A 72,089-nucleotide genomic window follows, 5' to 3' on the forward strand; every position below is an offset into this window, starting at 1 on the left:
CACTGACTTCACTTGATTGAGTTTATGCTGATTTGGTTTGATTGGGCCTAGCCCAATTAGGCTTGATCTGAGTTTGGCTTATCTAATCTTGATAAAGTTACGCCCAACTTGATCGGGCTAGGATCCACTTAAGCCTAGTTTAACCCTGTTGAACGTGGGATAACCTTGACTCAGATAAATGTGAACCTGTTCCGACTTGAGTAAATATGTACTTGTCTTGATTTTGCTCGACTTGAATCTTGGTTGACTCAGTTTGATATTGGTCCAAATTGACTCAATTTGACCTTAATCCGGATTGACTCAGCTTACCTAGACCAACTTGACTCGATTGGATTGTGTAGACTCAGCTTGACCTTGGTCTGGATTGGCTCAGCTTGCCCAAACCAACTTGACTCTATTGGATCTGGGTAGACTCAACTTGGTCCAGATATACTTGACTTGATCGAATTAAAATAGTAATTAGAAAATGGTTAAAATATTCTAATTAAGAAGAAAATATTTAGTTAATGAAATTTTGTCCATAACTAATGAAAATATTTACAACGTTATAGTCTTTATCTTGCATATTATAAAAGTGGGTTAATGGATTACATAACAAACAAGCTTAAAGGGTTCCTTAGTTTCAAACTTACATTACCATATAGAATTAAGAACCAAGTATTATTCAGTTTAACTCCTTTTAAAGCTAACTGTGTTTATTATTTATTGTTTTATTTGTTATCCTTCAAGCTACTTACATTTGTTTTTTTTAAGTGAGTGCTTTAGGAATCCAAAGCCAAAAGATGACAATGCTTTCTTAATATAGAAAATCAACTGTTACCATCTAACTCATTAGTAAACTAAAATGGCTAATTGGACTAATAAACTACAATTGCAACATTAATACTATTCTTTGTGAGTGGCTCCAGGTTTGATTAAGTGAATTTAGCAGGTACCATTAATGATTAGTACAGTACTCAATACAAATTTCTATTCTTGACCCTATGGGTCCATTGCTAATCATTGATACCCAAGATTTTTCTTGGCATATATGGTGGATTATTAGTCCTCTGTCAACTCTTACATAAGTTTGATCTGTCAATGGTCATTCACCTATAAAGAATGAAAAGCAATGGTACATATGTTCAACATTGGTATCGATGCAAATTTAGACTGAAATGCAAAATGGTCCAACTATAATCCCAAAAATACTATAAACAAATATTACCAAAAAGAACTTTCAGTTAGAATTTGCTTAGCCGACAAACCATGACTCAACATAATAGTCGAAACATAATCAACAAAAGAATAATTAATTCTTATGATTTTGATCCAGAACTATCACCTTTTTGACAGGAAAACTCAAAAAATTACGGCTCAAGTAATGACAGGTTCGTGTAATGATGTGTTATCTTAAATCTTCTCAAAGACAGATTTGTTGAAACAAAAGTTTGTATCCTTAAAATATTAAGAAGAATTTATATTTTGAGCCAAACCAATTTTTTTAAGACCAATCATTGGTAATTTGGCATCATAAAGTCTTATTATTTGCAAAAGGTGTTAGATGAGCACAATTTAAAAATATTGCTGTTACCTCTTTTATGATATATTATAGATTATGGGTCCATTACCTAAAAGTCTCCCTCACCTCTCTCATAATGTTGGTCTCAAACTTTATATGATGTAGAATTAGAATTTGTTGAAATAATCCTCTTTTGCCTTGCTATGTGCCTTTTATTTTATATCAGCAGTCTGTGTCATAACACCTCTCTCTATCTATAGGGTAGTTAGAATTTGAAAGTTTAGCAGTTAAACTTACCACACAAGGTCTGAGAGTTAGGAAGGATGGTCTGATACAAATTAGGTTGGAGTGATGGGTTTAGTATGTATAAATTAACAAATTATAATAAAATCAAGTTGTTAGTAATTTTAGATTACCCTTTGGACAATTTTGCTCTGAAAACAGATTTGTATAACTATAAGTAGAAAAGAATCTTAACGTGGCATGGTTTAGGTGATGACAGGGAATGGATGTTGATCCCTCAACAAAGGGGGATAACACCAAACAAATCCATCAAAGAGCTTGGATTAAATACACAAAGTGGTTAAGCTTATTGTCTATTATTCTAATGTGTTTTGGTTGAATTGGTATGAGCTAGTTTTTTTGTTTATTTTATTTGTAAGAGTAAAATAAGTCACTCCAACAACAGTAAAAAAGAAAGTGAAAATACACCTTTAGCTTTTAATTTCGGTCCTTTTAGTCAGACAAATTTCAATAGGAAAGAAAACTTGATCTCATGCATGAGTTCAATGAATTTATTGTGTTCAACTTGGTCTCACATCTCACATGAAAATACATGAGTCCTGGCTTGTTTTTAAGTACATTCAGCTTAAAATTGAACCAATAAGAAAACACAGGCGGTTAGAAGAGAGAGAGAGTGGAGTAGGAGTCAGTGATCTAGTGGGTTCCTGCAGCAGACCCCACCTATTCAAATTTATTATTTCATTTGGTTTTATTCAAATTTTCTGGTTGAGCCACCTCTGAAGCCCCACAAGTCCAAACTCCAAAGAGAGCATGAGACAAGTTTGCTGGGACAACATATTGGGTACCACAGAATGAGTTTCTCAATCTGAAATGTTTTCAACAAGGGACAGCCATAAAGCAAGCCAAAGAGACTAATCAATCAGGTTTCTTCATTGAGAAGGAGAAAAGAAAGAGATAGAGACACCCCATGAGAGATAAAAAGTTGCAAAGAGGATCATATCTGAGAAAAAGACTTGACCCTCTTGTGCCAACTTACAACATATAGATTAGATATTACTTTGACAAGAAAGCCTTGATCTTTCGCTGCTCTATGACCTTCTCAATTTAGACTCATATTTATCCAAAACACACACATAGAGAGGTAAGGTAAACACTAAACACAACACATGACACCATATATATACCACTTTTCAAAATTCTTGAGCTCTAGTAATTCATGCCAGAGCAACACCACCTTTTTTTTCATGTAAATTCCATTTGAATTACAACAATGTTTCGGCTTCAGAGGAAGATGATAATGGTCTAAAAAAAGTTTGCATGGCGAGCCACAGAATAGGAGAACTTGGTTTGTCTGAGTCGGGACCTTCAAGTCACCACATCCCTTATGGAGTGCTTAATGGAATTAACACTCCAGTATCAAGCTTAATGTATTCTTCAATAACATCATCCTTTGACTTTGTAGGCATAGCTAAATTCCTTAGGAATATATTTTGGTGATTCATTGTTCAATTCATTTCACAAATACGATTGGTTTGTTCAAATTTATTTTGTTCTGTTTTGTTTTGTTTCTTAGCAATCAAGGATCTGCTTTTGATTTTGGGGAGCTGGAGGAAGCAATTGTTCTGCATGGAGTTAAGGGTAGAAATGATGATAGCAAAGCATGTATGTTTCCGTTTTCATCCCTTGTGCTTTTTTTTTTCTGACGTTAGATAAGCATAACCAACTCTTTCCAAAAGCATAGAGAGAAAAAGAGCTGGTGGGGGGTGAAGGATAAGAAGTTTGAATATGTCTAAAGAATGCGCAGTGGGGGGTTACCATTTCCGATACAATAATGATTCTGAGACAATAGACTTGGATGGCGTGGGGTTACAATCTTAGAAACTGACCTCCTTTGCATGATTTACTGACTCCATAACTGATGAAAAGTTGGATTAGGTTCCTCTGCCTTTTTGTTGTTGTTATAATTGAAAGTCCTCTAGTCTTTATTTTGGTAATCTTCAACCCCTTCGGTTGGTGATCCTCTTGAGATTTTGCTTTTGTGATTCTTGCAGCTTTATTCACAGCCAGACCTGCAGCTACACTGGAAATGTTCCCTTCATGGCCAATGAGATTCCAACAAACCCCAAGAGTACTAGTCTCCTACTTCTCCATCTTTGACCATTTATTTAAACATGCTTAATTGCTTATGCTTACAAGTTCAAGAAATCTCAATATTTTTATATTCCTTTTATTGTGAAAATGATATTCTCCAAATCCCCAGCCTTGTAATTTGATATTATTTCTTCTATACCGGCTCTGATAGCAAATATGTGAGGTGATTTTCATTTTTTAGTTGAATTATCTGAATCAACAAAATTTGGTGGCTTTCCACGTACAGGGTGGTTCAAAGTCAGGAGGGGAAAGCACTGATTCAGGTCTTTCCAGCAAAACTGAGCCCCCCTTTGAGGCAGAATCTCCCATGAGTAAAAAGGCATCTTCTTCAGATCACCAGGCTTTTGATCAGCAGCATCTGCAGCACAGACAGCAACTTCAACAGGATATGGCAAGCGATGCCGCAAGAACAGCCTCTTCACAGAATCAATCAGCAGCCAAATCACAAGAAAAGGTCTCTCTCATTCAGGGTCTCTTTTCTTTTTTGTCTCAAAATAGTTTTTTGAAGCAATCTTATTGAAAATACCATCATTTACTAAATATGAGCACTTTTATCTGAATCTTAATTCACCATGTTATAAAGTAGTCTTTCCAGGAGACTAAACTCCAGTTGGTCTCTCCATAGGGTCTAGACCTCAAGAAAGGTCATTAAACCACTGTTTTTCACTGTTAATCTCTCAGTTCTCTCTTTCCATATCCCCAAAACTTGGGGAAAGTTGGCCTTTTAAATGCTATTTTTACTGTTTTGATCTGTCCCTCCTCTTCCTCTCTCTCTCTCTCTCTCTTGTATCTTCACAGAGAAGGCACAGATCCCAACAGCTTTCAGAAAATCAAATGAACACAGAGTTTTCCTGATTCCTGAACGATTTTCTGATGAATGTCTGACATGAAATATGATAGAGATATACTGAGAGAGATGTGGACAAAGTACGAACAAAAAAAAAATTGAGAATCTTTTCAGTACTTATCAACGCTTCTCATTAAAGTGACCCCCTCACTTGGCTCAATATAGAGAAAACTTGTGTTCTTCTCTAGAGTCAAATTTGGAGTTCGAAATCTAAACCAAAGTATACACCAAAACAATGGATGGTAACGATGCTTTTTGCTACCCTTATCATATTGATGATTGCATGACTCTAGAGAAATGGCCCAAGGGACCTCAGGATTCAGAAATGCTTCCCAGAGTGAGCACTTATGTGTCATGTTTTGTTTTGAATTAAGAGTTTAACACTTTTGCTTTTACTAAAACTCAGATAGATGGGATGAAGTTGAGTAATATTTAACAGTTTCTTCTTTGCCTCTCTCATTTATTTGGTTACTAATATGATCACATTTTCTGGTTTGTAGTCCTAAGTTCTACAATGTGCTGAGCAAATTAACATTCTCTCTGCATCTCACTATTTTCATTTCTTTTCCTTCTGAAATCATCAATGTCTTTTAAATAATGTTTTTTGGATCCTTGCAGAGAAAGGGAGCTGGTTCAACATCAGAGAAACCACTTGATGCAAAGGTTATTAACTAGTTTTCCGAACTCTTTCTTTTTCTCTCTATTTTTTCATTATGAGGTTTTACATAGAATCTAAAGTAAGATTTTGTTGCTATCCTCAGACTCTAAGACGTTTAGCTCAAAACAGAGAGGCTGCAAGGAAAAGCCGTCTCAGGAAAAAGGTGTGTCCTACAAATTGTGTACAAACTCAATTAGTTGTTGAGAAATGAACATGTATAATATCGCAGAAAGTGGAAACTGCAAAAGAGATCTATAATTTACTGCATTTTCCTTTTGTGTATGGAACAGGCTTATGTGCAGCAACTAGAATCAAGTAGATTAAAGCTTACCCAGATAGAACAAGAACTCCAAAGAGCACGCTCTCAGGTTCTGTAGTAATGTATTACATTTTATTTTATATTTAACTTTTTTTTTTACTTTTGATGATTATTATTTGAGTTGTTAATTTGTAGGGCTTGTTCGTGGATTGTGGTGGTGTTGGAGGCAATGTAAGCTCTGGTGAGTTTATCTTGCTGTTTTGAAATGGAGTGCCATTTTCTAATTCCCCAAACTGAGAAACACATCTTTGGAATACCAAATAAAATTCAAAGTTCAATTTTTTGATATCCTGGTTCAAATTTTAATGAAATCTCTGCATTTGACCAAAATCTGTGGCTAGATAATTCGGGTTTGAATAATAAAATCAAAAGTTTATGTTTTGAATTTGATAATGCTAACATATTGTATGTCTAGATGTACGACCTTTTCATAACATATATAAACTATAAAAGCCACTTTACATGCTTCGGCTTTTCAGAGAAGAGAATTATTCCATTCTGATACTGCTCTTTTGGACCTATGGTAAAATAATAATTCATTTTAAATCCTTATAAATAGAAACACACTTTCTAATGAAAAGGAAATGCACTATATGTTATGATTAATCAATTTATCTATGCAAGGAATTAAAATAGTGCCTAGTGTTTCATTAGTGGTCACATTGCACTGGTCACCAAATCAACCAACATTTCAACAGTAAAATATACAAGAACAATACTAGAAAGTAACGGCACCACATAGTATATTGTAGGTTAATATTACATTGATATAATCAATCATAGCAATTATAGATTAAGTAATGATAAGTAACAAGACTGGTTTTGTTATGCAGCAGGAGCCGCAATGTTTGACATGGAATATGGACGATGGTTAGAAGAAGACCACAGGCTAATGGGAGAGCTCCGGAACGGGTTGCAAGTACCCTTATCAGATAGTGATATGAGAGTGATGGTGGATGGATATCTCTCCCACTATGATGAGATTTTCAGGGTCAAGGGTGTGGCTGCTAAATCAGATGTGTTTCACCTTATCAATGGCATGTGGACTTCCCAAGCTGAACGTTGCTTTCTCTGGATTGGTGGTTTTAGACCCTCTGATCTCATCACGGTGTGTGCACTATACATCCCTTAGATAAAGAAAAAAATCAATAAAAACAATGTTCATAACAGTAATGACAAAGAGTGCAAAGTTTGTGGAATCCATATATTGCTTAATGTAGTAAAGATAATTAATGGCATAGACAAGGATCATGCTAATTTATTTGGTCACTTCAAGTCTCAAGGGTGAGTCGTTTTCTTTTGATTTTGGAAATTGAGGGTATCATTTTTTTGGAGAACGAGATAAAGAACTTTTTCGGTAACAGCATTGCTTTACTGTTATTAGTAATTTGTCCCATGTCAGTGGTTGTGGCAGTGAATAACTGCTCCAATGTCGTAGGGAAATTTGCAGCTGATAATTACTAATTTTACTAATTGCCATTAACATAACTCATCAAACATTATAATTCTTAATTTCTTAAGCACTGTACTGTATTCAAGACCGACACATAGGATAGTACTATATTAATATTAATATTGTTGTTTTGGTCAGATGCTGATTCAACAATTGGAGCCACTAGCTGAGCAACAGATAATGGGGATGTATGGCTTGAGACACTCATCACAGCAAGCAGAAGAAGCACTCTCTCAGGGCCTTGAACAGTTGCAGCAATCTCTGGTGGACACCATTGCTGGAGGCCCAGTTGTTGATGGTGTGCAACAAATGGTCGTTGCCATGAGCAAACTAGCCAATCTTGAAGGATTTGTTCGTCAGGTAAAACAAACTTTAAATTTTGCATACACATTTCAATCAATAATATATAGAATACAGTGAAGAAATGTATTAGAAAATGAGTTACAAGTTTTTTCTTTGAACAGATTTGGTTGGTCAAATTTTTCTTTTTTCTCCTCTTGGGTGAATTAAATATCTTTTTAAGTACAAAATGTGGTTGGGAGATTGACATATGTGTTTACCACATATGTGTGAGATGCAGTTTCTGTTTAACTAATGATTTCCTGTGCTTTTGTCAAAATTTGATTTGAATGTGTGTGACTTCTCCACTTTAATTTTTGGGATTTAAATGCTAATTGGCTTATAAACTTGATTGTTGAAAATGGAAACCATGTTAATTGCACTTAGGCAATGGCTTCTTTTGCCTTCTTTTGACTTTTGGAAAAAAAGTTCTAGGATAGTTATGACACTTTATTACGCTTTTAACTGTTTCTGCATAAAGATTAGAAATAAATCCATGATTAGTTAGTAACAGTTGAAATGGTACTTTATTTCTAGACCATATATTTGGTTTGCTTTTTTAGACCTCAAATTTGTGATGTTTATCACAGCTAATATTCTTTTGATGATCACTTTATTTGTTTGAACTTGAAAATAATTAATTCCGCCCCCAAATATTCCATTTATTTTTTACATGTGTTGCTTCCATTTTATATGATTTTTTTGCTTAATTATATATACAGATAACTTAGCTTGGTTAATTAACTTAAATTATCTTATCTGTCATCACCTATATATATATGAATTGCTTTCGTTTTCTTATAAGTTAGAACATACTTGTTTATCAAAGTATTGGGTTTGGGCATCTGATATAATTTTTCCATGTTAAATGTCTCAGTCAGAAGTTGGTTTAGAAAGCGATGGCTAAGTTGAAAAAGAAAACCCTTCATTACCATTTTAAAAAGACAATGTCATAGAGAAGATTTCTAATTTATTAAATTGCAGGGTTGCAGTAGAAAATAAATTATTCTACAATATTCAATTATTAGTAATTGAATGAAATTTATTTGATTAGCCAACATTTAATATGTTTTAGTTTTAATTTAATTACTTATACACAGAATAACAGTCTCCATAATTCTTAATAAAGTATTGCAGTACTTTTTTAGAACAACAAACACTTTCTCTTGTGAGTGACCAATATTAATAATGTTAAAGGAAGATTAACTCTACACTATTTTTTTGGGTTATTTGTGATTCATTAACTCCATGAAGGGTTCATGTTTATTTATGAATTGAAGGCTGATAATTTGAGGCAACAAACACTTCATCAGTTATGTCGATTACTCACAGTTCGTCAAGCTGCAAGATGTTTCATTGTCATTGGAGAATACTATGGACGTCTTCGAGCCCTTAGTTCTCTCTGGGCATCTAGACCAAGAGAGTAAGTGATTCATAATTCTATTACAATTTTCTCAGTCATCAAAAATTTGAATTTTATTTTATATTTTTAAGTTTATCTATAGTTTCTAATATATATATATATATATATGCTCCAGTAACCATTTTTGTTTTTGAATAATGAAACAGGAGTTTGATCGGTGATGATAACTCATGTCAAACAACAACCGAAATGCAAGTGGTCCAACATTCTCAGAACCATTTCTCAAGTTTCTGAGAGATGTAATTAAAACCCATTAGCATGAAATTAAGAAGCTTGTTATATGTGGTTGGGCTGCTTTACAATGATGAATGTCAGTGTTTTCTTCAAGAAATATTTATTTATTTTTCTTTTCAATCTCCTATGGGCCCTAGTGTTTTTATGATTGTAAATGTAAAAAATTTAGCTTTTATGTGCATGCAAGATGAGAAAGCTCCCACCTTTAGCTAAAAAGAAAATAGAAAAAAAAATTGCATTTTATGAGAAGGTTATGTGTGTATATATATATATATATATATATATGGCCTGGATATATATGTAGATAAATTATCCTAATATTAACTCTATGCCTAGTTAGGTGTTATTTCTTGTTTTTCTAACATTTAATATAACAATATATATTTATATGTTAATACCTCACTTGATTATTTTTTTTATCAGCAAAATGACCTCACAAAAACATAGACAAATGGGGAATATCATGATTAATGATTTCACAAAAACATATCAAGTGGACACAAATGGGAGGAATAGATAGAAAGAAAAAAGAGGTTGTTGAGTTGCATTTATGTTGGTAGTGATTAATAATGAAAAGGAAAAAGGGGTATGAGTAAAGAACATATTGTCTTATTGAGGTGGTTCATTGCACAACTTGGTGTCTAAAAAAGAAGGTTTGTTTATGTTTTGCAAATGGAGAGAAGAAGAAGTGCTTTATCTTGATTATTATGAGATGGTTTGCAATTTAAGTTTAGTTTATGTGTGAAAAATAGGGGAAAAAAGAAAGTGGAGGGAAAAGAGTTGAAAGTGAAGATGGATGTTTTTGTTTTTTAGTTTCTTTTGAACAGAGATAGAATATTGAGAAAAAATTGGATTTTATGAAGAATGCAAAAGCATCTGTGATGAGTGTCTGAGTTTGATGGAGAGAATTGCATGTAATTTACACTCCCATGGGTCCCCTTCACTATCAGACAGCATTTATACTCATCTCATCTTTATTCTTAACAGGTGTATTCATTGTTTCAATAACTTCATCTTCCCAAACATATAAAATATGTCAGATTTATCACAATAGAGTGACAGCACACAGAAATAAAAACAAAACAAAAACTAAATATCCTCATGAATATTATTATTATTTAATCATATATTATTTTTTATGATAACTTTAGCTATCTTGTGAGATTGTTTCAGAGGATTAAGTAATAAAAACATCACAAATGTAATTTTTAATTATTTTATACATCATTAATAATATTCATATTATATTTAACTTAAATACCAATATTAATTAGGAATTTATGTTTTACAATAAAGTAGAAGGAAGGTAATGTCAATGTCACCTTAAGTTTATAATATCTATTAGATATATTTTCTTTAAAGAGACTTATCTTCTTCTGCAGATCTAGAATTCAAGACCAATTCCTTTTCAATGTGTGTTTTGTTTTTGTTGGTCACCCATTTAACATAATTCTGTATATTTCAAATTGGATTACGATTGATATACTGTATCTGCAATTAAAAGTGTTGTCTTATAATAAAAAAATTACTCATAAAAGTAAAAATGTTATTCCCCTTTTTTAAAAATAGTTTTTTCAAACTCAACAACAACCATAATAGTGATTTTGTAGGTCAAATAATTATTCATAAACAAAATGTTATAATATATATGTATATATGATTAGATATGAATTAATTAATCCATTGCACAAATCTGTAAGTTTTGCCATCTTTTAGAGTGATCTTAATGTGTAAAAATCAGAATTCAGATCTAGATGATAATTTGATTTAATTTATATAAAAGAATTAATGCAAATATGATTTTATTGTTAATAAAATAATTTCATTCTAAATATTATATTGATTGCTCTGTTTCTTCCATATATAAATATTTTAATAAATAGTTATGTAATTAAAATTTATTATAAATAAATATAAAGATATTTTATTTATAATAAATTATTTTAAAAAAATGTATTTGATCAAATATGTTTTAAATCTTTTATTAATTTATAGGATAAATCTTCTACCATAATAAGAAGTTAATATATATATATATATATATATATATATATATATATATATATATATTAAATACTACTATTCACCTTAACTCAAATACACAAGACATGCATGAAGACTACGTGTGAATAAAATTTTTTACGCGCATAAACATCTCCCGACAAAAAAATAGAAACATAATGCAAAATTTATAAGAATCAAAAAGTATTTTTTTTCATTGAATATAACATATAAAATGTTATTATTATCATTAAATTTTTTTTAATAAATTTATTTTGTATATTAATTTTAATGCTATTTTCAAAAATTTTATCATATATATATATATATATATTTCTTATAATTTTTTAAACGAGTAACATAAATTCTAAAATAATTTATAATAATATCTATGTATATAATTTTTCAAATTGTTAAATCATATTAAATATTAACTACAAATAATAAAATAGTAAACTTGATTTTAATATTTTATTCCTTATTTTTCCTTTAAATTTAGTCTTTAAAATTTTAAATACATGTAATTCCATTTAATTTTTTATTTTAAAACATTTACTATTTTTTTTGGAGAATAAATTAAAATGTAAATATAAGATAAATACATGTTTTGTGTTTTCCAAATTATTAAACTATAGCTTATAAAACTTATGAAAGATGTTCCTTACCATCTCAATAGCAACTGAAAGAAAGAAACTAATTAATCACTTCAAAAGTAAATAAAAAATTATAAAGATGATCTATGTCTTGGAGTGTATTAAATAATTTCAATAAAATAAACATTGTTTTTTTTATTATCTGAGAAGATTAGATTGATGAAAAAATATATTAGAATTAAAAAATATTTTCATTATAGAGAATGACCATTAAAGATAATTAATTTGATATTTATAATTCAAATTTTGATGAAAATCCCTTATTCTTCTATTCAAGGAAATAAAACTTATTCAAAGCGGAGCTTAAGACAAAATAAAAATAAAAATATGCACTTTATGCAATCACAATTCTTCTTTAACCTTAATATCGAAGTGGTAGTATATGTGATATACACTCACTAATTTTTTTTGCTTTAAATATTTTTAATATATATTTTTATTTTATTTAGTTTTTAGCATAGAAAATAAATATTATACATGTATAGGAAATACGAACCACAATTACCATTCTCATGCATACTATACACTTTTTTATATATGAAAATATAATACATTTCTTCTAATTGTTGAGATATCAACTTAATAGTTCTCTTTACATAAACATGAATATAAAAAAAATTATTAATTAATATTTTATATTACAAATTGTAAAAAATTATTGTTATTTATACAATTAAATTTAAATTTATTATGAATAAATATATCAACCTCAACAATTAATTTCATCAAATGTAATGATGTAGATTAGTTTTGTTAATCACATCTCTCAAACTGTCACTTGTCATTTGCAAATATGTATGCTTGTTGAAACTTTCCAGAATTTACAACTATATTTAATATAAATCATAAATCATCAAAAATCCAAATTTTATAAAATTAGCAGTTAAGATTTGGTATAAATCCTTCACTTACAAAATATTATTTTTTAGTTTTGATGAGGTGAGATGAATAAATTTATCATAAATAGTTAAATTAAATCTTATTTTTTGGTTACATATAAATTTATAGATTAATATTTTGTATTTTTTTAGTAAAAATTCAGTTCTTATAAACCATAAGAAAAAAAATACAGATTATAAATTAATAGAAATAAAATAAAGAGATTATAACGAACTTTAAAACTTATACGTGCATGCATGTTAATATTTACGTGTGAATTGGGCCGGTGGGCACACATCGCACATGCATATTCGAATAAAACCAAAAAACGGTTAACGTAAAGAACTCGAACTCATGCACTTCATGCAGAATAGCTTCAAAAAAACAATAATGATTTTTTTTCACTCTATTTTATAAACAAATCGGTTTAGTCTTTATCATAAGTATAAAATGAAAATATTCAGTCAAATTTTAGTTATTTTAAATTTAAATATTTTTTAAAATTCAAGTTACATTAGTTATATGAATTAAATTATTAGAAAATTAATATATGAGAAGTTTTTTTCATTAATTATCCTTCTATATTGAATATTTAGGATGATTTTTTTTTTAATTTATTCAGTCTAGTTAGAGTTACCAGTTATTAGCATTTTATATGAAAATATCTAATTTAAATTTAATGTATATCTACAGCTGTTTTCAAAAAAATTATTTTAATATTTTAAATATTGAGATATTTATTTAAAATATTTTCTTCATAAACACATTAATTATATATATATAATTAGAAAGGAAAAAACATCTACATTTCTACAAATTTTTAATTTTATATATCTTGTGTTTGTATTAAACTTAATTTTTTTTATTCTTTACTAATATGATAATTTTATTTTTTGAAAATTTGAGTTTTTGTTCACCTTTCTTGTTAAAAAATTAAATGAATATATAAGTATATTATCATATCTCATGAAAAATATTTAAATATGAATTTGTGAATAAAACATATTAGTAATAAAAGACTAATAACCAAGTAGTATTTTTTTTTTAATTACCCATGACATTTTTTCATATCCAAAAAAGAAACAATTCTGGAAATAATATAGAAAAATTAATGTACAGTTGTATAGATTTTTTAAAAACTTTAGACTATCACACACCCTAGATTATATAGATTTGTGACCTTGTAAACATCAAATATCAAAATGCTAATCAAATTTATGCAGAAATACATATCACACTTAACATATCAAAATACTAATCAAATTTATGCAGAAATACATCACACTTAACACAAAGTACTCATAAGGATCCTTATTACAAACCAGGGAAATTAAAATTGAAATAACAGGTGCAAGTCTCAAAATAACAAATACAATACTAATAATAATGATAAATAACTTATTTTTTTTCTTCCATTGTCCATATTTCAAAATATACTAGCATTTTTAGATCTTGATAAACGGGTTCAGGTGCATCTTCCATCATACATTCACTTTATTCCTTTCTTTCACATGTGCTTGCTAATCTTCTGATGTCTGCCATTGATTCTTGTTCACCAGGTTGCGCTTTGAGCCCTCTTCAATTTCTTCAGCTTCTCTGTCCTCTTTTCAGCCATTGTTGAGGGTTTTCTCTGAGATATCTGCATCAATATATTATAATTATACAGATATTATAATTCACTAAACCTGCAATATGCATTGAGAAAGTAGACTACACTCAAAAACTGTCATTCACTCACAAGGTTATCAGATACTGCAACTTTTCCAAATTTACAATAATTATCTCAAAAATCATATCATATTAATAATGATTTTAGAATGATTGCCAGTGTAAAAGTTTTTAAGACCATTAATTTGAATATTTAACACTAATTATATTTGAAACACAATCACTTACAGCTTCTTTCCTCTTGAGTTCATCAGCAGCCTATTGCAGATGTAAATGAATATAAAATATGTTAAGACACCAAAAAAACATGAATAATTAAGAAAGAAAAAAATAAGAACCCTCAATTTCAATATTGTGTACCAGAACTGTTTTGAGCTTTTCATTTTCATCTTTCAGATGATTCAGCTCTGCTTCAAGCTCCACAGTATAAGCCTGCATCAGAAGATTTTAACATAAGGGAAAGGACCTTGAATGCAAGCCAAAACCATCCCAAGAAATTTTGCATGGTGACTAGTGAATCATATCTAAAAAGATATGGTAAAAATGAACAAAAAATTGATTAGATGGAATATTAGAGGTACCATATATACTAGGTGATTAATTAATAAGTAGCAAACATATGAATCTGATGTATAAGAAAGAGTAGCTTATGATGACTATAAAAACCTGTCTTCTTGCTCGAGATCGTGCTGCTGATTCTCGATTCTTCAGCATTCTGCGCTGCCTCCTCTCTATTACCTCTTCAGGAGGACCACTAATGATCCTTTTTTTGCCTTTCCCACTTGATTCTCCCAAGTTTTGAGAATGAGTAGCAGGTGCAGTGGGGAGATTCCTTAAAACTAAGGTGTTATTCTGTGGCAGCATTGGATGTGGTTCAAATCTATTACTAGGAACATTAGATCCAGTAGTTCCTATTAATATATAGCTTGTATTAAATGGTACATTGCTTGGAATGTTACCAAAATTATTCTGAGGCAATATAGTAGTGAATAGTGTTGATTCTCGTACAACCCCAGCTTTTACTAGGAATTCCTCCAGAGTTATTTCTCCAAATGTGGGTTGCTTTTCGAGTGTTTCATTCTTGTCAGCCTCATTGTGCTGCTTTGGTTGGCTTTTTTGGATCTGAGACCAAACCTCATCAACAGTTTTCTTGCAAATTGGGGGAGGGACAGAGAATGAGCCTGGCTGGGGAATGGTGGGTTCTGGTGCAACGCTTTTGTTCTTTGCAGCTTCCTCATAGACGGGTAGTGGTGGGATTTCTTCTGCGTTCCAAATGCTGGCTATGAATTCATCCATGCTCATTGATCCTAAGCTCTTTCCGTTCTTGCCGCTCACCTCCTCAAGGGTGAGTGAGAGTACTGAATTTTGTTGGTTCAGTTGAGAAAATGCAGCTTCTGTGTCTTGCAATGGCACCTCTTGCTCTGATTGTTGGAAATTCATGAGTGCAGATGAAAGGGCTATAAGAAACAGTTATTGCCTCAGAAATCACCACTATTTAAGGCCAAAAAAAGACAGAAAACTTTAAATGCATTAAAAATTAGCTGTTACCGATGCTTCACCAGATTTAAACTCTTACAAAATTGACATGCATCAGTAGCTAACTTGTATAAAGCACATCTGTATGAATTTTTAACTAACCCCAAGATCCCCAAAAGACAAAGAAAAATGTCATTTATTCATCAGAAAACTCAGATTATGCAAATTGATGCTCTACTGGGAGTGTACCAGTTGCATGCAACATGCAATCATGCATCTGAGTATGATCCATATGATAGAAGCAGATTAGGGGAAGAACAGAAGCAAAATCATATAATGCAGTTGGAAGGGGAAAAGAAAATTAAAGCAAGAGAAGGGTACCTGTGTAGAAACAGAAGGAAGAGAGTGAGTTCTGAAGAGAAAGATGTGGAAGTAAATATAGGGAGAGGAATAAAGAAGGAGGAAGAACAAAGTGAAAGAAAGGGAGAGATTAAAGAGAAGAGTACACTACATAGAGACAAGGCTTTAACTGCCATTGGTATAATTTTGAAACAGCATTTGTTTCACTCAGTTTCTGGCATTACTTTATCATTGCCACGTTCTGAGCTATCAACCGTTTTCACCTTACCACAAGTTCTGTTTTTCATTTATTTTCATTTTAAAGCATCTACCTCTTCAATGTCTCTTGTCCTGTTTCTTGTTCGGTGCATAAAAGATAATACTATTATTTAATCAAGGAATGTTATTTAAACAATATTCTTCAATCAAAAATAAATCATCAACAAAAACTATTCTTTTTACAAGAGAGAAAAATATTTAATGAGCTTTCACTTTTTTCAATTGGTGCAGAGAAAGGTAAATTAAAACCAGCAACGGATTTTTTTTCCTTATCTTACAATTTGGTTTTGAAGTTTTTACTTTCAATTTCTGGAGTTTTTTTTTTAATTTTTAATTCTAATATTCATTTTAAGATTGATAGGTAAAATTTATTTTAGAGGTTTTTTTTTTCTTTCTAAGAGTCATTGTGTTACAAATTACAATACTAGTGGGTGTTATTTAAAATTATCACTTAACCTTTTGTTCATTCATAAGAACTAATTATTTCTATGTAATATTAATAATAATAAAATAATTCTTTTTTATTTTAGAAGGATAGTAATATTTCTTTTGTACAAAAGTCATTGTAAAATTTGATGGAGAGTGTTGCGGTAAGTTGTGGTAAGAATTAATCTTTGAAAATAACTACTTATTATTACAACAATTACTGTAATTATAATAATTACCGAATTATTAAAATTATCATAACTGTGACCATTAATTAGAAACAGTTTATATATATATATATATATATATATATATATATATATATATATTTTTTTATATATATATATATATTAAATTGTATCTTACAAATTAGAAAGTATTTAAAAATAATGTTTCTTATGATGTTGCTTTGATAATTTAAAAATAAAATTATATGCTTAATGTTGTTTCAATTTTTTGTTATTAAATTTACTTATTTGACATCTTTAGATTATTAAAATGGTATTACTATATAAATAATGATAAAAATGGAAAAAGAGGGGGAAAACCACGAAAACCAAAGCATTTTTTTTAAAACAAGGAAAGAAAATAAAAGGCATATTCGTTATGGATTTTTGAAAATATTTTGTTTTTTTCCTCTTCTAACACAAACATAAGACAGCTAAGATTTTTTTAGCCTTGCTTTTTTTTTTTCCCTCTTCTAACACAGACATAAGATACCTAAGATTTATATTCCCTACTTATTATTTAACTAAAAATTATAAATTCACAAAAAACTACAAGTTATTTATCAATTTTATTTACATTTTTAGCTTAAATACTCCAGAGAATTAAAATATTTGATAAAAAAGATTAAAAACATTATTAGTTGTCTTCCAGTGAAAAAAGTATATTACAAAAAAATAAAATAAATATATTTAAAACTTTTAATTTTAAAATATAAAAGGAGTTTAATTCATAAAAATTATTTAAAGAATGCTTTCAAAATATTTTTTTAAATGACGTGACTTAAAGAAATTTAAATATTAATTAAAAAGTATTACATGTTATAAATTCTTAATTTAGTTTGTATAATATTTTTAAATTTTTTTATAGAATCTAGTACTATCAAATTATATAATAAAAAGTCCTGCCAGTTGAAAAAAAATCAATGACATAATTTTACTACAAAGATTTTATGATTGGCATTATGTAAGAAATAGAAGGTAACAAAGTGTTAACATTAAAAAAATTGTAAAATAAACTAACAATTTTTTTTTTTAAGAAAATATATAATAAAATTTTCAAAATATTTTTTTTTTGTTTTTTTTTTAAAAGGTAGTCTGCAACTTGGAGAGTTAGGCCATAATCCATCAGTGGCTTTCAATTTTTATTTTTCTTCTTACGAAATAAGTTTGTTTGTTTTAGCAAAAAATAATTTAAAAAATTGTCTGATGTAACTTATCTTCTGAGGAGAAGAAAAACTCAAAACAAACTCTGATTACTTTGTGGTCACACTCATCTGCATCAGAACCCTTATGTTTGTTAGTGCCTCACATATTCCACCACACTCGAATCTACTTTTCACCACTTTGGTATTACAGTTCTACAGTTTTAGTGTTTCACACATTTTAATTACAGAAAACTAAATGTTCTAAGTATCACAATTATACAATTTTACTCACTTCGTCACATAAACTTTCTCTTTTCATATTTTCTCTCTATGATGTTGTGCTAGTAAAATAAAATACAAAAAAAATATATTATATTTTTTATAAAAAAATTCATATGCTTATAAGTTGATTAATTTAAAATTTATTTATAAAAAATCTTTTTATTGATATAATAGACTTTCATAAAGAATGTTTTTAGAATTATTTATAAATAAGTATAGAAGTGTCAGCCTAATTAAAATCTCAAATTGCATAATAATAATAATGCTTAACATAAAATCTTTATTTTAAAATAAAAATAATCTGTGTTATTGACATAACATTGTAAAAGAGATTAAGGTTGTTTTAATATGTCTTAGACTTTGCAATCTGAATTGGATTCGCCTGCAGTAGTGCAAGGCGTGTTTGGATGTCCTTTTTTTGGTTGGCTTTATTGTATGGCCTTTTATGTTATAGGCCCGAGTAAAGGTGTCAATCGAGTCTAAATTTTAAATATATTATAATTTTAATTGTTATTTGATTGGAAATTTTATATTTATTAGAAATTAGAATATTATTTAATAATATATAAGTAGGTATAAATATTATTATATAAGTTTTTTTTAAATAAAAGCTTTTATGCTAGGTATTATTATGCAACTTGTACTAGTTATGTTGACATCTCAATTAACAACAATCATTTGTCATCACATGAAAAAATAGTATTATTAAAAAAATAAAAAATAAAGAAAATATAAAAATATGGGAGATTAAACCAAAACTCATATGTTAACAAAAACGATACATAGGTAGACTATATTTATTCATAAAGAATTATAAGAACAGACTATATGGTAGCATATTATATCAATGAAATTTTTTTCTATGAATAAATCATAAATTAGCCAATTTATCAGCACACACAGTTTCTTTACGAAAAATATGAGTAACCTAATTTTACAAGTTTACTTCTTAATATGATATCAAAATTATTTCAGAGTTTATCCTAACAAGAGTCTCCTAAATTTATCAAACTACCCGTTATTAGACTAGTATTGAACCACTCATAAATATATAATTGTATTACAAAAATTAGAATCCAAAAATAATTTTGAAATAAAAAAAAGTGAAATCTAAAAGGTTAATTATAAATTTCAAAATACGAATTGTTAAGAGAAATTTTGGAATTATAAATTTTTAAAAAACTAAGATTTTTTAAAAACCTGATGAGACTATTTCAATAATTTAGGTTGGAAATTGGTATAGTGAAGGATTCAAACGCCTATGATTTTTAAGGCAATTGCTTCCTGCATGCACCCGATTCCAGCGGAAAAACGAAACTGTCCTAAAAAATAGGTGCATATAAAAATATCTTCCAATTTCCCTTTTTTGAAATGTGTTCTCGATTTTTTTTTCGGAAACAAAATTTTATATTATGAATTTTTTTTATCGGGCTTTTAATTTTTTTTTTCGGATTTTCATTTCCAAAACACAATAATCTCTCTTCAAAGATTTTTTTTTGAAATGTATTATTTTTAATTTTGGATTTTTTTTTCCAAAACTCAATAACCACTTCCAGATTTATTTTTCTGGAATATATTATTTTCAATTCTAAATTTTTATTTCTGAAAAAAGGGCATTTTTGGAAATTAAAAAAAATGTTGTGTGCAGGTTAAAAATGATTGGATGTACGAAGCATTTTCCATTTTTAAGTTGAACTTGGCATGCTGCTGGACCCATAGCCCATTATAATTAGTTATGAAATTAAATTTAAAAATAAAAAAAATCATTTTCAAAATTAAATCACATTAATAAAACTAATTTGAAATTTGAAATCAAATTATTTAATGTATAAATTATAACATATTATTTTAAAATTTTAAGTATAATATACTAATTTAAAACGCGAACTTACCAATTAACCTAAATACTATCCCAAACTAAGTCCATATGATTTGTGTCCTAAACAGATAAAACTTAGACAAATTCTTTCTACACCTAATCTTTTTAAGCCTTCACCCTAAATAATTTTAAACTTCCAGAAATGTCCTTCATTCTGGAAATAAAAATCCAAAATTGAAAATAGTACATTTTGGAAAAATAGATTTTAAATTTTTTATTGTGTTTCAAAAATAAAAATTCAGAATATAAAAATCAAAATATCATTAAAAAAAAACCATAATATAAAAAATTCGTTTAAAAAAAAATCTAGAAACAAATTTCAGAAAAGAGGATCCAAAATGTATTTTCGTATATTTATACTGAAATTGTTATGATGGTAGGTCCAGTTGGTATTTTTAATACCCTTTGTGAACTATTGACTCATTTTTAAATTAAAATTAAAAAAAAAGTTATACTATTATTTAAAATATGTAAATATATAATAATATTTTAATTCAAAAAATCATATTTATAAATTAAGTTTCAATTATTAATTATAATAAAATAATATAACATATAAAATAATTATTATTTTAATTTTTTCAATTAAATATATTAATTAATCAATTTAAGACTGAAAAATATTTTATATAATTAAGTGTGCTTTTAATATAAAAATAAAACTGACAAGTTGACTTCAAACCCGTTCTTCTGAGGTACGAATAAGATATGAAGATGTTCCATTTTACCACTCTTAATCAAAATTAAAATAACTTAATTCAATTTAAGTTATATTTTATAGTCCACCCTCTTTTATAACCTTTTTTTTATCAACCCATCAAACTAAACCTATCTTAACACCTCTATTTAGAGTCAAATCTAATAAATAAAATGTTTTCTTTCAGCAAAACATTTAAAAACTATATTATTTATTAACTCTTTTTTATTTTGATTTCACATTAATGTGATATCATAATTCCTTAATTTCCAATAATCATTTTAAAATTCTCTTATAACCATCATCACTATTGTATTTTAAGAAGAATTAAAACACATTCATTGTGAAAATAAATTTGCTTAATTCTAAAAGGTTCAAAAAAATTGGTTTTTATATACGTGCAAATCTTCCTCTCTTTTCAAGAAATAGTAATAGTTCCAAAAAAATTTATTTGAGTCTATTAAATTTTATTTATTTATTGAGTATTAAAAAAATTGTTTTTCAATTGAGTTTCTGTGATCTAATTATTTTTATTAACTTGGTGACATAATATTTATTTTACATTGTTATTTTGCTTATTTATCTCTACATTGCTTATTTATCTCTACATGTTATTTTTGAGATCAATATAAAATAATATTGCACTTAATATAAAACGAGTTAATTTTATTGTTTTTATTAAAATATATGTTGGATAATAAGAAATTGTCATTAACACTTTAATTTTCAATAACAACGATCAGTGCAAATTTAAAAAAACAAGATTACAAGTACAAGATAAGATAACAGTCATGTCACCCAATTAACACGTAAAAATTAAATTACAAGAAAAATATAATATTTTAAATACTCAATATACCAAAAAAACTTTAACAAGAACTCAATTAAAGATACTCAAATTTACAAAATCCTAGAAATTTAATTAAGTCTATAAGTGTTGCACATTCTTATAAAGAGAAATCATTTGTGCTTACTCAAATTTCTTTTGATGTTGTTTAATTTATAATAGTGGCGTTTGTGCTTACTCAAATTTCTTTTGATGTTGTTTAATTTATAATAGTGGCGTGACTGAGACAAATCATTTTGTGATTGAGGAATGATATGTTAACAACTTGTTTCAGTATATAACCTCTAATTGATGATATAAAAAAAAAAGAGTATTTTTGTCATATCATACAAAAATTAAAATTTTAAACAAAGAAATAGGGTTGCATAAAAATTTTAAACAAAAAAATAGGGTTGCATAATAGAACAAAATTTTCAATGTGTCAATTTTCTTTATGATTATAGTCATCGACGAACTTGATCACAAAAATAAAGAATAATTGTGGAGAAAATACAAACGAGTAATTTCTCTTTACATAGATTTATCCAATATTCTCACATAAATGGTGAAACTTTGCTAAGTTTTCCTTCGTATAGTCTAATACTTTGCATCCTTCAACCGTATCTTTTTTTCTAAAAAGTGTATATTGTAAAGCACAAAAATTGAAATGAAGCATTTCCCCATTTTACACATTTTTTTTTGCCTTGTGTCGTGCTTCTCAATCTTTATAAAGTATGTTTTCTTAAACTTGGAAACGTCGATTCTTTTGTTGTTGTATGCCAATTATGATGTTTTGAAACTCATCCAAATCTTTGAAACATGTGTCAATTAAAGCATGATGTGTAGGGTATCTGCTCACAAAATTTACTGGTATGGACTAGACTATACTCTGTAATGGATTCATGGTTTACTACTGCACAGACTGCATCTTATTCTGAAATATCTGGTGAGAGTAGAAGTGCTCTGATAATAGACTCACATTCATTTTTCTTGAAGAGAAACAAATGTCCTGCATGAGGAAGCTCGTGATATAGAATCCATGGTAATTTGTGAGAGATGTAACGGTTCAGTGTGTAGGGAATGATCCTATCTTCAAAGCCTTGCCAAATGTGGACTGAACCATTATTATCTGGGAACGGATTTGCTATCTCTGTGGGGCCAAATTCCCACTTTCCAAAAGCACTCATTATGTCTCGGTGTAATGATTCATATTCACCTTGCTGAGTTATCCTCTCCTGAATGTTAAGACACACAGTAAAGTTGCAGGCAAAAAAACTGATAAACTAATTGTGTGCATCATGAATCAATATTTACATGTAGTGTATATGATGTAATCCTATGTTGATTCCTGTAACTCTTTCTATTTTGTTGTTGGTTGCGGTTTGATGGAGAAATTTTATGGTGGATGAAGAAATCTGAATGAAAAAGATGATAATGGTTGGTGAAGATAGAGATTTAGAAAAGGTGAGGCTCAGATGAGGCCAACCCCAAATGATTATTTGTTAAACACAAAACTAGTGCTAGCATATAATAGAAAGAGCAAAGAAGACAAATTGTGAATTCTAAGCTCCAAATAGAATTAATCCTAGCTGTTTTCTTTATCAGTTCTAAGCTCCAAATAAGCACTGAATTAATCCTAGTTGTTTTCTTCTGTGAATATGAATGTCAAGATGAAGTGACAAATGAAAATGCAGGCACTACCTGAGAAGTGTTAGGGAGTTCTGACAAGCTCTTCACGATTTCTATATCATCAGGAGACAACATATTTGTCAAAGTCAATGAAGGGAACCATTTTTGTGTCATCCACCAATGGAACAACCAAGGGGCGTAGTGTGCAACTCGAAAAGTCCATTTGTCTGACTGAGGTAGCATCTGAAATGCCTCTCTCAAAAGATTATCAGGAAAACAAGGCCACCAATAGCTTATAAATGGAGCCACCAAAGCTGCTCCTGATAATCTGCCAAAGGATTTCTTGTTATATGCAGAGTTTAAGGTTACTGTTTAAAGATCCTTTGTGATTAGATCACAAATCTTGATAGTGTAAAATCATTTATACTCTTATATATTATTGTGTGCAAGAATTGAAAACATAAAAAGCAAAATGAAGCTACAAGTAAGTAATTAACATGCCTGTGTGGAATGTATTTTAGGCAGCTCCAAACAGAGTAACCTCCCATTGACATTCCAATTATATAAAATTTATCACCAATCTCCAATTTATCAGCCAGTTCTTGAATATCATAAGCTTCACTCTTCACAGAACGTGATGAATGAGGGTCACTTTCACCATAACCTGCCCTGTCGAAGTGGAGGAAATATATCCCAAGATCCTCAACTAGTTCCTGCATACAAGAAACCCAACAAATTTAACATATATTAATCTATGTTTATACACCTACCACTCTAATGCTCTACAACTATATACCAAACACAGGAGTGTAACAACATAAAAGAAGAACAAGTAGTTGAAACATACTTGAGAAACTGCTAAAGTTTGGTCTTTGGAACTGTTATATCCATGAATGACAATGATCTTGTACCTAGCTTCTTCCTTAGGAACACCAAATTCTTTGTAGGCCAAATTCCTACCATCACTGAGCTTCACTCGGGGTGATTTAACTTGAGGACCACCAATAGATCCACATATTTTGGGATCTGGGGGTTTTATGGCCTTGTAAACCAATCCAACGAAAATCACCACCAGTGCCACTGATATTGGAATCACCATTGCTCCAAGGAGACTGCAACATCAAACTTATTATCCACTACTTTCATAACATTTTTAAAATATTAAAGAAACAAGAAGCAAAGTTGTGCTTAATCAATAACATTTCCCACTTTACTAATCTAAACACCAAGAACAGTAAAAGAATGAAAAACAGAACCAGTGCTTACTCTTCTTTATGAAACTTACCATCCAGAAACAAAAATTTTCTGCAAATAATTAATCACAAAGAACTACCAAGTTTATATCATAATAACCAGTTTAAAAGACCGAATGCAAATAATTTCTAATTGATTAAGAGTTATTTATATTAATAATACATAAAAATTAAACTCTGTAAACTTTAACACTATATAACAACTGATCCTATCAATTTTTCAAGCTACCAAATTGCTTTACCTCTCTCTGAATACTAAAATATAATCCAGTCCGAAAACAGAGAGAAGGGTAATTATTGTTAGAGGTGTTGCAGTATTCTACAACATACTCTTTCCAATATAAATATCATTAATTAATTAAGAATTAATATGTATAAAGGAATGTCTCTTGCATCAATTTTCATATAAACATTGGGATTCCTTGATTCAGATAAAACGACATATATCATGTGCAGCAGAATCACAGAGCAGTGGGCAATGCATTGCAGGGTGATGGTCCCTCACCCATATACGTCAAAAAAATAAAAGGAAAAACACGTTATCTCCTCTCTCCAAACACACCCTATGCAATAATTTCATATTCCAATCCACCCAAAATATAATTAATTCGTGTTTTATCACTATTTGTCTTATTTTACTAAATAAGAAATAAAAAAATATCTAAAATAACGCTTGGCAGAAATTGAGGCAACATTAATTAGGTTAGACAAGTCCATGTTCTCAGAGACATGATTGAAAACTCCCAAACCCAAACGTTTCCTTTCTTCACAACATAAGCACGTGAAGAAGTAAACTTTACACGCGCCACGAGACTGCCACGTGGAAACCGATGAGCCTTGTTTCAAATTATCATCATTAATTAATTAATTAGTTAATTAGTTAACAGGGAAAGATTGTGAGAACTGCAAATGAACTCAGAGGAGTGTTCATCCATTCCATATTTATAATTTGAACTGAACAACGAAACTGAACGCAATTCATTTCTCAGATGGTGGAATAAGTTTCAAAGAAAAAGAAAAAAAGAAAAAAAAGTAGAGAAGAGTCTGACCTGAAGAAGATGAAGGGTGTTGATTTTATGAATCTGCAAAAGATGTCTGCTTCTTCTCTCTTTTTATCGTACCATGTCTTGTTCAGCAAAAACTCACTCATATAAAGACCTCAGAAGACATGTCTGACCATGACGTCATATTTCTTTCTCCAAATTACCTTTTCCATCTTCTGCCAGGTTTCAGGTCTATAACATTAATTGCAGTTTTTTTTACAATTTATTTAAAAAAATAAAGTGTAGTACTTATTTATTTGTATTATGGTGGTTATTAAGTAAATAATTTAAAAAACCATCGTATTTAATTTTTTTTAAATATTACATTATTATTTAAATTTTAATAATTAGATATAATCATTTCGAGATTACTAAATTTAGTAACTCGAGGTTAAGATCCTGCCTTTGACCGTGCCTTTTTGTGTACACTACTACATGGTGAAATTAAATAGTTAGTAAATTAATATTTTTTTTAGAGTGTCTATATTTGTTGGTGTTCTAAAGTATCGATTTCTTCAATCTTTGACTGATAAAGTTAAATTGAAATTAACAATATTAGAAAGGTAAATCTCTTAGCATGATGAATCGAATTCAGTTGGTCAATACGGTGATTACTGGATTTCTGCTTTATAGTTTTAATATGTATAAATGACCTATTTCACTTATTAAGCAAGTTGAGTAGTGGTGTCGAAATTTTATTTGGACTGGAGATATTCTGAAAAAAGGTATCGCTACCGTTAATTGGGCGAAAATTTGTTCACCTCTTGAGGATGGATGCTTGAATATTATTAATCTTCATCATGAAAATAATGCATATCTTCTTAAGCTTGCTTGGAACTTTGCTTATAGCAACAAACCTTGGTCTTTACTCTTGAAAGTCAGGGTTCTTAAATCAAAATACGAGTTTAGAACAGTTTATAGATCCCCCTCTCTCTGGCTTGAAATTAAGCAATTTTATTCTACCATACTTGACTGTACTTCTTGGACTCTTGGTACAAGTTCTTTTATTAATTTCTGGAATGATAAATGGTGTTCTACTACTTCTTTAGCAAATATTGCAGGGTTATATAATGATGTTAGCATTCCGGATATAGTCTCTCAATTTTGAACAGGTTGTGATTGGAATATTCCCTTATCTTTACAGCAGATGCCTCATTTTTTTAATCATATCATGGTTAGAGAGGAACAAGATATTCCTAATTGGATTCTACATGAGTTTGGTCGTTTCACCCTTAAATCGGCTAGGACTTTTTTCTTGGAACCAGGAGTTCCATGTGGTTGGGGTAAATTCATTTGGTCTTCATCTATTCCACCTTCCAAAACTCTAGTACTCTGGAAAAAATTTCATGGGCGACTTCCTACAGATCAACATATTCAAAATAAGGGTTTGCATATATGTTCTATGTGTACGCTTTGTGAAAAGCATGAGGAATCTATTCAACATCTATTTTTTGAATGTTCTAACGCATTGCATATTTGGAGTTGAGTTCGACAAATTTTTCTTACTTCTCATTTCTCTAATAAGGATGATATTCTTTTTTTTATTAAGAGTGATGGTAGTCGTTTGGTTAAATTGATTAAGCTTGCTGTGATAACCTTTTCTATATGGATGATATGACGTATGATGAATTATGCTAGATTTCAGGATAAGATTGAGGTTTCTAAGGCTATTTCGGTAATTAAAGATTTAACCTGTCTAGTGGGAAATTCATCTAAAGCTTCAATGAAGAATGATATGTTGGATTTCAACGTGATTAAGTTTTTTGGTATTAAGACTCGTAGTGGTAAAGTTCTTCGTCCTCTTCCTATTAGATGAAAATTTTCTTCACCAGGCTGGGTTAAAATTAATACTGATGGGGCTGCTATGGGGTATCCTGGTCTTGCTACTTGTGGAGGTATTTTTCTTGGAAGTATGAGAGAATTTATTGGTGCTTTTTCAGCATTTCTTGAAGTTCAGACTGCTTTGGTTGTTGAGTTTTATGGAGTTATACATGCTATGGAGGAAACTCAAGAAATGGGGCTTACTAGTGTCTGGCTTGAATATGATTCTGCCTTGGTTTGTGATGCGTTTACTGCTAGGACTAATGTTCCGTGGATGCTTCGTAATCGATGGAATACTTGTCTTAATTTCTGGGGGACAATCAGGTTTTGGGTTACTCATATTTTTCGTGAAGGGAATGCGTGTATTGATAAGTTGGCTAATTTATGATTTATTTATAGAGAATCATTTCATTGGTATAATAGACTTCCATCTAGTCTGTTCTTAGAATTCTTTATGAATATGTATAGTCTACCTATATATCGTTTTTGTTAACATATGAGTTTTGGTCTAATCCCCATATTTTTGTATTTTTTTTGTTTTAATAATATTTTTTTTATGTGATGACAGATGATTGTTGTTACTTGAGAGGTGTCAGCCTTGCTGAGATGTCAAGTTGTACAGTGATGCCTAACATGAAAACTTTTTATAAAAAAAAATTAATATTTTTTTTATTGAATTTAAAATTTGGTTAAAATATATTATTTCAATGTTATAATTTAAGTTTTTTTTGAATGGAATTACTCTTTTTTATCAATTAAATAATCTGTAAATTTAGTATTATTTATTAGTTGATATGTATTCAGTAAATAGTTGTAGTTTAATATTTAAAATTTTCAATAAAATAAATTTGTGAAATTACTTGCTCAATAATTATGATTTATACAATTGAAAACAAATATAATTTAAAAATAAATGTAAAGAATAAATTTTAAAAAAATCCATCTTATGAAGGAGAAATTATAACTTCTATCTGAGTCTCCACTATCTTTTGGAGTCTCTCGGTTATTATTATTATTATTATTATTATTATTATTATTATTATTATTATTATTATTATTATTATTATTATTATTATTATTATTATATTTTCTATTTCTTTAAACAATTGACTTGTTTTCACGTCTATGATCGTTATGGTTTCAATAATATAAAATTATTTTGAAGTAATTTAGTGACCATTGATTTGAACAATGGCTAACCATTTTTACTTCTAATCATTATAATTTAAAACCTGTTAATGATAGATAATCTCACGTACGTCTTAGTTTCAATAATAAACGGAACCAGAGAAAAAATATCTAATTTGTCACCTAGCAGAAAAAAAGATGCTAATTATGGATTATGCTAACTAGTAATTTTTGCAGCAAGACATCTTATCTGCATTAATTTCACCAACCACATATCTTCAGATAATAATTTTTTATAATGTTCTTAATAACGTTATTTCTATCTCTTTTTTATTTATTTCATTTATCATTTCTTCAAATATTATCGTCTATATATTTCTTTTAGGTTTAGTTATCTAGTATCATTATTTCTATATTACATTCAATTTTAAAATTTAATATAATTTTGTACCATCTGTCTAAATTAATTTTGTGACAGTATTGTTAAGAAATTTGCTGTATACAAATAGCAACAATCTTGTAATGAGAGTTTAAATATTTCAGCACTAATTAGCATAATCCTTTTAAGTCAATTTGGATAGAAAAGTATAGTTGGATTAATTAAAAAAAATACTGTTTATTAATAATGGAAGAAATAATCATGATGTTTATATAAATAGTTTTACTAAAATCAATCTGTAAGGTTAAATTTAAATAAGTAAATATAAAATGATTAATGAAAAAAAAAGGTCTATTATATTTTTATGTGATAATATTTTTTCTATTTAAATCAATATGTGGATCAAACCCATGAAAATGATGAATTTTGTACTAGCATAATTTTGTAGGTGATAATCCTAGAATATTACATTATCATCCCTGTAAGATGTGAGAATTGAACAATATTTGATGTCCTGGTTTAGAAATTGTCCAAACTATATACATTATGGTACCTAAATATACTAAAATTACCAATAATTTCTGCAGGAACAACAACCTTTATTAAAATGATGAAAACGGTTTTGATCTCTGATTATAATTTGACGATTGTAGATTTTTGAAACCAGTTGCATGAACGTGTGACAGTCACTACAAATTCTTAAATTCTTCACTATATGAATGGGAACACCCTCAGGGATACTTGACAATCCAAAAGCAAGAGCCAATTTTTCACTGTGAAGAATTAGTTGGCTTTCTTTTTCACACTCTTCAATATCTAGAAAAACCTCATTGAGATCAGGTTCATATCCCTCTGATTTCAGCTTAGACACAACCTCCTCTAACTTAGACAAAACACTTTGGTTGTACCCCACATTCATGGCCTTCCCCACAAGGAATTGATGCACTTTACCATCCATCAGAATAGAGCTACATCCAGGAATTTTTCTCACTCCCCTTTTTCTCATCATCGATCTGACTTTACTCACGTCATCCCACCTTCCCATTTTGGCATAGATATTTGAGAGAAGAACATAACAGCTTGAATCTTGTGGAGCCAACTCTAAGGCTCTCAATGCAGCAGTGTGTCCCAACACAACATTATTGTGCTTCATGCTGGCACAAAGAATGGCCTTCCAAATTAAAACATCAGGCTCAAAAGGCATATTGTGTATAACCTCAAGGGCCTGTTCTAAGCAACCTGATCTCCCAAGAAGGTCAACAATGCATCCGTAATGCTGAATTTTAGGGACTATCTTGAACTTTATTTGCATGGTTTCAAAGTAAAACTGACCCTCATCCATAAGACCTCCATGATTGCAAGCACTTAAAAGCCCCAAGAAAGTGATATCATCAGGCTTAAGTTTTGCCCTTTCCATTTCCTGAAAAAGCTCAATAGCTTCAGGGGCAAGTCCATGGAAGGCTAAACCAGAGATCATAGAATTCCAATCGCCAACATTTCGTCGGTGACAAATGCTTCTAAATACATGGTAGGCATTTTCTATTTGACCACATTTAGCATACATGTTTATGAGAGCCGATCCAATAAAATTATAATTGTCAAGTATCTTATTAGAAAATATATAACCGTGTATCCATTTTCCTTCCTCAACAAAACCAAGGTCAGCAATGGCTGAAAGGACACTGACAACAGCAGGAGCATCCGGTCTAACTCCTAAACTTAACATTTCTCTGAACAAACATAACCCTTTCTTTGGTTGATGATTAAGAACAAAAGCTGAAATCATACTCGTCCAAGTCACCACATCCCTGACACCCATGTCCATAAAAACCTCCTCAGCAAGCTCGCACAGTCCATGCTTCCCGTACCCATCAATCATGGTATTGCACGAAACTAGATCCCTTTGAGGCATTCTCTCAAACACTTCACGTGCCATGTCAATTTGACCAGCTTTCAAGTACCCTGAAAGTAACGAGTTCCAAGAAATCAAGTCTCTTGTAGGCATTTTATCGAACACCGACCTTGCAAGTTCAACCATGCCAAGCTCCAAACACATGCGAACCAAGGAGTTAGTGACAAACGGATCATTCCACAAATGGGTTTTCAAAATGAAACCCATTATTTGTTTCCCTTCCTCCAATGCACACGACTTGCCACAAGCTTTGAGTGTGGGGGGAACAAAAAACTCAATTCCCCTCATGTCATGGAAGCAAGAGAGTGCATGAGCAAAAACGGAAATGGCGTCGTAGGGAACACTGCTCTGAGAAAGAACCTTAACAAGTTTGGTGACAGAAAGCACGTGAGTGACGAGGTTTGTTTTAATGATGTAGGCATGAACTTGGCGCACTTGGGACAATGTAGTGCGTTCGTCTGACAACAACCTTGTTGGGTTTGCCCCAACTGAAACTGGAATACAACTTGATATCATCCTAACAACAAACAACCTTTGCTATGTTTCTCCAACCGTCGTTTGGTACTTTATGCTTTCCATGACTCTCATTTCTTTCATTCTTATTGAAGGTCCATTGCAAAAACTGAATTCTAAGACATAATACAATGCTGGAAAAGAGAGAATATGATAATTATTATCAGAGAAAAACGAGACTGAGCACAAAAATTCATTTCAAAGATGGTGGAATAAGATTGAAAAAAACAAGGAAATAAGAAAGTAAATAATATAAAGTGGCATGGAAGAAAGCAAAAGAAGATGGAAAAAAGAGTGCGACCTGCAAGAAATGAAGGGTGTTGATTTTATGAATCTGAATCCCAGAGCAAAGGTCTCTGTTTCTTCTCCCTCTTTGTTGTGCCATATCTTCTTCTACCACAACTCATTCACATATAAAGCACCTGTTTAGATAACTTTCTTTATAAATATTTTTAAAAATATGCATATTTTATAAATTAAAATTTATTTATGTATAAATTCAAAAGTTGATGGAACTTTAAATTTAAATATAAAGTAACAAAAGTACATAAAAAAAAACTCTTCAAAATTAAATATTAATTAACTAGCTGCCAATATTGATGACAAGTTCGACTAGCGCGAATTTGCTTATTCATGATTATTGGAGTAAGAATTTATCTATATGAGACGGGGTTTCTCTTGCTTGACGGGGGTTTCTCTTGCTTTTGGCATAGCGGATCTCGGCAGGAGGCTCGCACGACTAGCTATTAGCTTAGTGGTAGAGTGCATTCCTGATAATTGCGTCCTTGTGTCTGTATTGTGAGGACTCTCAGCCATATGAATAGTTTAATGTGTTCATCGGCGTTTAACCTTGAAATGTGGATTATCCAAGTCACATTTGCATGACATGCTTCTCCTGGAGTTTGAAACCAAACTTTTCCAGTATGATTTTATTTTTTTTATTTCATCCTCATCTTTGTTAGGGAGTGACTATAGTTATAACCTGAGACTATTTCAAAGTTAAATATTTTGTTATGAAAAATAAAAAATAAAAAGTAATATTATTAAGTATTTTATGTTAAAATAATTTATATTTTATTTTTTTAATATCAAATATTAAAAAAAAATTATAATTATATAAATATGAAATGAAAGTATTAAATTACAAGTGAATAAATATCAAATAATTATAGAAAATAGTAAAAATATCATATATATATATATAATTTAAAAATAAGTTATGAAATTAAAGACTAAAGAAAAGTTAAGTTACCTATTAAATTAAAAGTGTTTTATTAATTTAAAATGAGTATTAAGTACAGGAATAAGGATGTTGCATGAAGGAAAAAAAAACAATTAAGGTTGTGTGAAATGCATATATTCAAATTCGTTATTCGTAGAAAAAAGTTTAGAATTTAGAATGTAACGAACTGAGGTTGCTCAACGAACAAAAACAAATTTAAAATGACTATAATCTTTAAAGACTAATTAAAGAAAGAGATCCCATTACATAGTTCAAAAACTTTGCCAAATTTCTATGTCCCTGAAAGCTTCATAGAAAATACTAAGAGTATTCATCTAATGAACTATTCCCAAACCTGACGTTACTCCCTCTTTAGTAGCAACTCTATGATCGGTTGATCATTATTTATGTTAAGTGCCAAGTAAAAAGTTTAAAAGATAGCAGTTTCAAAAGAATTGATTGTCATTCCAGCTTTAACTCATATTGCAAAGACACGGAAAAGTTATTAAAAATTAGAATTTTGATCAACATATTTTTAAAATTGAAAATGAAATTGTTATATATAATTAATAACATAAAAACATTCCGAAACTATAACTACAAATAATTAAAAAAATAAGTAATTAAAAATAGTAACACCATTAAAATTATAAAATACAGGAACTAAAATTACAACTAAGCCAAATATAAATAAACTACATTAAATAAAACCACTATAGTTTATTTGAAAATTCTTACATACTATTATGCAGATAATAAATACAATTAAAAATTTATATACTGTTATATAATATTTGTTCATTCAATTTTTGTTTTTATTTTGGATAAATGCTATACATTCATATATATTATTTGAAAAGAAAAATTAATTACTGTAGGAACATTCTGCAATTTATAACCTTTTAGTAATTATTATAATAATTATAAAGTTAACTAATAAAATTTGAAAACTCCAATACACCGCCCATCACCACTGTCCTGCACGACGGAGTTCCGCCTCCACGCGAAACAACCGTCTGACGGAGCTCCGCCACGACCACTGTTTATAACAACCGTTCCAACGGCGAGAAGCAGCCGTTCAGGTAGCTGACAGTCCTCACCTACCAGATTTCACCGGAAAATCCACCAACAGTGGGTTTCTTCTTCAATTTTTTATTTATTGAAAACAGTGCAGTGAATTTTTTATTGAAATTATATCTTAGACTATTGTGCTTTCAGCACGTGGTTGCTTTAGTCATCTTGGTTGAGTCCACTCCTTACACAGTTATTCACTATATATGAATTCTGAAAACCAATTGCATTTGCTTGTTTCATGAAGGTTTAACACGATAGAATAGAGAAGGATTATTATTTTTTGCTGCCTCCTGATACTATCCCCTTCCAGCTTAAATTATCAGGTATGGATTGAATGTGTCATCATTTAGGAGGGGGAAGAATAGCTTAATGGGAAAATTATAGGGATCAATTAGTCGTTCACAATTTTTAATTAAAATTTCTTGAAACAACGATTAATCTGTATTTGCAATTGGTGCTCTGTAGTTAGCATTGTTGCCTGGATAAGAAAACTCGCCATGGAACCAACTTGTGTTGCTCGTGCCATGGAATGGAGCATTCAACTTGAAATGGGCCTCCGTTCTGCAAAACCTGGTTATTTAGTTCTCTTCTTTCATCCCTTTTTTTCATCATTATGTTCTCCTTTGTTCCTCTGCAAGTTGGGCTATATAAACAATGGTGCCTATTCAAATAATGCCTCATTCACTGTGTATTATCATTCCATACAAAGCCTTAAAATTAAAACTGTTATAGTTTTTGTGTTATTTTTTTGTTTTGTTTTTATGGTTTTTGAAATTTTTCACTGCCAGGTGCTCTTGTCAAAGCCATATTGGAAATGGAGCGTCGACTTTGGCAATGGAGTATAGAGCCTGAATCTGGTGTTGCTCCCTGTGCTATGTTTGGTCTTGTTCCAGGCGAAGATAGAATATTTGCCAATGCTATCCTCTTGCGCCTTGCTGATGCCTTTAGGGGTGGTGACATAGAGACCAGACTTTCAGTTGTTAGGGTTTTCTTGTCTGAATGGAAACATCGCAATAAGGAGAAGACAAAGCAGTGCAAAGGGTTGCTGTCAGAGGCAAGAGTAGCTAATCACTTGGAGTTGTTAAATAGAGTGAAATCTGTTTTTGATAGTGGGGATTTGGAGTCGAAGGCACTGGCTTTGGTTTTGTTTGGTTGCTGGGCTGATTTTCTGAAAGACAATGCTCAGATTCGATACTTGATATTTTCTAGCCTTGTTTCTGCTCATGACTGTGAGGTAAAATAAGTACCTTAGTGTTGCTGTTGTTTTAGATGTCTGATTTCTTTCATATTGACGTCTCTTGAATAGATATGTTTACTTGATTTCCTACCTGAGTACCTAAATGAGGTCTCAAAAATATTTTCTGTTAAATTATATTGTAAGTGAGAAACTACAATCTTAATTTGATTTACATGACTCTACATGGATGGATTGACACATGATAGTGATTGCTTGATTGGATATCATTTTTCCTTTACATTTAATAAAATGTGGAGGTTGACTGCCTTGGAATATTCTCCTAATTTTCTTTAATTGTGAATTCTAACTTGTTTACGTGACCCTATTTGAAGACACTTTTATTATAACTAATTTTCTGTATCAATACATCTGAAATGCTGGGTTGAGATTTCAGAGGTGAAAGCATCCTTGTATGCCACTGGTTGCCTTTGTGAGATATCAGATGATTTTGCATCTATTTCAGTGGAGATGCTATTTAATATAATGAATTCATCTTCAGTTTCTTTGCCAGTAAAGTTGGCTGCTGCCCGAGTTTTGGCAAAATGCAAATCCTCTTATTCCGTTGCACATAGAGCATAAAAGGTATTTGATAATTATATATGCAATGACAGCTATAATATTGTGCGACTTTCTGGCTAATGTTGCAACTATTATGGTCTTGTTTATCTGTATTTCTAATAACTGTGATTTTTTCTGTTTCTGCATGTCTATGTTGTCTTCCTTTAGTTTTTCCTAGGGACGTGATTAACAAGATACCAAGTGGAAACAAGGTGGCCTAGAGTAATTATGAAGAAAATACCTTGATTTTTTCTTGTTGAAGTGGAGTTCTAATTTTTTTGAAATTGGCTCATCTAGTTTATTGTAAATATTTCTTGACATTGTGCCTCAACTAGCAGTAATAAATCATAACACTAAGCTTACATCAAATGTGTGAAGATTAGTTCAGTAAAATCTTGTCAAGGTTCCTAAACCGCCAAACTTGACCTGATTGTCGAGTAGAAAATATGCATTTCCAGCATGTGATGGATAGTGTTAGTTGAACGTCTAGTCTCATAGCTTCTATTGAGATTAGTATCGTCTGGAGCAGCTGTCTAAGTAATATTTCTAGTAAGAAGTGGAAGACACTATTCATGTGCTGTGCCTCTCCACATGTTTAGGTGCATTTTATAGTAGTTGGTTACAGTAGTTGTATGCTATATATAGGAATCTGTAACGACAGTTAAACTAACTGAGAGTTGTGTGAGTTCAATTGTAAAATCAATAAACTGTGAGAGTTGAGCAAAAGATCACTGAGAGAGAAACTTCGTGTTATAATCTTTGTGCATAGTCAATTTTGTCATTGATGTAGATTGAAGTTCAGTAACACTTCAATTGAACTACGTTATTTCTGTATCTGATTATTTCTCGTTCTTCCTTTGTTTACCTTCTATCATTTATTTTTGTGGCTTCTCTCTGTTATGTATTAGTGTTTATGTGGTAGACTGTTCTGTAGTGAATTTGCTTGAGTTATCCACAACAAAGTGAAATGAGGACACCTCTTCCACTAATTTATAATGCATTATCCAGTTCAATTTAATCAAAAGTCTAGGACTACTAATTGTTGATTATGGAACAATGTATTCTGGTGTGTTGCTCCCTTGTTGCCATAGAACAATTAAGTTAGAGAATTGAATTTTTGTTTGAAACTAATACTGTAACGTTATAAGAAAATAGAAATGAGAACTAATTCTTGCAGTACAGTGCTGATATATATATTTTATTGCCCAATGAGCTCTCTGCACTTTGTGCCTTGGTTCAATATCCAAACTTAATAGCATTGCAAAATAACATAACAATTATTAAGTTTTTAGCCTACCTAAAGAAATTTGTTACTTTATTTTTTGTCTGTTTCATTATTGGAACAATCATATTTGGTTTTCTGATATGATGATTGATTTAATGCAGACAGGTATGGAGTTGGTACTAAATTCGTCAGATGAAGATTTTATGGTTGCTATGCTATACTCACTCTCAAAACTTGCTTGCATTTTAATTCCTTTTACCTCTTGTCAGGTATGTATCTGTCCTACTATATGATTTTGAGCATCCTAGTTGAGCAGGAGGAATGAAAGGCCACTTATTACTTTATCCTTGCTTTAGTTTCGGTTTGAAATATTTTGTGTGACCATTTGCCAAGTGTTGCTTTGTTCCTTCAACTGAGTGAGATTGTTTTAAAAGTTATCCTTAACATGAAGTTTATGAAACTCATTGCTAGATTTTTTTTCCTTTGAAAAGGGCTAGTAAACTATTTAAGGCTTTTGGTAAAATAAAGCACCAGGCAGCCAGCTTTAGCATGCATGGATGATGGTCCCAATTCAAAATATATACTATGTCTATGGTGCTTTGCTTGTGTAATTAAGTCATTTTGGATTCAGGTGGACTTTCTTCTTTTGTTTCTCAATCGAGAAAGAACTTCACATGTAAAAGAAACAACATTAAGATGCTTGCATTTTTTATTCAGAAGAGGATTGTGTGAGAACTCAGATAATTCGGGTCTAATTCGTGGGCTATTTTCCATAGTGGAGGAACCTGAAATTTCATTTCCCATTCAATATAAAGCTCTAAGAGTCTTGCACAAGGTTTGAGTTCGGTACCTGGCAAAATGAAACTCATTTTTATTTCTTATGATATATGAACTTGTTTGACATGCATTAAATGATTGGCAGGTCCTTCGTTCTGTTCCGCCTTCTTCACTTCACAAGGAGCTTCGAGAATTTATGAGGCTTCAAACTGTTATTGAAAACACAAGTCAACATCCAGCCTCGAGGAACAGCTGCTTGGCCATTTGCATTCTAGCAGATTTTTGTTGTAGGACAAAGGACAGAGCAGATATTGAGAATGTTTTTGGTTGTTCTTCCCTGCCGTCGTGTGTTATCTCTTTAATCAAAGATCATATCAAAATTTTGTTGATGCCATTGTTGGAAGGTGGTCAAAATGATCTGACAATTTGTCAGGAGCTCCAGTATCTGCTAAAGATTATTTTAACTGTTGTTGAAAGTCATCCTTCTCTTGGTTCTTTGGTATTTGATAACATAAAAGAAGTGATTGAATATTATCTTGTGACAATTGCATCTACTGACCGTGCAGTACCATCAACTCTTCTAGCTGTAAATTTGAAAGGAGAAAAGCAAAGTTCCTTTCTTGTTAAATTTCTTTCCAAAATATACAGATTTCTGGTGGCATACCTTGAAAATCTTTATGTAGTTGGTGCTGTCAATACTGAAGTGTTCAGTAAAGTGACTATTTTGGCTGAAATTGTGTGCCAGTGTAGTTTAATTGATTGCTATACACACATATTGTACCATCTGCTATTGCACACTCAACCTATTTGTGATGGCTTAGTCCATGCGAATGATGAAACACATCCTGTTAGTTGTCTTGTTAAATGCACAACGTTTGTAAACAAAGTCTTGACATGAACAAATGGCTGGACTGCTTACAAGGTTGGTGCTCATGCTGCGTGTCAGGGTGAATGGTTGCGAGCTACTACTGTATTCAGGTCATTAATAGAGAAAGTGAAGTCTAATTCTTGCTGTAGCTGGTTAAAAACATTGTTCCATTATTCTAATTCTGAAGACAAAATCCAACTTCTTAGGCAGCCAAAACAGGGAACCACATCAATGGAGTTGGCGGGGACTATCAAATTTCCTTTAACACATGATTACAAGGACGATACACATCCAAGACTTGCCAGGAATATCAATGATTGTAATTACTATGATCAGCTTAATCACTCTCATGTGGAAGTATGCTCTTCCTTGAAAATTTTGGATGCCTCTGTAACAAGTTCTCAAGCATTTTGTTTTCAGAGGTGGTTTTTATCATTAAGAGCTAGAGTTTTGGAAAATTTAGTTGGTGCGGTTAAAGCTTTGGGGGAAGTTTCATTGAATGTGGATCAAAATTTAAATCAGGTAGAGATTGAGAGTGGTGATAAGCTTCAATTCCTGAAGTCTTATCAAGATATTACTCAAGTTTCCTTACAACTGTTCAGACTAGCAGAAGAATTTGATCTACTTAGAGCATCTTTCATTGGGATGGACAGTGAAAGTTCTGAAGTCCTTGCAGCTCATGGTCTGAGTTCTTCAGTATTAGCATTTGTAACTGCTTTTGGAGTGTCTAATATAGACCAAGATTCTCAGAGAATTTTTATTGGTGACAAAACCTCTAGTAATTTACAGGCTTTGACAATACAAAATTTAAGGAGGCTATTTTGGTGTGTGGATCATGGAACCAGAGCGAGTTTCTCTTTGCTGTTGAATTATTTTGACCTAAATGAGATCTGTTTATCCCCAGGATCCGGTTACCGAACTTGTAGCATTGCCTATAAAGACATAGAGGTGCTCAATGTTTGTAGTTATGCTGTCTCTAGTGCTGTCTGCTTGCTTCAGAAAACTGGATCTCAGTTTACCAAGAATGCTTTGTCACTAGTTTCTAATACTTTAATAAAATTGATGCACATTCATCTTCGGATTCCAAAGTACTTCTTCAAAGTAAGGTGTGTGTATCAATTATTCAATGGAATCAGTGTAAACTTTTTAATGAAAGTTTAAATGAATATGTAGTTTTTTATTATGATGCAATTTTTATTGTAATGATCCTCACATGCACTATTGTTTTTTCCTTCAATATTCTCCCTTATCTTCCTTTTCATGTCAAAATGAATCATATAAACTTTAAACGAAAGGAATTGAATAGTTTGCTTTTGCATTTGTTTTATCGGAGTCTCAAGAAATGGTTTCCCAATTTTGTTAGTATTTTAAGCTGAATTAGTTTTTCTTTTGTTGTTTAATAGATGTTCTCTTTGTTGTGAACCTTTACACGTTTATTGCTCTCTGATTTTATGATGTAGTCTCCTTATATGCAAATCTAGAACTGCTGTAGTCCGTTTAAGTTCTTAATTTGATCAAGCCACGACCAAGAGTTCGCAATTTGGTGTTTGTTTATGTTTCCTAACACTTAAAAATACGGTGTTGAAATATTTGTTTTGCATTATTTGTGCAGACCATTCATTGGGTCAGAACTTTTTCTCCACAATGAGGACTCTGGTAATGGGGTTGAAATATCTGTTTCGCAAGGCTCCCACATCACATTGAATATTTGTCTTCAATTGAAGAATGTGCCACCAAACCTTGTGGTTAAGTCAACTAAGTGTTATTGCATCCTTCATTGCAGTACGTCATTCCTCGTCCCATGTGGACAAACCTTGGGGCACTCGCAATCTAGATCTGAAGCTTGGAAAGATGATGAAATTGTTGAACTGAACCAGAAGTTGGTTTGCCATGTCTTGGATGGTGTGGCAGGCAAGAGGAGAATTTCTATGCAGAGTAGGGGCCATGGTAATAGTATGGCTGTGGAGACAATAATGGATTTTAGACCTAATGAGAAAGGGCAGGGGTTTTCACATTGCTCACTTGACGTGTCTAACTTTCCCGTGGGTTCTTATAGAATCAAATGGCATAGTTGTCTGGTTGATAGTCAAGATTCCTATTGGAGCCTCCTTCCTTTGAACCCAGGACCTGTACTTTTTGTTACAAAACCCAGAGTTGGCTAATCTGCTAACAATTTCATAAAGCATATCCATTAAAATAAATATTATTCCTATGAAGTATGCTCACTTTATGGCCAACCGATCCTGAAGGTTAGTCCATTTTTTATCACTCTTAATTTTCTGCTTCAATTTATGGCTGCAATTCCTTCATGTTGCTGATAATATCAACTGTCTCATTAGCTGCTATACAGTGAACTTGGGCTTTATCCACTTTGAGACTGCTTTTTAAGCTACTGCTTCGTAGCAATTTTGTTTCTTTATGATTGGATACTCATTTCAGAATCCAAATGCTCAGCATTCAATTCTACAGCAACCTAACTTAGTCACGTGTGTTCTTCATTTAAGGAAAACATAAGAAAACTTCTGAGTTATTACATAGTGTGTCGTAGTAATTGTGGCTGCGTAGTTGGATTTCACTGATTCTGTTTCATTGAATGTGAACCATCAAGGATGGCTCTTTTTTGGGAAGAAAGAAAGAACTGGATTTGGTAAATAAATGGGCCTTTGAAAATGAGAAGATCATTCATGGAAAACTGCCTGACGGAATTGACAACACAGTAAGTGCATATGGTTCACCATGACCGTTGTGCTACAAAATTCCATAAACTTCTATTGATTTGTATGATATTGATAGATTATTTTTAACAAGTCTCTTTGCATTTTCTTGTATTGAAGTTAAATTGAGTGCTTGCTAGCTTTCATTCATTGAGAAGTGTGGAAAGGAAACTGCCAATGATGCTTTACAGGATTGAAATCAGAACTTTGGAATCAGAGGGTTAAATTTTATTAACAAATTAAGGACGACTCTTTATAAAAACAAATTTTTATGCATATCTCTCTGAAAGGAGTAGAACAGCAATATTTGGAGCAGAACGTTATTAACAATGATTCTTGTATATAAAACAAGTTTCCCTTAGTTGTTAAAATTTTGCAGGCATATTTGTTCTTTCTAATAAAGATGGCTTAAACATAGTAGATATAATTTAGGCTGTTACATTACATGTAATTGATTCCTTTAGTGTCATGCTTTGTGGCTGACACCCGCTTGATATATTCCTTATCAATATGAATATTCATCTTATTTATTATATTCCTTATCAATATGAATTCCTACTTCTGAATATCCACTATTTACATTCATGGTTATTTTCATATTGGCATTAGGTGTCCTCTAAATCAACTGATTTTTTTTTCTTGATTGTTACTAGTGACTTGCAAATTTGTAGGCACTTCAGTTGCAGTTATATGTTCTGAGGTGTCTTCATGAACAGCTAGAGGTATATTTGCTATATCTTATAACTTATTGGCTACTATCTCTTTACGTTCTCCAAACCTTGCTGGTTCGTACTTAGTACTTCATTGGTATAGTCTCTTCGCACTGTTCTCTGATTTCAAATTTTCTTTCGATATACTTTACTGGTTCCTGACCCTACTAATTTCTCGTCTTTCTACAATCTACATCATTAATTGATGTTTCAACTAGGAAAATACTGTCTTCATTCCTTTTTTTGTTACATAATCTCCGTCTTGTATGTCTAATGGATGATTCCTCATCTTTCTTAGAGATTGTACTGTGGCAACTGTTTCGTCATGTGAATCAATTGCTAGGCCTCGCAGCTGCTTGCACAGTGGAACTTGCTCATAAAGTTGAGTCCCCTTGTTCAAAATTTCACATTAATTAGGTATATGACTATTATAGTATTTAAGTGCATATCACACCATATTAGTTAATTTTTGTGAGATTGAGTTATACTTCAAATTAATTTTTTTTGTGATGGTATCATAATGTATTTTAGATCCATTAACAGTATTATCCCTATACCAAGTTCATTAGTGCTGGATGTGAGAAAGATAGGAAATCTCCGAAAGTTGATTTTTAATGGTTTTGGGTTGCATCTGTCACTTGTTCATGTTCTCAAGTGAATGGTAACTAGTATTGTTATTTCCCCATGCAACATCAGCAACTGGTGTAACTTTGTTTAAATAATATTTCTCAGGACTAATTGAATCTTCCAGATTTGTGGGGGTGCAGGCCCAAGGCAGAGCTAGAGTTAGTAGTTATAATGGTAAAAAATATGGTTAAAAGTCCAGTACTTTATTTGAAGAGGGAAGAAAATTGTCACTGGCCCCACCACTCATTCCTGTATGTTTCATACCCCAGCTGTTTACATGATTTGGATCCGTGTTAAGGTCAATGGTCTTCTGCCACAGGGAGCTGGTGATACCTTGTAAAGAGAGTAAAAGAGTATCATACGTAATGGGAATAACTATCTAACCTGTTCTTGCCGAAAATTGATCTGGAGAGCTCCAAGATGGAATGAGGAAGTTCTCTCAGGAGACCTTGCTTTGACTGATCGCCAGAAAGAGGAGGGTGTTTACTTACAAAAGATCCTTTAATGCTTAAAAGATCCTTTAATGCTTAAGTTAGTAAGAATACTTAAGTATGATAGTATGTAGTAAAATATGGATAGGATATATTTCCTGGGAGATGTTTATATTTATAGGCCTTTGGATAATGACCGTTAGTGAGACTTTAAGATAGCCATTATGATCATTAATCAACCGTTTGTCTTCATGAAGAGTCACCATTGGCTGGTTATGAAATTAAGAGTTCGATTACCAAATTAAGGACGAGAAGAGATACAAGTGGATCGATAAAATGTAAGGAAAAATTTGATTTTTCCCCATTTCAAACCTTAGTGGGTTATGGGAGGAAGGTGTATATAAATTGTCATTGATCTCGACTCTTAAGTGATGGATATTGGGTGTACTAGGGTCAATACTCATCTGAGATATTGTTTGTTTTGGAGTTTGAAGTTTCGTCACAATTTTGTTCTTAAAAGGTCCATTGATAGATTAAGAGAGGAAAGTGTATATAAACTGTCATTGGCCTCAACTCCTAAGTGATGTGGTGTGTATCGAAACTTAACCCAATTAGTGTTCATGGCCAAACACTGAAAGCTCAATAAACTAATGCTCACACTTAGCTTTTGACATTTTACAACTCCTAAGAGTATGTAACACTTAGCTTGGATGTTAGTAAACTTTTTATTCCATCTCCAATGGTGTATGTTATTGCTAATGTATTTGGTTTAGTACATGAAAGCATTTTTTTTTCTCATTTTAGAAAACCCTTAATTTGTTTCCAAACTTATAATTTGTTGAGGCTGAAGTATTTGAAAGTTATTGAGACAATGCATATAAATATAATACAACTTAATCTTAACCGTTTTAAAAGTTTAATAATTTTGTCGTATAACGGTTCACTTTTTTTACTCTTTGTCTTGTTTTCATTTTAATCATTGTCATCACAACAAACTTTTATTATTCTGTTCTATATTTAGTGAATTCTATTTGAATATTTAACTTTTTTTTTTGGATTTGATATTCGTCCTTAGAAACACATTATTATTTCTTACAACGATGCACCGTAAAAATTCATTAATGTCTTTCAAAAGAAAGAAACATAATTTACTCCAAAGTTTTTTGAAACATAATTTTTACTCCAAAGTGATTAAAGATTTAGTCTTCTTGCATGTTACAATAACATTAACAATGATTATATTTCCACTTTAAATAGAATATCTAGCCAATTCATCGTGCATTTTCATCATTTTAAAACCAAGAATGTCATGTATATATTCTTTTCTTTTTCTTTTTTCCTTTTGAAGAAGATGACGACATTCCTTAATGTTCTTTTTGTATTATAGATAATCTTAAAATTCATAATTCTTCCACCATAATTTATAGAATAAGTTCCATCTTTTAAAAAGTACATGTCCTTATCCAATGCTTTTTTTGTGTCGTTTATGAAGAAAAATCAATAAACTAATTGTATAAGATTTGTTTAAGCAAAACAGATTAATTGAACACTTGTACGAAATGTTTACCATAGATCAAATATAAAGTTTAGCGAGATAAACCAAAAGAATTTATCATGATAAACTAAATTAAGAAGTTTATTAAAGAAATTCAAGAAAAAAACTTAGTAATAGGCAAATTATTTTTCATCCCATTCAAGCAACTTTTTGTGCCATTTAAAATTCACTCACACTACTCTTCAACATCATCAAGTAATCTAGTAATCTTTTCCACAAGATAACAATTAATACATGAAAGTTTATTTTCGAATATTTTGTTCAAATTATCTAATTAGAGAGGTGTTTTTTTTTCTTCCTACTTTTACTTTTAATTAACTTTGTAAACCATATTTTATTGTTCATTTTTTTTCCAATTTTTCCTTGATCTCTCGACAAGCTTGTTTCATTTTTTCAAGACTTTCTTTCTTCCTTTAAAATCACCATTTATATATTTAAACCCATTAAATTTTTTTGTTTCAATTAACACTACAAAAAAATCATTAAATAGAAACTAATTTTATAAAAAAAATAAGTAGTCATTATATTGACTAAATCAGATACTATTTTATAAACTAAAATATCATTGGTATCTAAAGTAGTTTCTATTATTAATAAATAGTTTCTAAATTGATACCTAATTAGTTACCAAGGTTTAACTACCAATTTGACTTTGATTAAACTCAAGTTTACTAAGGCTTGGGCTGACTCGACTTAATCTACGGTTGAGTTGGACTCTAGCTCGAGCTAGCTCTAACTCAACTCAATTTGAGTATGAGCAAAATTGGTTACATTTAGGTGTGAGCTACACTTAAGCTGAGCCGACTCTGACTCAACTTGACATGGTTCTGAGTCGAATCAGCTTGACTTGAACTCGAGCTAACTCTAACTCGAATCATCCTAAGCCTAGGCTGACTTAACTTGACTTGGGTTCGAGCCAAATTGACTTGACCTGGGTCAAGGTCGACTCTACTCGACCTGAGTATGGGTTGAATCAATTCAACCTACTCCTAAGCCCACTCGACTCGACTTGGGCCAAGGTCGAATTGATTCGACTTGGGCCCGAGCCGACTCAACTTGATCTCGACTCGGTCGAATTCTCTCAACTTTGCCCTCTTGCCAATTTAGCTTGATCCAAGAAACTTGGGTTGATTCAACTCAAATTGGTCCCGGGACAATTTGGCTAAAACCTAGGCTTGGGCTCACTTAGCTTGACCTATACTCGAGCTAACTTAGCTCGACCTGGACCCGAACTACTAGAGCTTGAGCTAGAACTGGGATGACTCATCTTGACTTATGCATATGCCCACTTAGCTTAACTTGGGCCTGGGTCTACTCAGCTCGACTCATACTAGGTCAACTCAATTATACTTGAGTTGGGCTGACTGTGCTTAAGCTAGACTGGGTCAACTCGGTTTGACATTGGCCTAGGTCAATTTGACTCTAATTAGGTAAAGGCCCACTCAACTTTATCTAGGCCTGAACTGACTTTGCTCGACTTGGGCCCAACTAACATGAATCGACTTGAGCTTGGACTAACTAAACTCAACTTAGGTCTGAGCTAAAATAGAGCACGAGCTAAGTATGGCTAGACTCGACCTAGATTGACTCGACTCGTTGGACCGAATTAACTTGATGTGTGTCCAAATCGAATCAACTTGCCCTGGACATAGGTCGACTGGACTCGACTTATGCCTGGGTTAACTAGACTTGACCTGGGTTCAAGCTGAGTCGTGTCTACCTTCTCTTGGGTCAACTCGACTCGATATGTGCCCCAACCTACTTGTCTCAACCTGAGCTCGATCCGGTGCTACCTTACTTATGTCTGACTCAATCTACCATTCCATAACTTGAAACGATTGATACACACATTGATTTTGAATTTTTAAATCTAAAAAATATTCAATCTATATCCAATCCAAATCTAATTAAATTGATTGAATTTAAAATTAAAAAATATATATTTAAATTTAAGATAAATCCATTTAAATAGATTTAAAGTAATATAGATTTAGACAATTATGAATTAAATTTGAAAATTTGATTTTATTTTCCACCTTTAATTATAAATTTATAAAAAGATTAAAAACTTTAAATATACTTTATAATATATATATATATATATATATATATATATTATTTGTTGATAAAAATAAATACACTCCACACCAATCCTTATTTAAGTATACGTTTTACTAATATATAAACTTTAAAATAACATGTTACATACATATTCTTATTTTTTATTTTACATGTCTTTTCACTTTAACTAAGAGGGATAGTCCTATCGTTATCATTGATTATTCAAGCTATAATTATTGTGACGGTTAGAGAATAATAACAAATTAATGAAACCTTATCTTTGCTCTTCAATATTAAGTTATATTATTTAAAGCATATATGTGCATCCATGATAATGTTGTCTAGTTACTCATGGAACTTAAAAAAATGCTCCCATAACATCACAACTTAATTTTTTTTTATTGAATGTTGACTTCATAGCAAAAAAAAGAAAGATGAAGCCACCCAAGCACTAAATATGTGATGCCAAGATGCATATGGGTGGCTACCAAACTTAACTGGGGGAATCCATAACGAAAATGCACAGTTCTTGGAAAAGACTCAGTTTAATTTGTTAATTACCTCAAAAATATTAAATAATCATGGATTTGATGGAAAACCATATGCATGAGATTCTACAACTATGATTAATCTAATTAACAATTAAATGAGAATTCAAGTGAGGGATGAAGCTAGGCTATCTAGCTTGAAAAGTTCATAATGTAATTTAAGCCTTGAATATATTTGGTATGAAGGCATAGAAAAAGTGGTATATATATATATATATATATATATATATATATATATATATATAGAAAATCATGAAATAGAAACCAATTTCTAGAAATCAAAATAATTAGTTGCAATAGTAACTAAATTAGAGACTATTTTAGAAATTAAAAAGAAATTTGGTTTCTAAATTAGTTTCTATTATTTTCTATTTTTGTTAAATAGTTTTTAAATTGGTATCTAATTAGCAACTAAGGTTTTAGAGACTAAATTTAGAAACTAAATAATTGGTATCTAAAACCTTAGTTGCTAATTAGATACCAATTTAGAAACTATTTAACAATAATAGAAAATAATAGAAACTAATTTAGAAACCAATTTTTTTTTTTAGTTTCTAAGATGGTCTCTATTTTAGTTCCTATTGTAACTAATTATTTTGGTCTCTAAAAATTGGTTTCTATTTCATGATTGTCTTGATATATATATATATATAATAATTTTGAAGTATGTAGGTAGTAAGTGATTAGAATAGTGCAACATCAAAGAGGAATATGAATAGTGTAATTAAGAGGGCAATACTTTAATGGTTGTGGTGTTCCTGAAAGAGCCATCCACTCTCCTCAGTGTCTTATTTTTCAATATCAAAAGTGCTCATTCCATCTGAATCTTCTTTTCTGTGAAATCACCATAACCACTACCTTTCATTTGTTAATTTCTGACTTGTATATGTATATGTATATATATGGGTGGAATAACTTTATACTCCAAACTCTGCTTAAATTATTGGCAATGTTACTACTAATGTTTAATTTGGGAAGGTTCTAATATCAGTCATGAGAGGAATTTGAGCTTTTGAATACCATGATTGGAAATGGTCATATAATTTCCTCGGTTTAACGATGCTTGGAACCTCAAATTCTCTGCACATCTCTAAGAAATATTATCCAATTTCAGAATCACTGCTACGTTCTAGCTAGCTTCACCCCTAACATATATATATATATATATATAATTCACATTCAAAATCAGTTTTCAAAAAAAAAAATAATTATGACTCATTCCAATATTTTTCTTATTATAAGTACTCAGTATATCTAAAGTTTGCACTAATGACGAAAATCAATTTCAAATAAAATACAGAAGAAAAAATATTTAAGCCATAATTTTAATTTCACTTGAAACAATTACTGTGTAATAAATCTAATTAAGATGGCTATATAAATGTCAAGATACAGTTAAAAGTGTTTTTAAGAATTTCTTTAGTTGAGTATAAAAGTATAGATTTTTTAATCAACATTTACTTTTTTATCACCACTTATAACAAACACATAAACATTATTGAAATGAATGTAGCCAAACTTAGACTGAAAGAACATTATGTCTTTTTTCTTTAATAGGATTGCTCAATCATTCCAAGCATCTCATACGGAAAGATGTGCGAGAATTACTAAAATATTTCCTATTTCTTAGATTTTTTTCTGTAGATTTCAAATTAAAATTCGTCAAAGACAAGTTTTTTCTACAATTTTTTTCTATGAATTTTATAAAACTGCACAAAATAGGCCGAAATCAACAAAAAAATTGTGTCGAAAGATGAGACCAAAAAGTTAAATGAAAAAAAATAAAATTAGTTACGGTAGCAAAATTCATAAAACAGACTAAAATATACAGATGTATGTTTAAAAAAATATTATGTGTAAAAAGAAAATATCCAAACAGTTTCTAAGCCCAATAAGAGAACCTTATAAATAGATGTTCAACTCAAGAGGTAAGTAGAGTGAATTTATTTGATAATTATATAAAATTGATTCTGACTTTGACATCAGAGCGTCTTGCAGGTACACACACCCCCATGAGAGGAGACCGAGATGAAAAACTTAGAGACTCAATTGATCCAATCCAGTTAAGTAAGTTTACCAGTTATCTAGGCCCAATCTCAAGTCAAAGGAAGAGTGGACCGAAAGCCTAACCCGAGAGAGGAGACCGAAAGAATAAGGAAGACCGAGAAGTCGGCACTTTTTATAAAAAGGAGTTTTGTTTCTAAAGCTTTGTAAGAACACTTAAAAAAAATTACAAAATAATCTAGCAATAAATATATTAATAAAAAAACAATATTTAAAAAAATTGGTAAGCTAAAGAAGTTTGCTCCTCTACTTGAAAGAGTACTTGAACTCTTTACAAAAGAGATCCTTTTCACATCTTCAAACCACGATTTCCTCATTAGAGTCATTATAGATTAAAGTGAAGTGTTTGAGAACATATTAACCAGAGCAAGATAAAATTCTCCCACTTTCAATATCAGTATAAAATTTGTTTGGTTTGAAAGGAACCCAATTCATTTCAAAATACATTCAATTGAAAAAACAATTCCCTAAAAGAATTTTTTTATCCAGTTCAGATAAACAGATTTCTAAACTGATCAGCACAACACAACCTAACACATGGGCTTCGATAACAGAACTAGAACTGGTGTATTTACCCCTTCTTCATGTGTTTAAAATTCACAAAGCAGGGTAATAACAAGTTTAAATTTTTATCCTATCAGTGCTAACATGGCTCTTAGTTTAAATAGTTTGGAAGGTATAGTTTTATTTTCAGGAGGAGGGTAATGAAAGGAGTTGTTTCGAACTCAAGTTCGAGAGATAATATTGCTAGGATCAATCACCACATTTGAGGTATTGTCTATTTTGGATAATAGTGTTCCGTCACGGTCTTGTCCTTAAAAAATATTTCGGTCAGTTGGATACTAAGTGATGTAGAACTATATTGATGGAACTGGAACAAGCTCCAATGGAGGTCTAAGGGGAGTGGATTCCCCCTAATGGAAGGGCTTGAGCCAATATATTTCTATAGACAGCGTCACTATTCCAACCTCAAGCCTAAGAGATAGTATCGTAAGGATAAATCATGATGTATTGTCTGTTCTAAAAATCGATATTTTATCACATTTTTTTTTAAAACGTTTTAGTGAGTTGGAAGAAGAATGAATATATAATCTGCCCTTACCACTCTCAGACATCAAATCAGAGGCTGAAAAACAACTGCAATTAAAAGCAAACCAGAGCAGTATTTACATCACATTCCAACTTATGCTCCAGGTATTATACAGATACGGCTCACCAAATTATGCTCAATATATAGCACCACGCTTCCTTTTACTCTGTAATGCTTTGCTGCATCAGTTTCTTTATAAAAGAACTGAACAAAGGTCAATGGTCTCGAATTATTGTGCTCAAGGTTTTGATTTTGGATTACCATTGAGTATGAAAACCCAAAAGACTAGGGGGAATGTTAGTCCATATGCACAGGGAATTTCTTGATAATTGCATTCAATGGAGAGAAACTTAACTTTTTGTGTTTTGTAATTGTACATCCTTTAAATGTTCAAATTTTATCAACATTGAAGTCGTTTTTGTTGATCACTTATCCAATCTTATAATAGAAAAAATGTTTCCATTTTCATAATTACAAAATAAAATTACATCATTTTCACAAAATACTCCCTTATATATATATGAACATGATTGATTTTTGAAAAATAAACATTATTGACACTCCAAACGATAACTCTTTATATATAATAATATATTAAATTAAAAAAAAAATCATTAAAATATTAATTTATTAAATTGTTAAATAAATGTTACAGTTTCAAAGTACGGGTAGTCTTGTTTGAATATAACTTGACACTATGAGTGCTCTTGTTTGAATATAAATTGAATGGTTCATTTATTTATATGATCAAGTTTCTCTCACATCAATATCAATATGTGTGTACTCTTTTTTAAGATTATGTTTAACCTGTATCTTTTACTGAAAATAATCTTGAGTAAATTTATTATGTGTAACAAATTGTTTTTTTTGTTAGTATTTAATTCACCTCTGTATTGCTAAAATTTGAATTTGAAATTATTAATTAAGTTAGAATAATTATTGATTCCTTTACATACTATCGACTATAAATATTTAATGTGCCTAAAACTGTATTAATATTAAAATAAATTAAATATATTTTATTTTATATGTTATCAGTAATTTTCTAAATGTGAAAAGCAACTTCAGCCTTTTTCATAAGGTTCCACTTTTTCCCTATTCTTCAATTCTGGCTTCCCACTATGACTCCTAATTAATTAAGTATTGAAGGGATGAGCACTATAAATATAGGGTTTCTACTTCACATTCACACACACACACCAAGCCCTCAAAAGCAACAACATCAACTATTTGGTTGCCACAACTTCACTCCCACCTTCAAACTCTAGCTAGCTTTTCAACTGATCTTTCATGGCCATGAATATGATATCAACAGATCCTCTTGTTATTGGAAGGGTGATTGGAGATGTTGTGGATCCTTTCACTACAACTCTGAAAATCACTGTCTCCTACAACAATAAGCAGGTCTACAATGGTCATGAGTTTTTTCCTTCCTCAGTAACCACTAAGCCTAAGGTTCAGATTCGTGGAGGCGACATGAGATCCTTCTTCACTCTTGTACCTACTTCTTTCACCAAACTAATCCACTCTCATGCATCTCTTCAATCTTTTCATGCATCTCACTGTTCCATTTCCATGGCTTTCTTTCAGGTCATGACAGATCCAGACGTTCCAGGCCCTAGTGATCCATATCTCAGGGAACACTTGCACTGGTATGATACTAAATAAATACATAAACCATCACATGCAGAGTTAGGTCTTCACTCCAGCTTATAACTTTCTTGACTTGTTTTCCTTGGGTGTAGATTTTATGATTTCAAACACACTATCAACCCTACCACTATGTCCTCTAGTTCTTTCTTTCTTTTTGCTTGTAATGAATCAAGTAAAGTACATACACATGCATAAGGAAGAGCTTCAGATGCACCACATGCATAGGTAATTTCATCTGAAACAAAGTGTCTGACCATATTTAATAACTCACAGGATAGTCACAGACATCCCAGGCACAACGGACACCACATTTGGTAAGATGTTGAATCTTATTATAGACACATGCACACTTACAGAGAGAGTATATATATAACTTTCATTTAATTTTATTATATTCATAAAAATCCATATATATGTTTTTCCCCTTGAACATGCAATTGAACAGGAAATGAGGTGGTGAACTATGAAATTCCAAGGCCAAACATAGGAATCCATAGGTTTGTGTTCCTGCTTTTCAAGCAGAAGTGCAGGCAGGCAGTGATGAAAGTACCAAGTTCCAGGGACCTCTTTAACACGAGGAGCTTTGCAGAGGAGAATGACCTGGGGCTTCCTGTGGCTGCTGTGTTTTTCAATGCTCAAAGGGAAACGGCTGCCAGAAGACGTTGAATAATGAACCAACCAACAAAAGTGCCACATTGTGGTTATCACTAGTAAAGCCTATGTAGCTGTGGACCATGGTAGTGTCCACCAAATAAGTCTAGGTTTCTAAGGGTGTGGGGGCACCTTGTCTGGTTAAATTCGAACTTGCATGCTCAAACTCCTACCATCAACTATCCTTCCAACATTCTTGTTTTTAGTTTGGTGTGGTTTCAGTTTGTAACTGTTCAAGTTTCTATTTCACTTTCTCCTAAATTATATATGTCCGAGTAACCATGCAAGTTATTATCATATTAATCGGTGCATGTTTTAGCTGATTAAGAAATAATCGTTTTCTTAACTTTTTAAACTTCAAAAAATTAATACAACACGCACATAACTTTTAAGCTGTTAAAATATGTTAATTGCATTTGATTCCTACAACAATAAAAGTTGGTAGGCAATAAATAGGCAATAGAAAAATGCTAATGTAGACAAGGTATTTATAATATGAAAAAGAATCTTGTAATGTTCTACTTTATCCAATATTTCTATTGATTCATCTGAGGAGTGGTATTTGCTTTTTCAATCTTTTCTTTTACTCTTCTATTTCTTTATTGTTATAAATTTGATTTGAATCCATAATAACCAAAGTTGTTAATGTATTATGGTACCGTACTTATACTAAGATGTCAACACCTCTTTTTCTCTGATTCTGGGACGGAACGAAATCAAACGACATCCAAAAATGAAAGGTTATTGTTGTTACTCTAACTTCAAAGACTTCAAGGAATGACCCTTTTTCTCTTTCTCCATAATTTATAAATCCCACTCTTTAAGGGAGAAGATTCTGAAGTTCACTACCCTCTGTGCAGAGCAATATTAACCGATAGATAAAAAAAAATAGGCATGCGTAGCAGACACAATTCCGAATTTCTGACTCCCTAAAACCCTAGCCACAAATCTAAACAGTGTTTACCTATAACAAGTAACACTTTATTTTCCACTTTACTTTCGCCAAATTATTGGAATGGAAACTGTATTCAACAAATATGGTATAAAAGGGAAAACCAGAAAGGAAACACAACATATCCTTTTCTTGTTAGAACTGAGAAATTACTTCTAGACTTCCATCGTTTGAATAGGAAAATAGTATATTTCTTTTAAAAGAAAGCCTTCGTTTCTATTTGAGAATTTGTACTTTATAACTTTTTCTGTAAAAGTGTGTACATTGTTGCATAAATAATATATAACTCTATAAACACTGTTAAGATTTTTTTGTAGAAACTAAACACTGTTTGTCTGCATGCAAAGCTCTGCTTAAAAAATCAATGTCAAATTATGTTTCTGTCATTGATATGTACTTTGATTCAACCTCTGGCTATTGAATGATCTCAATGTACTGAACTTCCAAGGACATTTCCGTTAAAAGAGGACTATGACCTGCAGAAAGCAGTTCTGGTTGGTTGCATCGGAATCAAGCAAAAAGAACCCTTCAACTATTCACACATCATAGGGCTGAAAATGTGTTGTGTTTTATACTCTTTGACATTAGTTTATATTTCATAATGAAGTCCACACATTTTAATTATGTATTCTAATCCATGAGTTAAACCTTCGAAGAAAAAGAAGATAGGGCTAAACCATGGTTTTGATCTCTAATCTTAAAACCGTGTTTATATTTCGTCTCTAATGAAAAAATAGTTATATCTTTCGTCTGATAAAAAATAAAATCTGTAAAGAATTTTATTAAATTTTAAAATTTCTTATTCAAACCAACCTAAAAGGTAATGAGCACTGAAATATAATTATATTTAGTTTATTTTTTAATTAAAAATATTATTATATTGTTATAAAGGGTTGTTAAATGAAAGTGGGTTACTATTTTGGGTGTCAAATAATCTTTATTTAAAGAAATATCACTCTTACTGAAATGAGGTGACAGAGGAAAGAAATATAATTAAATACGTGTCTTTAATACTCCTTTTAAAAAGTTTGTTGACAATTAAGTAAAGAGTATTGAGATGGTTATATTGATTTCACACTTAAATAAATTATTATTTTATTCTAAAAAATAGTGTAGAATAGTTATTTTTATTATTTGGAGTTTGAAATTAACTTTATTCTTATATAAGAATTTTATTTAGTTCAAACAAATAATTCCTCTGTAAACCAATCCAATGATTTTGTGTTTGACCCATAAAATGTAAGTTTATTAGTACGTTTCCATAAGAGTAGTTCGCGGGTCTACGAGTTAGTTGTTATTAGGAAATACTTTTTTTAAAATAAAATTTTATTATTTATAAAAGTAGAATTTAAATTTGATCTCTATTTTAATTAATTCAATTAAGATAAAAATATGAATTCAAGTATGAGTGTTGTTCGAAGGTTTGATTAAAAATAATTAATTTGTTTTGCTCTGTATTAGAGTATCTTATCAAAATTTTATTACAAAATATTTTAATAAAAATAACTATTTTTTAAATGAGTATCTTATTGAATTTTTTTTATATAATTTTTTTAAACAAAATTTAAATATAAGACTTTATTTAAAACTAAATTCATTATCACTTTTAATATTAATCTATTTAGATGATTAAAATAAAACATTATTTTTTTAGTACATTAAATTCAATTTTTTTAAATAAAATAAAATAAAATAAAAGTCATACTATAATAATAAATAAATGAGTAGCACTCGTCCAACTGTTAACCAACACAATTGTGAATTATGGAGGATGAGACTAGATTAGTGAATTTGTGTTGCCTTATTTTATAACGACCCACTTAACATTGTGATCCTATAATATATGGTATAATAAATCATTCTATGTAGTTCTATTTTTGTTTATATTCCCTAAATCGTACGAGTAAAATGTTAAAGTACACACTGTTATTATTTTAACACTTTATCTAATATAATAAATTTGTCAATTTTTTAATAACTATTTTAAAATTGTATTTTGCAAACTACTTTAGTAAATTTACAAGTTAGTGTTACATAGCTTATAAGTTGACCTTGTTTAATATACAAGTTATTTTAGTACTTTTAATTTATTTTGAAAAAATATTTAATATATGGGCCACTAATTTTGTTCTCTTTATTTTATCTTTTACTAATTTACTTGAAATCTCTTTTCATTTTTATTTTTATTTTTTAATATAGAATTTTTTTTCTTCTATGCCTCCTCTCAACAGTGTCATCTTACATTTTTTTTATCTCTCACACACTCACATGAATACTAAAAATAATTATTCTTTTAAGTAAAAATTCTTAAAATCTTCTTTCAAATATTAAAAATTAATTTAAAAATATATAATATTATTTAATTAAATTATAATTTATTAAAAATTTAAATATCCCATAAAAAGAAAAACAACTACTGTCATTTTATAATTACTTTATTAACTAAAATTAAGACTAGTATTAACACAGAAAAAACTCCCATCAAGATAAAATTCGTTTAAAAGTATTTGAAATAGAAAAATTAGTTTTATCTAAATTTTAAAGGAAGCAAAACTAGAAAAGTTAAGAGAGAAAATAGTTTTGAATGAAATAAATAAATAAATATTGTGGTTAGCTGAAGGAAGCTTGGGCTCACCCCTGTACATCGTTTAATGGTTTATCAGTGACAGCCATGAATAATTGAGTGTTGGGGTACACTGAACTGAACATTGCTTTGTCAGCAACTTTATAGTAATTATAATGAATACATGTATGTACAATTGAATAAGACCAGACAATGATCCTCAAAGATACTATGAACCACCTACTACCATGTTATTGTTACTGTTATTATTATGATTATTATTATTATTATCATATTCCTGCTTCCTTCTATCAAATCTAGGGGCTCTTCAATAACTCTCTTCTTCTTCTGCACAAATTACTCACTACACTGCTCCTGCTTCTGCTATTCTGCTTCTGCTTCTGTCTCATTTCTTTTATAACTCATAAATTACCTCTGAAAAGTTGATCCGTTGTTCGTTTTCCAAACTATCCACGTTACCATAACAAATCCTTGTTTCAGTATAGTGTCAGAGAAACAAGGCAGGCAAAATTGAAATGGAAGAAATTAAAGAAAATGAATGTTACCAGCTCCATGAATTTTTTCATTTTCACTCTTTCAAATTTGCTATTTTCTGTATATATATGTGTTTGTATAAGTGCAATGCATGAAGCGTAAGTAAGAGAGAGAAAGAAAGAGAAAGTATTCTATATTGTTAGTAAAACGTTTGTTACAGAGGGTATATAAGGATATATATTTAAGAGCTATAACTGCAACAGTTATACAGTTACAATATGGTTAACAGCCCCCCGTAAACTTAGGGTTGGATTATCCAAAACCATAAGTTTATCTCTAAAGGTAGTGAAACTTGCACCCGAAATGGGTTTTGTGAGAATATCAGCAACTTGGAATCTAGCTGGAATATGGGTGAGGCATGCACGTTGGTGTTGAATGTGATCACGAACAAAATGGAGATCTAACTCAAAATGTTTCGTTTTTGAGTGTAGAATGGGATTTGCTGAGAGTAGGACAGCTCCAAGATTATCAGAGTAAACGTTGGGAACAGAGGTGAAGATGCGAAGCTCAGAGAGTAGGGATTGAAGCCAAATGATATCAGTAAGGACCGCTGCTATCCCACGATATTCAGCCTCTGTACTGCTTCGAGAAACAACCTTTTGTTTGTGAGATGACCATGAGACAATATTGGAACCAAAATAGACACAGTAACCAGTGGTGGATTTTCGATCATCAATATCATTTCCCCAGTCTGAATCACAAAACCCCATGAGATCGGTGTTGGTGCTACATTTGATGAGGAGACCATGATGCAGCGTGCCTTTGAGATATCGGAGAATCCGTTTGACAGCTTTCCAATGATGTTCCTGGGGGCTATGCATGAACTGCGAAACTTTGTTGACTGAATAAGTGAGTTCAGGCCGAGTGAAGAGAGCATATTGAAGGGCACCAACAACAGAGCGGAACATGCTGGGATCAGGAACAGCGGCAGTGGCGTCCTTGGGAAGCTTTAAGGATGATATCATAGGTGTTGGTTGGGGGTTAGAGTCCAACATATTTATGCGGTGGAGTAAGTTTTGTATGTAGCGTCGTTGAGACAGATGTAAGTGACCAGAGGGAAGAGTAGAGACTTCTATACCCAGGAAATGATGGAGGGGACCAAGGTCTTTGAGAGCAAAGTGAGAACTGAGAGTGGTGATAAGGGACGTGATGGCAGTTGAGGAGGATCCAGTGATAATTATGTCATCGACATATATCAAAACAAACAATGTAGAAGAGTTAGTGAAGCGAACGAATAAGGAAGGGTCACTGATTGTTGAACGAAAACCAATATTGTTGAGAGTGTGACTTAGCTTCTGAAACCAAGCACGAGGTGATTGTTTTAGCCCATATATTGCCTTGTGAAGCTTGCATACAAGCTTTGGATTTGTAGCGAGAAAACCCGGAGGTTGCTGCATGTACACATGTTCATGTAGGTCACCATTGAGAAAAGCATTATTAATGTCGATTTGATGAATGGGCCAGTGAGACGAAACAGCATGAGCAAGCACAACCCGTATGGTAGTAGGTTTAACTACTGGGCTGAAGGTTGCAGAGTAATCTAGACCCTCAGATTGGTTGTACCCCTTCGCCACCAACCGGGCTTTGTGTCTCTGAAAGGAACCATCAGCATTGAACTTGTGTTTAAAAATCCATTTGCAGCCAACAAGGTTTGCACCCGGAGGTAGTGAAGTCAGAGTCCATGTGCCATTTGTGATAAGAGCACGATATTCATCATTCATTGCCTGAGTCCATTGGGGGGATGCGAAGGCTGCAGCTACAGTAGTAGGTTCAGGAGAACCAGAGTCTATGTGAGCAGAAAAAATTTTGGGTTTAACAATACCTGCTTTTGCTCTGGTTTTCATTGGGTGAATATTGTGAGTGGGTGAGCTATTACGTGTGATGGGAGCAGTGGAACAAGAAGAAGATTGTTGAAGATGCAGGGAGGAGGTCGGCAGAGATGCATAAGTAGCGATGGTGGAGTGAGTGGGTGAAGATAAAACTGTTAGAGTAGGATGTATAGGAGGAGAAATAGAAGGAGTTGACAGAGCAGGTAAAAAACCATATTGAGGGTTAGAATATGGAAAAACATCTTCATTAAAAACCACATGCCTGGAAATAAAAGTTTTGCCAGAGGAAGACAGACAGATGTAACCTTTGTTGTGTAAGCTATAGCCAAGAAATAAACAGCATGCAGAACGAAAATCCAGTTTATGTTTGTTGTAGGGACGCATAAGAGGGTAGCAAGCACATCCAAAAGATCTAAATTTGGTATAGTCAGGTTTAGTGTTAAGCAAAAGTTCATACGGAGTTTGACCCTTTAAAACAATGGAAGGGAGAACATTGATTATATGGGTGGCAGTAATAAAAGCTTCAGCCCAAAATTTCACAGGGAGAGAAGCAGCAGCAAGCATAGATAACCCCATGTCAGTAATATGCCTATGTTTTCTTTCTATAGCACCGTTTTGTTCATGAGTGTGAGGGCATATGAAACGATGTTGTATACCATGTTTGAGTAAAAAGGTGTTAAAAACAACAAATTCTTTTGCATTATCTGTTTGGATGGTTTTTATTTTAAAACCAATTTGATTTTCAGAGAAGAGTTTGAAGCGTTCAAAAGCAGCAAGAGCTTGAGATTTAGTATGCAAGAGATAAATCCATGTGTATTTTGAGTATGCATCGAGAAACGAAATGTAGTATGAGGCACCATTATTAGCACAAACAGCAGAAGGTCCCCAAATATCAATATAGATCAATTCTAAAGGATGATGATACACAGTTGTAGATAAAGAGAAAGGCAATTGATGGGCTTTGCCCTTAACACAAGCATCACAAAAAATCGGTTTTGCATTACACGAAATGTCACAATGTTTGAGAATAGTTTTGATCACAGAAAAACTACAATGCCCAAGCCGATTATGCCAAAGATGAAGAGGAGGCTTTGCAGATTTGAAAGAAGTGTAGTTAGCAGAAAAAACAGTGGAGCGTAGGTCAGGGAAGATATAGAGATCATCTTTAAGAGTGCCTTGTAGAAGAATCTGTTTGGTTACCTGGTGTTTAACATAGCAAGAATGAGGATGAAATTCAAAAAATACATTGTTATCCCGAGCAAACTTGGAAACACTGAGCAAATTTTTAGTAATGTTAGGAACATGTAGGAGATCATGTAAAGAGAAAGAAGTACATGAGGTAGATGATATACATGAAGCAGAACCTATATGAGCAATTTTCATACCTGCACCATTACCTAGTTTGACGTTTGCATGGCCTTGATAGGGTTGTTGAGTAGTGAACAGAGTATGATCGTTTGTGATATGGTGAGAAGCACCGCTATCTGGATACCATAACGGATCATCCAAAGAGGATGGTGAACCAAGAAGAGAGGAAGAGGGTTCATCATGTTGAGGTGTAGAGAAGGAAGAGGTGTTTGCGGAGAAGGATGGTGGTGTTGAACGATCAGACCAGTGCCAACAATTAATTGCAGTATGACCAAGTTTGGAGCATATTTGACAGCGCACAGGGTTACGTTTCCATGACGAGGGATTGGAGTTCCAAGAAGTGTATTGTGAAGGCCGAGGTTTTCCACGATGAAAACGATTGGAGTTGTATGTAGAAGGTGGGCCACGACCACCACCGAAAGAGTTGGGAAACGTGGGGCGAAACTTGGAATGATTTGGAGAAACAACAGAGGCAGTGTTAGCTTGAAGAAAAGACGAGTGAGAAGTTTTATACCGGGTAAATCGATCTTCTTGAGCAAACAACAGGGCTTCAATCTTAGTGATAGTGTAGGGGTCAGTGCGAGAGGTGACGGCAGTGATAAAAGCATTGTATTCTTCAGGCAAGCCTTCAAGAATGATGTCGATGTGATCTGCAATGGAAACAGGGGCACCAATCGCGGCAAGCATGTTGACAGCGTTCTTGATATCATGAAGATATGAGGAAATAGATCTGTCATTCTTGGGAGTCTTTAACTGAAGCTTGAGTTTCTGAACTTTGGCCCGAGTATGAGAGGAAAATTGAGTTTCAAGGCAGCGCCAAATATCTGCAGTTGTATCAAGACCCACTACGTTGGTAAGAATGGGTGTAGACATTGATGCAAGAAGCCAAGCGATGATAAGCTGGTCTTGTTGTTGATAGCGTAAAGAGTCATCAGAAGGTGAAGAACTGTCTGCAGCGGAAGAAGCAGTTGTGGACGGGACATTGGTACCGTCAAGAAAATGACTCAGTTTGAGTCCTCGAATGGAAGCAAGAACCTGGTGTTTCCAAAGAAGGTAGTTATCTTCATCTAGTTTAAGCATGATCGGTGTTGTAAACTGATGAATGGAGGTCATGGCCAGAGGAAGAGAGCGATGAGAAGACGTAGAAGATGACTCAGGAGTGGACGGTGAAGTAGCCATGACGAAAAAAAAAAACTTAAGATTTGCTCATGATACCATGTTTGTATAAGTGCAATGCATGAAGCGTAAGTAAGAGAGAGAAAGAAAGAGAAAGTATTCTATATTGTTCGTAAAACGTTTGTTACAGAGGGTATATAAGGATATATATTTAAGAGCTATAACTGCAACAGTTATACAGTTACAATATGGTTAACAGTATGTGTGTAATTTTTCCAAAACTAATTTAGTTCTTAATGACTATAATGATGACACATAATTTATGTAGTGCATACCATTTAACAGGCTAAGGTTTTTATATATTCATATCATATATGAGTAAAGTAATTCGGGGGAATTCTCCTCGTGAATAAGGAAGTAACTTGTACCGGTAGTAACCAGTCCAAATTTCTCTGTAATTTGGTTGTTATTGATCGACATGTTTAAAATTATTAAGATTAGAAGATAAGTTATATACTTTTAATCATGATTCATATGTGAATCTCAACATTAACAAGACTCATCACAGACATATAAATAAGCACAAGTTTCAAAAATATGTATGTCATTATTACACATTTATTGCATTGAATATCAAACACTTACTTGAGTTCGTATGTAAAGTGGCGTTATATACGAATTTTTACATATGGATTTGGATCCGTATGTAAAGTGAGCATTACATACGAATTTGGATCAATATGTAAAGTAAACGTTACATACGGATTTTTACATACAGATCTAGATCCGTATGTAAAGTAAGCATTACATACGAATTTTTACATACGGATTTGGATCCGTATGTAAAGTGAGCGTTACATACGGATTTTTACATATGCATCTAGATATGTTTGTAAAGTGAGCATTACATACAAATTTTTTTACATATAGAGAATTGAAATAATTTTAAGATTTATTACATTGTTAGAATTAAATTAGAAAATTGATTTCAGTTTAATTATTTCTTTTAATTTATTAAAGAAAAATTATAATATTAAAATTATAAAAAAAATTACATACAAATTGTATTCTTATATAAATTATTACATACAAAATATTTTTAATTATTATAATATCAATAATAATATTAATATTAATATTTTTATTAATTAATGATATTAGTAATATTTATAATATTAACAATAATAATAATATTAAAAATATTAGCAATAATTAATAATAATATTAATGATATTAATAATAATAAGTATATAAAAGAACTTGTTTGGAAAATTTATGAAGAAGAACGACGTGTTACCCACAGAAGCAGCTCACTCTCTCTAGCTTACTTTTTAAATCGTGAAAGATATAACATTAATTAAAATTAACTTGTTAGACCAAAAGTAACATGTGACATGAAGAAACTCTCTGCCTCTTACACTTTAACTTCGATTCAACTGAGTTTTATTTTGTTATTCTAAGAGTTATACGTATTAATCACTGGTGCTACTCGGATATGTATGCTTATAATTTAATCTTTTTAATTTGTGATTTTTTTAACGTTTTGTACATAAATTGGAGTATTTAAATATTCATAAAAAAGGGACAAGCCAAGAATATTCAAAAGTAGAAGGAAAAATTTGAAAAAAATCATTATAATACTTGAAATAACAAAAAAGGAAAAAACTTATTTAACCCTAAAAGTTATTTGGCCAAATAAAAAGAAGAAGAAACTTATTTAATCCCAAAATTTATTTGGTCAAATGGAATGAGCATTATTCTTTATTTATTTATATAATATAATTATACAATGAGAAAAATACATGTGCATTTTTATAGGCTTTAATTCTCTCTCGGCGAATAGTCTTCATTTTATCTCTTCCCTCCTGTGGAGCCCTATAAATGTAAAGGTTCCGAAGGCTCCAACAGGCTCTAAGTCAGTGAATATCTCATTCCCGTCCACCTTAAATAAAGTGAAAGAGTCGTAAGTAAAGAGATCTTTCCTAGAGGTAAGTCAAGGATTCCTTCTGGCCTTCTGCTCTGGTAGCTAAGTCACTCTTCTCTTTCCTTTAGTAGGAATAGAAAAGTCTCACTCTTGCCCTTAATAGGAATCCAAATGCGGAGGTCAGCTTGTTTTAAGTCATAAAGGGAATAAGTTTCTATCTCACTTAAAGACAAGGAATTTCTATCTAACTGAATGCCCCTACCTACTAATAATCAAAAGAGACAGAGACCACAACTTAACCCTTAGGATTTTCCAGTATAAAGTCTTATGAGAAGAATTCAGTTTCATAGAGCTTAATAGGCAGCTGGAAGTCAACAACAAACATCTATTTTATGCTTTCGCGGTCGAATCTACAATCCTCGACCGTCTTTCCCTTCTGACTATGCGAATGAACCTTAGTGCTTTCAATTGTTTGATTTTGTTTCCCAATGTTAGAAAGGAACAACAGAGGAAAAGGCTGCCCAGCCAATGAAATTGACTGAAATACATTATTTTTTGAGGGACTATGCCCTCGGGAGAAAGACGTTCTGATTGCCTCTCAATGGAATTCCTCTTCGGGGGATATTTATTTCTTTGAGAAGAATGCAATTTCAATAGAAGAATTTAGCCAGATTCAGAATCAACATTAGAGAACCAGATCTTATGGATTATCCCCCCTTTCTCTAATATAATAATAAGGTAAGCTCATTTAATCCTCAGAACTAAAAAAAAAGAGTTTGAACTCTCTTCGTCTTCTTCTTTGTCCCCATTTCCAACTTCCTCTCCTTCATGTGTCCCCCCTTTAAGGCTGATCAATTTCCATCCCCTTGACTTTCCTCCTCCTCATCAGAAATTACTGTTATTGGTGTCGTAAGGCGACGCGATCCCGGTGTCTCGTCACTTTGACCCCCCTGTTCTCCTCTCTCGTTCTTCATGGGCTCAAAATAAATAAATAAATAATAGAAATGGAAGATAAAGCATATCAAGCCCAATGTTGGGATGGAAGACTTCTATTATTTATTTACTTCACCCGTTGTTGTCTCGGGATCTTGAGTCCTTTCCTCTCCTTGATTTGTATTAGTAGGGCGTTCTTCATCTAAAGGCTCTTCATATCATGAAGTTGTCCAAGTAAAACTCTTCTTCTTGCGGGAGAAGGTTCTGGTAAGCTCATCAAGTGTTGGCGTAAGTAGTAACTCCTAGTGTTGCTAAAGCTTTATAAGGCCTATTCTCGTTATCAAAGGGTATCACAGAGAATCTTTTCGTTCTTCTGGCAAGGGTTTGATAGCTAGGAAAGTAAAGTTAGAGAAGAAGGCGCTGTACTATTGGGCAAGTAGCGGTTGTAGTCTCAGCTTTATTGTAGCTTTGGGGATTTTTTAATGCTACTTTAGGATTTAAAAAAAGGCTTCAAGCTAAAGTGCAAGCTGAGTAAACTTGTTCAGCTTTACTGCAAGTCTAAATAAAGGGAAGGGGCAAAGTCCACTCGCTATTAGCTCGCAACAATCTCTTCACTCGCATAGTAAATTGTGCTCGCCCTAGTCAAATCCAGACCTTGTTCCTTTGCAAGCGGAAGTCAGAATGAATACAAAAACTTCTTTCTTTTACGCCTTATTAGTTATGAAAGCGGATCGCTTTGTTTATAATGAAAAGGAAAGAGAAGGCGGTTGTAGAGATAGAGTCTTTACAGGCCGGTAGGGCAAGTGAAACATTCTATCTTTGTCAGGCTTAAGGTAAAGGGCATGAGAGAAAGTGATTGTTTCCGGGCATATCGATGGGAATAAGAGCAGGCGGTAAGCGAGGCAATTCCTTTCGGTAGTGGATACTGGTGAATCAGATTCAAAAATCGATCTTTTCGGAAGCGAAGTTGTAATTTATACCGTGAGAAAGGTATGAAGTAACTCGACTTATAAGGATAGGAGCGAATGCCCTTATGGATAAATAGATATAACTGTTCTTTCTTTGCAGTTACGGTAATCAAGTCTATTAGTACACAACACTCGTTTATAATATAAAAGGCGAATAACTGACTTTACTGATGAACGTGAGAGCGATGCGCTTTGTTTTTTTGTTTTTAACTTTTAAGAGCTTTTAAGTCGGAATGAAAAGCTAGTGCGTTAAACAAGCTTGTTTGTTGTAAGGCTATCGGATTCTAGAATTTCCTCTTTCTTTTTTGATCGCCCTACTTCTAAGGATAGATAGATTAGGGAAAGCAAGTGCTCTAATGAGATCTGTCTTTCGGCTTGGTCGAGGACACCATTACCTTGTTGCTCGCATCGTGATCGATGTAGATTCTTCCTGTTTAGAGCCCCGACCAGTCTTAACTGAAAAGCTTTCAGACCCCTGTGTGAGCTAGTTATACTAGCAACTTGTTGTGTCATGTCCGTTCTCGTTACACATATGATATGGTACCTATTTATCCTGAGATCTCTTTTGCTACTTGTGCAATCACCTCTGCGAGGTTGAAGTTGAGTCAAAATATGTCCCACTGACCTGACCAATCTCTTGGGTGAAATGTTTGGGGTGACATGTGCATTCCGAAAGATTTCCATCATTTGTTCTCGGTGGTGCTCTTAAGTTAAAAGAAGATCTTCCGCCTACCTCGAAAGGATGCTTTTATTGAGCTTGTTTTTGTCCCCAAGGTAAAATGAGTTCAAAAAGAGTTGTTGCTTCTGCTTCACCTTACTTGGGGTTGCCTCCTCAATGCGGACTGAAACTTATCTACTTCAATAGTTCGCTAACCACTCGGAGCAGTTTTTGCAGTTAAGGATATCAGCTAGTTGGTTGTTTGGCTCCTCGATTTGGACTGGAATATATGGCTCTTTGATGAGGACTTTCAGTAGCTTTTGGGGACAAAAGAGCAGGGGTAAAGCCCAATGGGCTCATTGCTAATGAATGGAGGAAGGCTAGTTTGAGTTTGGTTGGTGGAGATGGATTTCGGGGAACTAATATGCCTTTAATCTCATCCCTGGAACTCCATCTGAGTGGTTCCCCTCAATAAGGACGAAAAGTAGCATAAGCGGATGAAAGAGTGGACCTTTCAATTACATCGAACCTTGTTGGCCGATAACTCAATGGTATCCGCTCATGAATGGTAGTTGACTGATTGGAGTCAGTTTCAGCCTTTCTAGTATTTGGAGTTTGTGGAACAAGTTGTAAAGATCCCATCGTTTCTAGTACTTGTGGAGAATCCACACCAGTAAGAAATAGCTTTAGTTGTTGTTGGAAGTGACCTAAACATCTTTCTATTAATAGGTCCTTGCCATTTTCTTCCTCTAGGTAAGTTGGGAAGTCCTTATCTTTGACAAGCCTCGATCTGCGCTTTCGCTTTAAAGAAAGAATCGCTGAAGACATATTCCTTTTTTCGGTTGAGTAAGGGCTACTTAACTCCTATCCCTCTGGTCGAGCTGTTCCGCTCCTCTTCTTTAACTTTTTTTGTAATACCTATAGTTAATAGCTCTAGCGGCTGCTTTTTCAGATACTAATTATATTTTGTGGGTTCATCTACGACCAACCTCAAGAGGTAGACCTGCTTATCTACTCCAAAAGTTCGCCTTCAGCTCACCTTCAGATAGTCCCACACGAGTTGTTGTCCTTTGATGCTGGATACGCTGGTGTAGATTGATTTTCTGTAATTGTAATAGAATAGTAATAGAATAATATAAGTAGTGCTAAAGTCGATGCGCTAAATGAGAGTTCGAGGTGGGATGAGTCAATTAGCTCAAATTGATTAGTGCATCTGCTTCTATTTTCGTAGTGAATCATAGCGACTCGTCCCGTGTCAATAAGGTCTGAGGAAGGCTATGAGCCAGGATTTAAGCGCTTTGACCATTGCTCATGGTCCAAGGGAAGTGGAATGGCTTGGTACTGATAAGTGTCTAATTTCAGTAATATTTCATATTAAAATATAGGCACTTATGAGGATTTATTGCTAATTTACATATAAAATAATCCCTAATTTATGAATTTATACCTTTTTACATTTTTTATGATCTTTATTTGAATAAGAGTATTTTATTCCCAAATTTGGTGTTAATTGCAGATTTCTAAGGAAGATTGGAGATTTTGATTAAAGATGAATGATTTGAGCTAAAAAGATAAAGATAGAAGGTCCCAGAATGGAAAAAGATGCAAAGAAAGATTGGGCCTTTTTTATGTTTTATCATTTAGCCCATTAGCGCGACACAATAACAACCTAACCCTAGAAAACTAGGATAAATAGAGGGCTAGAGGCTCAACCTTAGTGTGCCAGATTGAGAGGAAAACATCATAGAGTGAATTGTAACCCAATTGGGAGAATGGAAGGTGATAGAAGTATGCGTGGCTAATTCTACCCTTTGGGATTGGGAGTAATCTGCTCAAACTCTTATGTATTGAGGTGATATTTTATATATTAATATTCAGTTCTTGATTGATTGTTGGTATTGTTGTTTTACTTTTAATTTTCCGTGACAAATTGAGAATCTTAAATCTGACCGGGAGGTATTTTTAGGGTTCGGACCTAAACAACAATACTTAACATATTTGAGTGCTAGGAATAGACTTGAAATGTTAATTGCTATTAAACGTCTGAGCTTCGTTCTAAGTTGTTCTTATAATTATGCGAGGGATCGATAGTTAGGGGACATTCTTAAGGATTTTATATGCGAGGAATCGATATAGATGATTTTTATACGGGCATCAATTTCAATCAAAGAACTTAATATTGACATGCTAATCAAAATACATGAGAGTGAGAGAGATGAAACCTAATCCTTATTTTTCCAATTGAAACAACTAATTCTTTGTCTGTTTTCTTATTGGTCATTGCCAACACAACCACTTTCAATACACTTTTAATTGTTTTGTTCTATATTTAGCGATTATTGTACTTGATAATTCACTGTTCCTTGTGGGATCGATATCCGTCCTTAGGGACAATTATTACTTCTGACAAAGCGGTGCACTTGCCGTAAAAAGTCATCAGGTACGCGCCTGCTTTTGAGAGCCTTTCTACTGGTTCCCTAAGGAGGCCCCCTTTTACTTCGTTAGCATTTGATTTTAAAAAGACTCAAACCGAATGGTCAAAGGCTAGGAGTATTGATGGGAATATTGGGGGTCCGTCATTAGTAGTGGGGAAGCCGTCCAATTCACCATGTAGACAGATTTGTAGGTACGACACGTAGTCTGGGGTACGGATTTACTTACTATTCGAAGTGGATGACTACCTAGATTAAAATGAGGATTCAATCTTTTGTGGTAGTTATCATGGGTTGAATTGAAAAGGGTCTCTTTTCAGATCCTGGTATGTCCACGCGAGCATATTTTTTTGACTATTCTCTTGGCTTGTTAAATAAGTTATCTCCTCCAACCTGCGCCTATCGCAAGGACCTGCGGTGCTTCCTTAAAATGCTTCGGGACTTTCGCTTCATTTTCTTTTTTTTTGTGCCTCGTCTCTCCCCTTCCTTTACCTTTAGGCATTACTATCCTGTTGTGCTCGTAATTAGCTGAAACCACATACAATTGGAATTGAATTAGAAGGCGGCTTTCGAAGTCATACTTTTAAACAAACTGGGCGCTTTGCCTTCGTCGCCCATTTGCGTAGGCAGCCTCTGATCCTGACTTCGATCTACCACCTCTTCCTGAGTCTTTGATTGATCAGGCCTCTCCGTCTTATCCTATAATGGGTGAAGAAAGAAGTTCATTCCGGTCCAACTAGGTGGGTCGTGTAAAAGTATATCGTAAGTATAAATGAACTTTTCTACCCGCTCGAGCATTCGGATTCTTGATCTGCACAATCAAAAAACAGGACTACCTTTTTTTTTGTTTATCATATGAAGATCGTCTTCTACTATCCTCACCTCTTAGATACTGCTTGCCTTAATGCGTGATTTGTCTTATACCTATCACGGTTTATCGCTACCATGAATACCCAACCACGCTGACTTGTTTTTCTTGCTTACCTCCCATTAGCCATTAGCTAGAAGTCATCTCCGTCCTACAGCTTTACCCACATGCAAAAGTGTTGTTCATTTTATTTTGGTCGGGAGTGAAGTGCCAACTTACTATGTTGAGCCTTGCCTCTTTAAGAGAATAGAGTAGGTAGAAAAGGGATGACTAGAGGCTCAAATCAAGCACAAAAGAATGCCCCAAAAAGAGCCGACTAGTAGGTCTTTACCATTAAGACAAGCAATAGCATTCACAGAGGATTATGATTGGGGGAGAAGGACGGAGGTCAATTAATTCTTTCTAGTCCTTTTAAGCGATTCCATTCTTTCAAATATACTAGTTAAGTCTTTATCACTGACTCAATAAGCACTATAAAGGGAAAGTCTTCTTGGCTAACCTCACTTATTCTGCTTCGGATTAGGTCCCTATTTGTAAAACAAGTGTGCACACCTCAATCAAAGAAGGTGGCTTGGGAATTCGCAGGAGGATCGTAGGGATGAATGACTGTGGAATGAATATGATATCGAGAGATTGAAGTACGCTAAGTGAAGTGGTCAATCTAGGCTTTACTCTTTGTGTTCTCACTCAATCATTAATACAAAAGATGGAGATTTCTCTGGTATACAATCGAAAAGCAAAGTGCTTGAACTTCACCAAAGTAAGTGGAGAGGATTGACTTGCTTTTCAGCTGGAATGGTCCTTGGACACTTCTGGTAATGAAAGGGTATAAACATACGAATAAGCTGAATCCGCATTAGCAGACATTGGGGAATCCCCAACTAAAGAATGAACTTTTTCATCCGTCGAAGGAGAAGTCTCATCCGAAGCATTACGAGATCAAAAGAAAAGAAAGAACTAAACTTGTTCAAGTAAGTCTAGTCAACTCCCCTCACTCTATCGAGTCAGTAATCCATTCCCTTCGAATCTAAGGCTCAATGATGGATTCGGGCGCTTTCTAGAGGCGAAGACTTAAACTTATATCACCTGGCTCCGGGTGGACCATACTCTTTCGTCCAGTGGGTAGCTCCTGCCCCTAGCTTAGACTTCTACTTTAAAAAAAGGTGGTTGGACCTATGCCTACTATGTCTGTGAGGAAGTTGGGCTTTTACATCTTGATTAATCGGGTGACTCGTGGGATGAAATAAGAGTTCATTCTGGATAGCATGGCCTGGGCTGGGGATCTAGGATCTATTCTCAGTCTCCTAGTGGTGGGATGGTAAAGGGCAATGTCCGGTTCTGGCCAAGAGATGTCTTTGCTCCGTCCCCCTTCTTATTGGTTGGCACAAGCCCTTGTAGTAGTCAGTCTTTCCTCCCCCACGATCTACACCAGGTATGAACTCGATTGAAACGGAGATCAAAGCAAGAAAGGCCCTTTTCCTTTTCTACTATGCTTTGAGTCGCTTCCGAGAATGGTAAGACTTGCCTTTACCCTGACTCTATTAATAAGGAAATTCCTTGGTGTTCACTCTAGTTCCTAACTCATTTACGTTGTAGGCATAGAGCTATTGGAATGCTTTCATAGGCTAGGGGGGATAACTCTTCATTAAGTAACTAAGCCCCAAGGCTAGCAAAGGAAAATGAAGTTACATTGGGGCAACAACTCCTGACTCGAGGGTGAGAATAGGAATCGAATAGATTGAATCAGAAATGCACTTAGAGAGAGGCTGAATAACCTGAAGAAGGGCTACCAAACGTTAGCAAGGCAAGGTTCGGAGCAAGGAAAAGAAGGAATCAGTCCTTCCACTGCACGAGCATCGACAAAGAGAGAGTTTAGATAAATTAGTCAATCCAATCACCAGAAAGAGCGAAAGGGAGATGAAAAGGAAAATCAAAGAAATATAAAAGCACTAAGAATCCCAATCTCAATTGACCCAGATAGCATATAGTGAAGTAGATGCTTCATTCTTTCCAATAAATATCTACCTAAGAGGTGTATGCATTCAGTAAAGATGAAGTAAGCATGTCCCTTCTTTGGCAAAGGCCACTCGCTCGCGGTAGACTTTGCTAGCTTTATTGCTGGCTCTAAGCCTACCTCCTTAACTACATCCGGATAACCGTCTGCCTATCTTTACAGAAGAAGCAGTGCAGTAAGCATCTTCGAACATAGAAAGTAGGCAATCACTTTCACTCCGTTAGTGGTGTAGGTTTCAGTTGTAGTTTCTGGTATTGACACAGACAGTGGGAAATCTCTATACAATTTAAGTCAGTGCGCAAGACAAAGTATAGTTTTTACTTTGAGTTCCTCTTTTAATAAAATAACAGAAAATAAGCATTCCACAGTCGTAGGTACTCAATTCAATTGGATTGAATTGCTTGAGCTAGAACTTTGGACTCGACGATGGGGTGCTTGCCCTATTGAGAGTATCTTTCATTCTCTCTTCACCAGACAGATAGACAAATAGGCAATCCGATAGAGAGATTAAGGCTTCCTCACTATCAGCAAGCTCCCACAGACGATGAATTTCGACTTCTTCGCTTTGTAGCCATACTGTATAGAGTGAACTATTCAAAGGAATTGTATTGTATGGGAGTAGCTATATTCAAGCAAGATAGCTGCGAATTCTGTTCATAGAGAGCCCCATTCCTCACTCACAAGCTATTTCTCAGCCCCAGGTTGAACCTAACGAGTGCATTCAGTTTCATGTCCAAAATAAGTTGAAATTGAAAGGACGTACAATCGGCGAGAAATGAAGTTCCTTTACTTAGAACTTGAAGCCCTTCTTGGCCTAACTCTAATCCCTAATCATGCGCAACACATGGACTTGAAGTCCTGCTTTCAGGATTGGATGCTCTTTTGAGACAGCTTTAAATAGAACATAGAGCTCTGCCCTTCTGGCTGTCCTAACGAGTTCACTGCCTTAATCCCTTAAACAGAACAGTGAATCGTATAGCATTAGTAATTATTTATGTCTGCTAGTCAGGAATGGAATCGGATGCTACGAATACGAATTATTGAATGGGGGGAATTTTCGATATTAGACAAAACAAATAGGGCACTAGAACGCTATTCTTCCTCCTTCCCCGCTTAGGCCTTACTTAGGGGCTTCAAACATTAGCAGTAAGACTTCCGCAAGGTAGCGAAAGAAGGAGCAGCAGTGGAAATCACAGTAGTTGTAGCAAAATCATTGGCACG

General features: G+C 32.4%; 5 protein-coding genes and 2 pseudogenes across 12 annotated transcripts; 4 read left to right on the forward strand and 3 right to left on the reverse strand.

The window, feature by feature from the left end:
• The first annotated feature begins 2,385 nt into the window (after positions 1 to 2,385).
• On the forward strand, positions 2,386 to 9,288 carry LOC137835632 (transcription factor TGA9). 6 transcript variants are annotated; one of them, XM_068644224.1, is made up of 13 exons: positions 2,418 to 2,890; positions 3,030 to 3,171; positions 3,318 to 3,406; positions 3,796 to 3,872; positions 4,122 to 4,349; positions 5,361 to 5,405; positions 5,504 to 5,563; positions 5,691 to 5,768; positions 5,855 to 5,900; positions 6,553 to 6,827; positions 7,311 to 7,532; positions 8,792 to 8,934; positions 9,081 to 9,288. In XM_068644224.1, the coding sequence occupies exons 2-13, from the start codon at positions 3,062 to 3,064 to the stop codon at positions 9,166 to 9,168; spliced, it is 1,461 nt and encodes a 486-aa protein (XP_068500325.1). In that variant the 5' UTR covers positions 2,418 to 2,890; positions 3,030 to 3,061; the 3' UTR covers positions 9,169 to 9,288. The 6 variants fall into 6 exon arrangements, with proteins under 6 accessions (XP_068500323.1, XP_068500325.1, XP_068500327.1 ...); XM_068644226.1 differs by having other exon boundaries at positions 2,531 to 2,890; positions 6,556 to 6,827; XM_068644223.1 differs by having other exon boundaries at positions 2,531 to 2,885.
• Positions 9,289 to 13,945: 4,657 nt separating this feature from the next.
• Positions 13,946 to 16,494, reverse strand: LOC137835633 (ABSCISIC ACID-INSENSITIVE 5-like protein 1). Of its 2 annotated transcripts, none has more exons than XM_068644228.1 (5): positions 16,227 to 16,494; positions 15,036 to 15,826; positions 14,730 to 14,801; positions 14,598 to 14,627; positions 13,946 to 14,340 (listed from the first exon to the last, which is right to left on the reverse strand). In XM_068644228.1, exons 2-5 carry the CDS (start codon positions 15,807 to 15,809, stop codon positions 14,254 to 14,256), a joined length of 963 nt encoding a protein of 320 aa, XP_068500329.1. In that variant the 5' UTR covers positions 15,810 to 15,826; positions 16,227 to 16,494; the 3' UTR covers positions 13,946 to 14,253. The 2 variants fall into 2 exon arrangements, with proteins under 2 accessions (XP_068500329.1, XP_068500330.1); XM_068644229.1 differs by having other exon boundaries at positions 15,036 to 15,790; positions 16,227 to 16,476.
• A 6,260-nt stretch (positions 16,495 to 22,754) lies between these two features.
• LOC137835634 (uncharacterized) lies at positions 22,755 to 26,099 on the reverse strand. Of its 2 annotated transcripts, none has more exons than XM_068644230.1 (5): positions 25,877 to 26,099; positions 24,422 to 24,686; positions 24,076 to 24,287; positions 23,647 to 23,902; positions 22,755 to 23,180 (listed from the first exon to the last, which is right to left on the reverse strand). In XM_068644230.1, the coding sequence occupies exons 1-5, from the start codon at positions 25,975 to 25,977 to the stop codon at positions 22,875 to 22,877; spliced, it is 1,140 nt and encodes a 379-aa protein (XP_068500331.1). In that variant the 5' UTR covers positions 25,978 to 26,099; the 3' UTR covers positions 22,755 to 22,874. The 2 variants fall into 2 exon arrangements, with proteins under 2 accessions (XP_068500331.1, XP_068500332.1); XM_068644231.1 differs by lacking the exon at positions 25,877 to 26,099 and adding an exon at positions 25,070 to 25,211.
• A 3,510-nt stretch (positions 26,100 to 29,609) lies between these two features.
• LOC137835635 (pentatricopeptide repeat-containing protein At1g08070, chloroplastic-like) lies at positions 29,610 to 32,410 on the reverse strand. The gene is made up of 2 exons (XM_068644232.1): positions 31,925 to 32,410; positions 29,610 to 31,757 (listed from the first exon to the last, which is right to left on the reverse strand). Exon 2 carries the CDS (start codon positions 31,624 to 31,626, stop codon positions 29,767 to 29,769), a length of 1,860 nt encoding a protein of 619 aa, XP_068500333.1. The 5' UTR covers positions 31,627 to 31,757; positions 31,925 to 32,410; the 3' UTR covers positions 29,610 to 29,766.
• A 1,379-nt stretch (positions 32,411 to 33,789) lies between these two features.
• LOC137835636 (uncharacterized) lies at positions 33,790 to 43,806 on the forward strand (annotated as a pseudogene).
• Positions 43,807 to 51,571: 7,765 nt separating this feature from the next.
• Positions 51,572 to 52,956, forward strand: LOC137835637 (protein CENTRORADIALIS-like). The gene is made up of 4 exons (XM_068644233.1): positions 51,572 to 51,881; positions 51,975 to 52,036; positions 52,311 to 52,351; positions 52,483 to 52,956. Exons 1-4 carry the CDS (start codon positions 51,675 to 51,677, stop codon positions 52,701 to 52,703), a joined length of 531 nt encoding a protein of 176 aa, XP_068500334.1. The 5' UTR covers positions 51,572 to 51,674; the 3' UTR covers positions 52,704 to 52,956.
• A 16,604-nt stretch (positions 52,957 to 69,560) lies between these two features.
• LOC137834397 (uncharacterized tatC-like protein ymf16) overlaps positions 69,561 to 72,089 on the forward strand; it is a 5,343-nt pseudogene continuing 2,814 nt past the window's right edge.

This window comes from Phaseolus vulgaris, chromosome 5 (genome assembly GCF_000499845.2).
Source record: "Phaseolus vulgaris cultivar G19833 chromosome 5, P. vulgaris v2.0, whole genome shotgun sequence".
Lineage (NCBI taxonomy): Eukaryota > Viridiplantae > Streptophyta > Magnoliopsida > Fabales > Fabaceae > Phaseolus > Phaseolus vulgaris.

Coding starts and splice junctions, on each gene's coding strand:
- LOC137835634 (XM_068644230.1), bottom strand. CDS start 25,977: ATGAGTGAGTTTTTGCTGAACAAGACATGGTACGATAAAAAGAGAGAA. Junction 24,288..24,421: donor AAACTTTAGCAGTTTCTCAA/GTATGTTTCAAC, acceptor TCTTGTATGCAG/GAACTAGTTGAGGATCTTGG. Junction 23,181..23,646: donor AACTCCCTAACACTTCTCAG/GTAGTGCCTGCA, acceptor CTTAACATTCAG/GAGAGGATAACTCAGCAAGG.
- LOC137835637 (XM_068644233.1), top strand. CDS start 51,675: ATGGCCATGAATATGATATCAACAGATCCTCTTGTTATTGGAAGGGTG. Junction 52,037..52,310: donor CTCAGGGAACACTTGCACTG/GTATGATACTAA, acceptor AATAACTCACAG/GATAGTCACAGACATCCCAG. Junction 52,352..52,482: donor CACAACGGACACCACATTTG/GTAAGATGTTGA, acceptor GCAATTGAACAG/GAAATGAGGTGGTGAACTAT.
- LOC137835633 (XM_068644228.1), bottom strand. CDS start 15,809: ATGAATTTCCAACAATCAGAGCAAGAGGTGCCATTGCAAGACACAGAA. Junction 14,802..15,035: donor GATCTCGAGCAAGAAGACAG/GTTTTTATAGTC, acceptor CTTCTGATGCAG/GCTTATACTGTGGAGCTTGA. Junction 14,341..14,597: donor AACTCAAGAGGAAAGAAGCT/GTAAGTGATTGT, acceptor ATATTGATGCAG/ATATCTCAGAGAAAACCCTC.
- LOC137835632 (XM_068644222.1), top strand. CDS start 3,062: ATGGCGAGCCACAGAATAGGAGAACTTGGTTTGTCTGAGTCGGGACCT. Junction 5,406..5,503: donor AGAAACCACTTGATGCAAAG/GTTATTAACTAG, acceptor TGCTATCCTCAG/ACTCTAAGACGTTTAGCTCA. Junction 6,828..7,310: donor GACCCTCTGATCTCATCACG/GTGTGTGCACTA, acceptor TGTTTTGGTCAG/ATGCTGATTCAACAATTGGA.
- LOC137835635 (XM_068644232.1), bottom strand. CDS start 31,626: ATGATATCAAGTTGTATTCCAGTTTCAGTTGGGGCAAACCCAACAAGG.